At 46.3% G+C, this 65,326-nt stretch overlaps 1 protein-coding gene and 1 long non-coding RNA gene across 2 annotated transcripts; both read left to right on the forward strand.

The window, feature by feature from the left end:
• Positions 1-9,533: 9,533 nt before the first annotated feature.
• On the forward strand, positions 9,534-17,863 carry LOC123283925 (uncharacterized). The gene is made up of 3 exons (XR_011497412.1): positions 9,534-9,664; positions 10,056-10,141; positions 17,730-17,863. It is a non-coding gene; the product is annotated as an uncharacterized lncRNA (long non-coding RNA).
• A 6,892-nt stretch (positions 17,864-24,755) lies between these two features.
• On the forward strand, positions 24,756-60,243 carry LOC123287868 (uncharacterized). The gene is made up of 5 exons (XM_070496086.1): positions 24,756-25,033; positions 25,066-25,180; positions 40,361-40,553; positions 47,292-47,567; positions 58,897-60,243. The coding sequence occupies exons 1-5, from the start codon at positions 24,756-24,758 to the stop codon at positions 58,983-58,985; spliced, it is 951 nt and encodes a 316-aa protein (XP_070352187.1). The 3' UTR covers positions 58,986-60,243.
• Positions 60,244-65,326: the final 5,083 nt, after the last annotated feature.

Consider the following 65,326-nt stretch of genomic DNA (forward strand, 5'->3'; position numbering starts at 1 on the left):
TCTGAGTTCTTCTGATTAGATACTTTCTGTTGATCTATGTTCAGGTTCACAGACCCTTCAATGAACTTTTCATTTTAGACATTATACTTTTCAATTCTAGAATTTCCATGTGGCTTTATTTTTCTTTATAGTTTTTTCTTTCTTTGCTGAGATTCCTTATCAGTTAATTATTACCATATTTTCTTCTAAGTCCTTAAATACATTTATAGTACATTTAAAATCTTTGTCTGTTAATTCCAACATCTGAATCATCTTGGGGTCCATTTTTATTGACTAGTTTTTCTCTTCATTATGGGTTGCAATTTCCTGTTTCTTCACGTGTCTTGATTTTGGATTTCATACTGGACATTGTGGATGTTTCATTGCAGGGCTTTTGGATCATTTCGTCTTCCTTTAAAATAAGGCTGACATTTGTTCTTGCAGTTGAGAGATCTTTGGTCTTGTTGGCCTTGGTATTATTATTTGTTAGGGTGGATGTATTTTACTTTTGAATTTAATCTTAGGGAGTGCCCCCTGAATCTAGGATATGGTTCTGTGTCTCAACTGAATGCCTGAGGTGCTTAGTAAGATCTCTCCTCTGGCTAGACTGGAAGACCAGTGTCTCTAAACATTTCCCAAACTGGTGTCCCCGTTCTGATTTCAGACTTCAACAGGTCATTTTTGCAAGGGCAGAGTCTTGCTCTGTACGTTTTCTGAAGTGAGTAGCTGCTCAGTCTTCTGCCACTCCTCCTTTAAACCCCTTTCCCCAACCCCCCAACACAGCCTCTTTTATCAGGTACTTTGCCTTTCAAATTCCAGCCCCTTTAGAAGTCTCAAATTTCTTTCACTTCCATTTGGAACTGTTGTTCCACTTGGATGCTGCCTGCCTTCTCCCCAGCAGGAAAATGCCCCCAGGAAGAAAGCTGGAGTGTTGCATGGCAATCGTGCATTTCCACTCTCCACTGTCTAGTAAAGCAGTAGAGCAAGTCTGGTACCAGTTGCTTTATCATGGCAAGTGGAGATCCAAGGCTTGTGTTTTTTTAACACTGACATGTTCTCATAAACAATGAAAGGAATAATCACAATAACAATAGTGCTCCATTTTTTTTAAGGTGTTTCTTGGACCTAACGGGGTTAGAACTTCTCTCTGCGTATTGCCTCTGCAGTGAGTGCATTGTTAAAGGAAAATATTTTGAGATGCCAAAATTCACCTAAAGTGAAATTGAAGCATATGTTACTCCCGCCTCCTACAATGAAGAGTGCAATCCAGGCTGCTGTTGATTTTAAACTTCTAGTATGCACAAAAATGCTGTGATAGTCCTGCTAATTTCAGTCTGTCAAACTCTATTGCTGTGATTAGATAGTTGGGTTTAATCATCTTCATAAATTGGTCTTGTAATTCAAATATTCATTAACAAAATAATTGCTGAAGGTGCATTTTTATTCATATTTTGATTATTAGCTTGTAGAATAATTTACTCTATAGTTAATAAATTTCTACTTCTTTAATTCATCAATATCAGAAGTGCTTTTGATACTTTGCATACTAAAGGATGTTATTTAGGAACTATTTCTTAGAAACATTCAGCCCAGGTTTTCTCTGTGTCTCAATATAACTTTGAGTATGTTTGCAGAAAAAGCAAAAATGCGGTAGCGTTTATTTATAATATAAAATATTTAAACTGATTTTCCACCATTTTATAATTTTTCTTTTGCAGTTGTCCTTAATGTCGGGTTTGGCCCTCTCAGGGGAAAATTGGCCTCATTTCTGACCCCAATTGATGGAATCTAGTATAGTCATTTACTTCATTCACAGCTTTGGCTTTGCATGACTTTAGACTAATTTAAAAAAAAATAGAAATGACCTTCAAAGATGAGGATTTTCCAGTGTAGTGATTCCATATTCTCTGAAGGGAATTCCTACAGCAGAGTTTTGAGAGCAGTGATGCTATCATTAGGTTAAACATGTAACTTCCCAAGGCTGTTGCTTTGAAGGAACAACACTCATTAAAATGTTTATGTTCTGGTTTGTTTTTTCCATTCTAATCTTTCCTCATATAGTGGTTATCTGTCCATTTCCTTTAGTATGTTTTCCCCCTACCTACAAGATTTAATTTAAACTATAATAAACTAAAAATGATCACAGTTGATAACTATGATATCACTTGTTGATGAATTCTTTCATTTATTTACCAAATGCTTTTGAGATCCTGTGCTAACATTGGGAATACAGTGATGAGCCCCAAAAAAGCCCCTCACAGAGTTTACAGCCTAAGTAACTTCAGTCTTCCCAATCTGGAGTTTAAGAGAAAATAGCCTGTACCTTTCTTTAGTTCACATTTAGAATTTTTACACGTGTCAGAGTCCTTTGTAATGTCGACGAAAATAATCCATATCCAATCTATAAATGAAAATTTGGGTGAGTTTATTTTGAGCTTAAATCTGAGGATTATAGCCTGGGAGAGTCTTTCCACAAAGGAACAGAGCACTCCAAAGAAGTCGGGGTATAAGGGTGGTTATATACCCTCAAAGAGGATGTTTCACATAGGATTGAAATGTCCCTTTTACAATAGTCGCGAGACTGCTCTGTCTGCACAGCGATTGATGGAAATAGCAGGTAGGTCTGCTGTCTTGGTGAACACAGCAGGTGGCAGTCTGTTGTCTCCAGCTGGGTGGTCACAGGTGAGCTGGGAGGTGAGTGCAGCAATCAGTTCCTAGCCTAAGGAAAAATGCTTATCCCTAAGGAAATGCTAATGTGGGGGAAAGTTGCACCTTTATCTCAAGGGCCTTTGTTCTGGCCATAGGAAATGTCTAAGTAGATATGCAATGCGTGCTCAATAGCCACAGTCAGGCCCTTTTGAAAAAAAAAAGTCAGGCCGAATTAGGTTTATACCAAATGGCTTCCTCATATACTCCAATATATCCTATTGCTTGCCATTTTTATTTGTCAGTAATTACTGGATGTACATGATATACTTTATAAAAGGGGAAAGAGATTCAAAAGATTGAGTTGTTTACAGTCTGATTGAGGCCATGCAGCTTTTTTACATATACAAAAAGAAAAAAGATATAAATTCTTGTGAACACCTGAGATAGAACAGAATACTGAGGAATTATATAAACGACCATTACAAGGGAGTAAAGTCAATACTGGAAGTTCGTTTTGGAGGTGGTTAGTTTTATAGGAAAAGTTTCAGAGCAGAGATGCTTTCCTGTTGGATGGCACGGAAGAATCAGGTAGTGAGATGGGAACAGGCAAATTGTGTTACGGGGAGGAGAGTTGCCAGTTTTCCTGAATCTAAGTAAGGCTATACAAATTGGTTAATATTTTGAATTTCCTTAATTTCTTTGAGTTTTATTTCTTTGTTTATATTTCCTTTATATGTTTGAGTCTGTATTTTTTTGGTTCTCATAAACACTAGCTGCTAAAAAAACACTTAAATTTATCTTTGTCAAAGATGATACGTACTTACATTCAGCAGTGCCTTTTACAATGATAAAATTGTCATTCAGAGCAACAAGGTAAGTCAAAGGTTAGATTTCTCTAATCTTATAAATGGGAAAAATCAAATCAATCTTTGAACAGGTCAGTCATTAAATTGAATTTCTTTTTCCCTACTAGGATCCTCGATTCAATGCAGAAGTGGACCAAATTACAGGCTACAAGACACAAAGTATTCTTTGTATGCCAATAAAGAATCATAGGGAAGAGGTAAGCCAATTTTCCATTTTATAAAAGGTTATTTGGAAACATTTCTCTTTTTGAAAAAAATTTTTTACTTTGCACATTTATGAAATAACCCTATAGTGATTAAGTTAACTATGAAGTGCTTAAATGTTCTGCTCGATATGTTTTATTTGGACCTCAGTTACAGGGTTCAGTCCTGAAGGAGACTTGACTTTGACTCAGGAATAAACTTCAGACATTTTGCTTCCTTCCTGTCCTTCTGCCCCAGGACCTTATTCTCTCCTAAGATGTATAATTGTGGCTGCAGTTGGAATCAGTTTATTTCATGTTATATTTTAAGTGTCTGAATAATGCTCATTTCATAAATGGTTATCTAATTGCAATGGTCATAAGCCGATTCTTTTTGGATCGAAAATGAAGTTTTGAAAAAATGGAAATTGTAGCTAATTCCAAGTAAATTTCATTGTGAAGTTATAACAAGCAAATGAAAATAGGTTGGTTTATATTTCACCTAACTAGAAGGTTTGGAGTCTGTTAGCACTGATTTCCCTCTTCATTTATAATTTTAAAAAAATGGTTAATAAATTACCAATTAAACTGAATTTTTCAATTGAGTGTTCTCAACCCTGGCTGCACATTACAATTGACTGAAGAACTTCTAAAATATTACCAATTAAATCATAATCTCTAAGAGCAACGTCTGGATACTGATATATTTTTAAAGCTCCCCAAGTAAACTGTAGCAAGGGTTGAAAATCACTACTCTAAGTGAAAACAAATAGATTGAAAGAGCCCGTATTGGTGTTTCTTTACCTTGGCTGCACAGTAGAATCACATGGGAAGTAGTCTGAAATATTAATGCCCAGGCTTCACCTTAAATCAGAGTCTCTGGGGTTGGGACCCAGGCATGAGTATTTTAAAGCTCACGGTGATCACAATGCAGCTAAGGTTGAGAACCCCTGCCAAGAAGACTAGAAACACTTTGATGCTTCTACTTGATTTACATTCGGATTCTGACATCTTTCCTTTCTCTCCTCCATCTGGTCTGTTACCAAGTCCCGTTGATTTTTTTTCCATTAGAGTGTTTCTCATTTCAGTTTCTTTCTTTTCATTCCTGCCGCCTGCACCAGAATTCAGATCTTGAAGCAATGCCTGAACTTTTAAAATATTCTTGTAAGGGGTTTCTATACTTGCAGTCAGTTCCCCTTCAGTCCACCCTGCATATGCACTGGGAATTTTCCTAAAGCACAGCTTTCTAAATCAGTGCTCCTAAAATATTAATGTGCATATGAATCACATAGGGATTTTGTTAAAATGCAGATTCTGAATTCAGTAGGTCTAGGTGGGACCTGAGATTCTTTTCTAACAAGCACGAGGTTGATGCTGATACACTGGGTCAATCACAATTTGATTAACAGGATCGAGAATCAGTCACTTCTCAGTATCTAAAATAAGTTCTCAGTGCCTCAGAGTTGCCACAAGGTTTCTTAAGAGGATAGTTACTAAAAATTCCTGCAGCTAAAACACGAATATCAGATTAATTATTAAGTTAATTAAGGCAATGTATGGACTAATGATGATAGTGCTATTAATTGGGTTGCCAGATATAGGAAATAAAAAATACGTCCCATGTAACATTTAGGACCCAGTTATACTAAAAATTATTTGTTGTTCATCTGAAATTAAGTTTGACTAGAGGTCTTCTATTTTATCAGGCAGCCCTAGTTGTAAACCAAGGACTATGATTCTGAGCTCTTAAGAAGACAATGTTCAGCTTTTAGTTAGTATTTATGCTTTAAAATCATGGCCCAAAACACAACTTTGTACTGGCCAAGAGACTCAGTTTGAATCCTACTCTGATTAAAGTCCTTCTAAATAGTGTGAACAGTCTCAACCTGTGTCATTGTGTGTAGCTGGACCCAAGGCCCCTCTGCTGGCTACATGCCTTGTCCCCTCACTAGAGCTGTCATGCAGGGGGGCTGGAAACCTTTCACACAGCTGTAGGGCTGACTGCATATTTTGTGGGGCCCATTGAAAAATGAACATTCAGAACCCCTTATGCAGGAAGCAGGGGGAAATACGCAGTTAAAGGTACCAAAATAGGAAGCATTTTCCTTTAAAATATCTTATTACTTATAAAACATAACAGGACTGAAAAAGACATGAATAACATAAATTTACACATTACAAGGCAATCTTATCAGTCTTACTTTATATAACATATACAGTACATGACACTTTCTCAATATGTTGAAACAGATCATAAGATTTTTCTGTCTCACTTATGCAAATTCGTTTATTATGTCATGAAAATATATAAAGTTAGTAACTTTTATTTTAAATTGATACAGTTGAAAGAGGTATCTGTTATTTTTGGCAGATGCAAGATTGCAGATCACGTTCACTTATGCCGAGGAGAAGAGTCTGTGTTGGGGTAAACACTCGTGGAGCCGTGAAGAGTGTTTTATAGGCTATGACAACATTGGAGAGATTTCTGATAAATTATTTCAAAATACAAATTTTATTACACCTAGAGCTGATGATCCTTGTGGAAAAATTTTTCTAAGAAGATTTAACCCTTCAAACAAATCACTTTCATGCCATCTGAATTTAATTTTAAATGTAAATTTATACTTTGGCATTTCAATGTTTCCTCTGACATTTCCCATAACTTATGGAGGGTGTATAAATAACTGAAAGTGTGCTCTGCATTTGCATATAATTCAAAGTGCCTTTTTATTCATCTACCATTGTGTCTTTGGTTACATGGAATATTAATTTTATACTTGTCTTTCTTATTAACACGTGGTTCTTCTGGAGGTTCATGTGAAAAAAGTGTTTTCTGCTGACTGCAATGATCTTTTCATTTTCTTTACTATTTCTGTTTGTGGATATTTACTTTGCAACATTGCAGCAGTTGTGAAACCAGAGATATTAAATCTTTTGAATAATTCTAACACTCTTCAATTCTCCCCGATATGATTTATTGCAATGCCCAGTATCCACTTTTATTTTGCAGGAATTTCTTGATCGAGTTTGCTGCCTTAGTACCGCAGTTCGTGCCCTTGCATTCGGGCTTGACAATTGTATTTGTGCAGATGCCACGGGGACAGGCTCCTGGGACAGACAGACCAGCCAGCCTGCAACCGCGGGTCCTGGCACACCCCCTGTGCAGTGGCCCTCCTTTCTCCTAAGGCTGAACCTGCCGCTGCCTCTGCTACAACCAGCACTTGGGGCCCTGCTGCCCCTGGAAACATCCCCATCACCAGCCAATCTCCTGAAGGGCAGGGCTCTGGAAACATCCCAGGGGTTTCCGCCAGGGGATGCATTGTCAGGGGCTGCGCCTTTCAGCCAGGAGAAGGAGAGCTGAAGTACAGCGCTCCGGAGTCTGAAAAAAGGTCTGGGGAGCAGATGAGAGCCCCAGGGCACCCCGGCTGGTCTCTGGGGACTGGGGCACTAGCCCCTCCTATGGCATCTCCTTCAGGATCTGTGGGTCCCTGAGTTGTGGAAAGCCGCCCAGCCTTCTGAGCTGGGGGCCCGCAGGGTTAGCTCTGGCTGCTCTGGGCACTTGTGGGAGAGCAGGGTCAGAGCGGAGGGCAGGAGTTGGGGGCTGAATGCTGGTGCCCACCCCTGCACACCCCGCGGTGGGCGAGGCCGCCCCTGCCTCCCTCTCCAAGGAGCCGACCACGAAGTCCGAGAAGCAGAGAGGGGAGATGGGGAGGGAATGGCAGTGGGGCTGCGGGGCACGCTCGGGTCAGCACTAACCGCTGGTGTAAAGGGACGAGTGGCCACTTCTGGCGGAACAACAGGCGGCGGTGGAAGGCAGCGCTCAGGCCGTCAGCGGGCCTGCGGGGGACGCACTCACCAAGGACCAGCAGCACTTTCCGGCTAGGCGCCCGATGCGCACGGCAGAGCTCAGGGTCCGACAGCCCCTCACAGGCCCGCACCCGGGGCTCTGGCCCCGCCCGAGTACACGTGCGCGTCAGGCTCCGCCCCCAGGCGCCCTGGCCCCGCCCCTCGCTCAACCACTGTGCTTCCCGTGGACCCTGATGCTGTGATCTCAGGAGACCCTCAGCTGCTGCGGTTCCTGGTGAGTCCGCGGCGGCAGTGGGTGGCGTTGGGCCCAGGGAAGGGTAGGTGAGCTCCCGGGAGAAAAGCGGGGCCGCGGGGGGGAGGCCGATGCGGGGTCCGGCGCAGGGGCCGAGGATGCGGGCGCCTTCCACGTGGACCCCACTCCCCACCCACTGCGTCCCAACCCAGGTTCCCGCCTCCCCCGAACTTGGTGGAGCCCGCAGGCCATAGACTCTTAGGCAGCGTGGTGTCCCACCCTTAGACTCGCCGTAAGTGGCTTCGGGGTGGGGGCGATGTTGTGCCCAGAGCAGCCTCACGGGCGGGGATGAGGGGCAGTCTGGGGCCAACTCTGTGCAGGTGGTGCCAGGATCCTATGGATGCTGTGCACTCTGAGTTAATCAAGGGGCCTTGAACTTCCCAGAACCAACTAGAACCCCTGGGGCGCCCTAGGATGCCAATGCCACAGGTGGGGGCGGGGGTAAGGCAAGGCCTCAATGGAAGACAGCCCCTCCAGCGCTGCAGTCCCCTTAGTGGGTGGAAGTCTCCATGGCTGGCCTTTGCAAAGCCTCGGGCCCTCAGGGCCTCCAGTCCTCCCACCCACACCAGCCAGAGGAGGGAGCCCCCTGGACCCTGCTTCTCTCTGCACTGTGCCTCCTTAAATTCCCTGGGGAGGAAAAAAAAAGCAGCAAGCAGATTTTCCTTGGAGGAAAAACTGAGTGTTTAGGATTCTTATTGAGAAACTGTTCATCAGCTAGGGTTTGGGCAAGTAGGGTTCTGGGATTCGGGGCAGGGGTGTGGGGACACTCCATCTTTGGTGGAGGCCCCCTCTGCACAGGTTTCTGGCTTCCTGTCTCAGACCAGCAAGGGGGTGGGATGTAGGCCATCTAGCTCAGACCCCCTGGAGGGGAGACAGATTGTGCCTCCCCTGATGCCCTGGACCCCCACCCTATTGCTGGGTCCTCTGAGGCCCGGACACTGACTGCTGGTCTGTGTTGCCCCTGCTCCACCCCAGGCTGAGTGAGGCCAGGCCCTCAGGCTCCAGCATGGCCCTGCAAGACCACTGCTGCCCCCCTGCGGCCGTGCAGAGGATCCTGCCCTGCCCTGGCTGTTGGACTCTGAAGATGGACTTCATCACTGGACTTTCAGTGGGGCTCAAGGTCATTCCCCACGCGCTGGCCTGTGCTGAGGTGACCTGACTCCTGCCCCAGGTGAGATGTCTGCCCCTGCTGCTGGCCACATCCCCGCCCTGACCCCACACTAGGCCTCATCACCTGCCCAGAAGCAGAGTAGAAATGCACAGTATCCCCTCCAGACAGCAAGGCACCCAGGGCTCCAGCCCCATGGGAACCAAGAAGCCTTGGTTTACAGTCTAGAGCATGTGACTGCCTTTGGGGACACGCGCGCCCTTATAACTTCTCTTGTCACACTTGTCACACACAGGTATCAGGGCAGTTCTGGGTTGTGTGATGGGGCCAGCAGGATGACTCACTGTAGCTTTAAGCATTATTTCTCAGACTCGCAGACTCACACAGAAACACGCAGGTCTTTGTGCTCCCACAGGTGGCAACTGTGGCCCCACTTGGGTGCGGGTAGAAAAGAGGTCCCCTCATCACAGCAGGTCACACTCATGGATGATCGAGGGTGAGTGGTTACCCTGCCTGTGTGCGCTGGTGTGCCCAAAGTACACAGTGGACACCGCAGACCCCTGTGCTCAGATGTCTACACCAGGGGCACCATGGGTGTGCCTTGTGCCTCCTGGGTGCTCATCACTCTCTCCCCAACAGTGTGGCTTCTACTCTGCCTTCATGGGTGCTTCATGTAGTTCTTCCTGGTCACCTTCTGGCATGTTACCCTGAGCCCACCTGTGCTGTGCTGCTGGCTTTCCTGTGGGCTGCATGCAGTTAGCCATGGGGTCCCTGCGCTTGGGTAAGACTCTCAGGCCTTCATTCCATGGTGGGGGAGGTGTGGTTCTGCTCTTCCCAGAGTACCGAGGCCCCTGCCTCCTGAGGATGGCCCTGCCCTCAGCATTTCCTTCTTTGCATTCCAAGGGCTATCCCTGTGTGAGTGTAGTAGGGGCAGGGGGACCCTCACCCCTCAGCCCTCCCCTATTCTGCTGAGAGGCCAGGACACTTGGAGAAGCTCCCAGAGCCTCATACCCCAACCTCCCTTTCCTGCTCTCCAACCAGCCCAAACAGGGCGTGTCATTCCAGTCCTCAGCCTCAGTCTCATCCACACTGCCTTTCCCCGCCATGTCCACCCATGTCCTCTGGGACCAGGCAGAGCTCTGACCAACACAGTATTCCCTCTTGGCTGCCAGGGTTCCTGCTGGACTTCGTCTCCTGTGCCATCATTAAAGGTTTCACCTCTGCTGCTACCATCACCGTGGACTTCGGGCAGATCCAGGTAGGCTCACTGTTGGCACTGGGGCACCTGCAGGGTAGCAGGACCAAGGCCAGGTCCTGATATGTGTGGGTCAGTCGACCCCTTGCTTTCCAGAGCTGGAAGCACATGGTACTCGCGTGAGTCTCCATCAGTGAAAATGACCCTCAGGGGGGATGTTGGGTGAGGGTCAGATTGTGCAACAGGTAATCTGGGGGAGCGGTGATGACAACCCTGCTCTTGGTGGAGATTTCCCGCCAGTGCGCTTGGTTCCCGCACAGGGTGGTTTGTTCCGCTGCCTCTACTACCCTCTCAGCCAGCAGCCTGCACAGCTCATGTGCATCCTGCCAAGATTTTGACAAGCGGATTATACCTCCATGCTCATTTAGCTAGATGATTTCATTTTTTTTCCAATTTCTGTCGACTGTCTTTCAAATGGCTTGCTTCTTTATGTTTCTGTTTAAACCTCCATGAGAAGCACTAGATCAGTGACCACTGGTTACCCGAGGCCGTCATTGGTTCTCCTTTCCCTGGGTCTGACGTTCCTGGGGGGCAGGAGCTGTCTTGCTCCCGACCGTGGCCCCCAGTGCTGTGCTTGGTATAAAGCAGGTCAGCGCTCAGGTGGGTGTGCAGAGTGGACCAGAGCTGTCTTGTACAAATGAAGCTGTGGGGCCCCTGGTGGCAGACTCAGGGCCAGGCCTCTTCCTTGTGACCTGGTGTTCTCACCTGGGTCTGGTTCTCCAGGCTGGCCTGTGCAGTCTTCCCTGATGGAGGGCAGTGAGCATATCAAGGCCAGGAGGAGGCGTGTGTGAGAATCCAGCAGCTGACATGTCTTCCCTCTCACTCTGTTCTGGGGCTGGATCCACACTTTCCCTGTGCTTCCTTCTCGCCACACCCCTGGGAGGGAGGTTTATCATCATCTGCATTTAGAGATGAGGAAACCCCTTAGAAAGGTGGGTGAATGCTATTTATGTGTTATGTACACACGTCAGGGGAAGCTTGGCAAATGGTCTGTCCTAGGATAGTCTGTCCTTTATTCTATAAACAATATCTTTCCTTTTTAGTGTGAGTAATGTCCCTTGATGTGATCATAATACAGGTAGAGGGCAGCTTCTTTGTGCATTAATTACCTGGCAACCCTATGCCCACAATGTCATTAAAACCTTGACCACGTCATGACAGCCATCTGAGAGCCCCTAGGGTGGGGTGGGGTTCTCCTGACTGCCCAGGACAGAAGTGGAGGAGGCGGAGGTAGGAGGTATCCCCTGGCTAAGTAGCCCAGACTTCCATGGCACTAGTGCCTCAGTCACCTTGGCCCTGGTGAGTGGTGTCTTCGCCCAGGGGTGCATACTGTGGTCAGTGATAGTCATGTGAACTGAAGGGACACCAAAGGCTGGTATCAGGAACAGGCACACGCCTGGAAAAATCCAGAATGTCTTTGTATTTGTTTTTGTTTAACTGTGAAAGGTGCATTAAAGCCTGATGAATTTTAATAGACACGTGCCCTGAAATATCCCGGCACACAGAGCTGAATTTTCCACAGTTCCTTGTTGCTCTGCCTGCTGGTTGTGCTGCTCTTTGTTCACGTCTCTGATCTTATATAGAGTTTAGGGTCAGACTCAGCTTCGAGAACAGCCTTTTACACACACTGTTGGACTCTTTTCAGTTTGATCCTGAAGGCATCTGTCACTTCTGGAATCCACTACAACGACGAGGAGGAGAGTCACTTCAATGCCTATGAAATGGAACCTTCAGGAGTTTTTAGTTATAAATCTTGGAATCTGGAAGATTCATGATTGCAAAATATTTATTTCCTAATATTTTGTTTTGTCATAAACTGATGCTTTTGAAAGCGATCTCATTAATTGGGCTGTTTGACGTCTCTCTGGGGTGGAGCAGTAATAAACGCGGGTCCACATTCATGTTCGGGGTGCAGATCCACATGATCCGAACTCTTCCACTTCTTTTCCATTTGATGGTTCCCTGTGTTCTCTTCCCCCTGAGCTACGATGATTCTTTTATGACTCTTGTGAATATGTTTTTTTAAACTTTAGGTGTCTTTTTTAAAAAAATTAAAACATAGAAATCCTCATGGATGTTTCAGGATGTCCTAGTACCTAGAACATTCGCTACTGGAATTCCTCTGTGTTTTCATTGCCCTGGTTGGGACCCTTTAAAGTGAGTGAACGAGACTCTGTCCTCCCTTCTGGGGGATGTTTTCTGTGTTGCTGATTCACCGTGCAGTCTTTAGTCATCATTACAGCATCAGTGAGATATAGTTCACATGTAATACGAGTCACACTTTAAGGTGTGTAAATCAGTGTTTTTAATATTCTCACAGAATTGTGCAATGTCACCACAATCGATTTTGGAAGCTTTCCATCACTGCTCCAGAAGAAACACTCTACTCGTTAGGAGACAGTCCCATTTCTGCTAAGCCCTCAGGCCTAGGCAAACAGAAATTCATATTCTGTTTCTGTGGATTGGCCTATTTTGAACATTGCCTATAAATGGAATCATACGATGCGTGGCCTTTTGAGTCTGGCTTCTTTCACTCAGCATGACGGCTTCAGGGTCCACCCATGTTGCCGCATGTGTGAGCTCTCCATTTCTTTTCGATGCTGAATGGCATTCCATCGTGTGGCTGCAGCACAGTCTGTTTATTCCTCAGCTGATGGACATTTGGGTTGTGTCCACTTTTTGGCTATTATGTATTTGTCTGCTATGAGCATTCACGTACAAGGTTTTGTGTGGACATCTGCTTTCGTTTCTTTTGGGTCTGTACCCAGGAGTGGAATTGCTGGGTCACATGGTAACTCTTGGTGTCACTGTTTGAATACCTGCAAGGAATTTTCCCAAAGCAACTGCACCATCGAGTGCAGACCTGCAGGACACTCAGGTGTGTCAGGTCTGTGGCCTGGTTGCAAGGACATGTGGCCAGCAGGGGGCACCGTGGGGCTATCTCAGAGGTGAGTCTGCCTGGTCCTGCCACCTGGGAAAGTCTCGCAGGCCAGAGGGAAGTGAGCAGTGAGTTCACTGAGCTGTGCTGTGATGAGACTGCAGCAGTCAGGACCTCCGGGACCCTGGGCCATGAAGGGCCAGGCTCTCTCACCACCTGGGGCCTGGGAGGGTGCAATTCTCTTCTTCCTCCTCTTCCTCCAGGCAACAGAGACTGTGCCTAGAGCTGAGGGGTGCTACAGGGGGTCAGGGACCCACACATATTTGAATGTAGGAACTCCTCCCCTGTTGGGTCTTTTAGATAATGAAAGAGATATGGGGGACCCAAGTGTCCCTGAAGGGGTCTTGGGAGGGGAGCTCTTGAGCACCTGCATGGTGCATTGGGCCCCTTTCCCCATCTGCCTCCTCACTTTGCACAGGTGCTGGGGGCCTCTCCTGAGTGCAAGACTCTGGGAAGCCTCAGCTCACCTCTGCTTCCCCCTCACTCACTCAGCTCACTGTTCTCCCTGTGTCTCCCGCTATTGGTTCTGGGTCCAGATGGGACTGACTCAGCCACCCTCAGGGACCAAGTCCCTGGGACAGACAGGCACACTCACCTGCATGGTAAACAGCAACAGTGTTGGCCAACAGAGAGCAGCATGGCTGCAGCAGCTCCTGGGCCGTGTCCCCAAACTCCTGATCCACAGAAGTAACAGCTGGCTGTCAGGGGTCTCTGAGAGATTCTCTGGCTCCAGGTCAGACAGTGTGACCTCCTAGATGTCACTGCGATGGCCCAATCCTTCATTCCTGAAAGGTACGGACAATCAGTAGACCTGCCTGAATTGAGTTGTTGTCATTTTCCAATGACATTAATCCCAGGGCATGGCAGTTGTAGGAGACACCCTAAGGGGTCTTCTGTGTTATAGACACCCTCTTCCTTACCTCCACTGTGAAATAATGGTCTAATTTCTCCTTGGTAAGGCAGTCAGGAGAAGTCACCCCATCCAGCACAGTGATTTCCTTCTTATCCTGTTGATTTAGAGGCACGAGGAGCCCACAGTGGCTAGTTGTCAGTCTTAACTTCCAGTTCAATGAGATCATCGTTGTGTCTCCTGGTGGCAGCATATATCCCTTTGGAACTAAGAGCTTTAGGCCAACAGAACATAAGGTCAAGGGAACAGAGGTTAAACACTTGGCTAGTGGGTCACTAGGGGTAATAGTTATGTCATTGCCATTTCCACTCCTTGATTCCTGGAACTCTGAATACCGGATGTGGGAGAGAAAGCATCACATGTCAATTGACAATTCAGTGCATTTAAAGCCTCCTGAAAAGCCATGCCCCAGCCCTACAAGGGATCGTCCCCTCGCAAACACTGTACTGGGAATTCAAAAGGCCACTGCACCATTCTGCCAAGCCAGCTGCTTCAGGACGGACAAGTGAATGGACAAGTGAATAGACAGGTAAAAATGATAAGCCAAGTGAATTCCATGAGCATGGGCCCATTGTCTCACATCATCTGCTATGAACTGAGTTCCTTGATCAGAAGCAAGGCTATGTGGAAACCATAACTGTGGGAAAGAGATTCTGAGCTCACTAACGGTAGTTTTGGCAGAAACATTGTGTTCAGGGAAGGCAAGTCCATATTCACAGTGAGTGTCTGTTCGGGTAGAACAGCACACTGCCTCTTCCATGTTGGATGCAGTCCAGTGTCATCACCCTGACCCCAGGCAGCTGACTGATGGCTGTGGCGATGCTTGCTGTGTGAGTCACTCAGTGTGGGTCTCCGCTGTCAGCAGAGTGGGCGCCCAGCAGTGACCGCAGCCAAATCAGTCTCTGTGAGTGGAAGTCCATGATGCTGAGCCCATGCAAAATGTCCATCCCTGGCACCGCGTTCATCCCTGCCACCACGTCCTTCCCTGCCACCGCGTCCATCCCTGCCACCAGGACCCCGTTGCTCGTAGCTCATTGGGTGATGCCAGGGCTGCTGGGGAAGAGGCTGATTGGTATCCACAAACAGGCCATCCATTTGATTAAAATCCTCCTGTGCCAAGGTCACCCTTTGGGGAGCATTCACATGTGATACAAATCTCTGCGCATTTTTTGCCCATTCAGAGAGACCTGTCTGCATTTTCTTGGTCAGCAGTTTTCCAACGGTATTGCTTCCAGGGACCTGACCATCAGGCCAAGCAGTTGTCCACAGCCCATGTGTCAGTGCGTGATCCCACTCACGGATCACATTTCTTATTCCAAGCAAAGTGAGCAGCCAGGAGTGCTGCTGGAAGTCCTGCTCACTGGAAAGATTTCCCATCATCACTGACCTTCGTGGATGCCCCAGAAAGGGGCACAGGGATGCTGCTGTGCACCTTTGGGTGGGACCTGCGTATCACAGAATGCTCTGGAAATCTGGCCCGAGGCTTCTCCTGCTTCCCAAGCTGATCACAGGGAACTCCTCACGAGGCTGTTTCCACAGGGGTTGGAGAGGCTGCCTCCACCGGCAAAGAAGATTCATCAGAATTTAGAGCTGTTTTTTTAAAGATTGGCGCCTGAGCTAACATCTGTTGCCAATATTGACTTTTTTTTTCTCCTTCTCACCAAAGTGCCCCCAGTCCATAGTTGTACATTCTAGTTGTGAGTGCCTCTGGTTGTGCTACGTAGGATGCTGCCTCAGCATTGCCTGATGAGCGGAGCCATTTACACACCCAGGATCTGAACCCGCAAAACCCTGCGCTGCTGAAGTGGAGGGCACGAACTTAACCACTCGGCTAGGGGCCTGACCCTGGGGGTCTTTGTGTTGAAGGATCCGCAGGCTGGGGGGTTGCTGGGATGCATGAGAGAGGTGCGTGGATGTCTCTAGGATGACTCATGTACACAGCTGGGGATGTGGACGATCGATTAGAGCACAGATAAAAGAGGTCCGGCATAGTGTCTCTATCCATGCTTCACCCTGTGTGGGGGAGGGGAGAGGCATTTTTGTCTTTTTTGTTGATTCATTTACGTTTTCATTCAAAATTACTTTTGGACTGGCTACTACTAAGTCTCAGCACTCTCCCGGGTTTGAGTGCCACAGCAGTGAAACAACACTGTTAAGGCCACGGGCATCCTTTGGCTTTTAGTCTGACTCAGCAGTGGAGAAGTTGAGCAGATGATTTCTGTGACTCAGTCAGTTGGACACAGTCAGTCCTTGCAGGAATAGAGTGTAGAGGACTGAGTCAGGAAGCAAGTGCTTGGCTAGAAATATATGTATGTAATCGACTGAAGTTTATTAAAGCCATTGTAACTACACTTGTGGATCTGGTCACTGGGAGAAATAATTTTGTTAATGTTCATAAAGCATGTAGGGTAATATCTAACACATGGCAGTGCCACAGAAGGATCTGTAGAGTAGGAATAAATGATGCATGGGCTGCAAGTAGAGGATTTAGACAAGAAATCTGGGGACATCTGTGCCACCTTCCTCACCCGTTTGCTTGCAGGTTCAGCCCTTCTGCACTTCCCCGGAGGTCCAGCCCTGTCCTAATGCACAGCCCGCATCGTGTGTGGGAGACCCATTCACCCTGCTGTCCACCCTCAGGGCTGTGGGTTCCTGGCTGCTTCCTGGGGGGACTGATGTCCCTGGTCATCTTCCCCAGGGTGGACGAGCAACAGGAGAAGCAGGTCTCTCTCCTAAATAATAAAGGTTCTTCTGGAAGAATTCCTTGAGTGTAGTTATTAATGGACCCCTGCCCCACTGAGGGTAAAGGTGGGGACAAGTAAAGAAGGTTATGGAGACTGGCCTGCCGTGGCTGGAAGTGACCTGTGATGAGGGAGAGAGGAACTGGTCACCTCAGGCCCCCCACAGAGAGGGTGTGGAGGAGGGTTAATGCCCTCTGCCCTCTGCCCTCTGCTCACTGGCTGCAGGACATGGTCTCTCTGAGGGGTCAGTCACCCATGGCCCCAACACATAATTAACTAACGGTGGAAGGGGCAGAAGGGTGACTTTATACTGAAGAGGCCATATTTTTGAAGTAAGGAAAAGATGCAGTGACACCTGCAGCACAGCAAGGAGCCCCCTGGGGACGAGAAGCCCCGGCCCCTGTGTGAGGATGGGTGGGGTGCGAGGCAGGGCTGAGTCCAGAGTCTCTCTCTCTCCTTGCTCAGCCCTGGGGTATCCATCCCAGTCACAGGTGAATCTGGGCTCTGAGACAGCAGGGGGTGCTGTGGGCCTGTCCGGAGGGTCTGTGGGGTGATCTCAGCTGGGAACCCAGAGCCTGGAGCCCTGCCTTGTGCATCTGCTCTGTGCTCACTGGGGTCCAGCAGCTGGGAGCTCCCAGGGCCCTAGGAGAGGCTCCCCAGCCCCACCCATACTCAGCTTCCACCAAATGTGGGCCCAGGCACTCCAGGGGAAGGGGGTGGTTTGCATGAAGTGGCCCTCTCTGCTCTCCTGAGGGAAGAGATAAGAGGACTCTGCAGTTCCCTCACTCCTGAGGCTCCGAAGCAGAGCCTGGGTGTCTCCACCGTGGCCTGGACCCCTCTCCTCCTCGCCCTCCTCACTCACTGCTCAGGTGACTGGCTTTGGAAAGCAGGAGAAGTGATTATGGGGGACAATTTGGCTGCTCTTTAACCATAATTTTGTGCACATGCTGTGGGCAATAACCCCAGTCTCAACTCTCCGTGTCTCTACCTCCTCTGTTCCAGGGTCCTGGGCGCAGTCTGGGCTGACACAGGAAGCCTCAGTGTCTGGGTCTGTGGGACAGAAAGTCACCCTCTCCTGCGCTGGAAATAGCAACAACGTTGGAATATTTGATGTGGGCTGGTACCAAATTTCTCACGTTGCCCCCAAAACTGTGACGCTCAGAAGTTCTCGTCCCTCAGGGATCCCAGCTCGGTTCTCTGGCTCCAAGTCCGGCAACACAGCCTATCTGACCATCTCTGGGCTCCAGCCTGAGGATGAGGCTGATTATTACTGTTCAGCATGGGACGATAGCATCAGCAATAACACAGTGCTCCGGACCCATGGGGAACCGAGACCAAAACATGCCAACTATTACTGTGATCTGTATGTGGATCGTGGTGTTTCCACAGTGATGTAAACCCATGGGGAAGTGCAACCAAAACCTCCTCCTATGCTCAGAACGGCTCAGCCCTCGGAGGCAGGAGAGCAAGTGAGAAGGTGGAGACGGTAACACCATCATTGGGAGGGAGGCCCATGCCCCCATCCTCCTATCCAGAGGTTCATCTCCATGTGCCCCTTCCAGGCTCTCCCAGGCTGTGTCCATCCCTCTAGGGTGACTCCTCCAAGACTTTCCTTCCTCTCTCCCTTTCTGCCTGTGATGATGGAGGGAGGTTCGGCTCCAAAATACATCAACCGACAGTGAGACTCGGAGACCCAACCATGACTGTGAGACTCTTCTGACTCACAGAGCGTTAACAGGCCTACTCTCATGCATTAGTTTGATGTTAGAGACCAAATTAATGTTCAACATTTCTTCATATACATAAGCTGAATCCACAGCACATTTGCTGTTCTGTTTCACAGGCCAGATGCTCATCATCATTGCACAATGAAGATCATGAAGGCAAAATGCACTTGGGAAAGTTCATTTTTTAATGCTGCCAGAGATAGTTCATGCTCCCTGATATCTATTTCTCAAGCATTTCAGTCCTTGTGATTTTGAGTATCACTTACTTAACCATGAAAAAGTGTTACCTTTTTAATAGTGTAATTTAAAGTCTTCTCTAAACTTCAATATTGACTATGTGGTAGATTTTAAAATCATTTATTGACTTTGGAAGGTGTTTGCTCTCTGATAAATTGGACAATCAGATAATATCCATTACTTCGCTCACAGCAAGCCCCAGGAATGTTTGTGGTGACAGTGACCAGGTTTCAGGCGAGTCTCCCCCAACATCACTTCCGCTGAGAGACTGAAGTTTGACTAGGGAACAGAAGGGGGCACTGTTGATCTCCCCAGGGTCTGCACAGTGGGTGCCCCCTGCTGTGTAATCCCACAAACTCCCCAGGGCTGGGGTGTTGGAGCCTCCTGTGCTGATGGGGACCCTGCAGCTGTGTCCTGTCTGGGCTGGGCAGAGTCTCCTGCTCACAGGGCTGTGTAGGGTTCCAGCAGCTGCTTCCTCCCTGGTCCCTTCCACAGCAAACTCTGGGTCTCACCCTCAGACTCTAGTCTGTCTACAGAGCCCAGCTCAGACTTCAGTTAATGCTCAGGATGGAGCAGATTCTCCAGTAAGGGAAAGTCTATGTGAGCAGCTTCTCATCTTTCAGGCCTCTGGAGAAGATAGAAGAGGTCTGGGCCACCCAGCCCCAGCTTGGCACTCAGGATGGCTGTGTCCCCATGGCCTCGACCTCTCTCCTCCTCTGCTCCTCTCTCACTGCACAAACAGGGACAGACCTCAGCGACCCAGCCAGCTCTGACTAGATGTCAGCCCCTTGGACTCAGAACCCCAGCATCTTCTCCCTGTTCCCTCCCCATCACTGCTGTCTGTCTGTCTCCAGGTCCCATCTCCCCGCCTTTGCTGACTCAGTGTCCTCCCTCTCTGCACCTCTGGGAACATCAGCCAGACTCATCGGCATCCTGAGCAGTGTTCTCAGTGGTGGGGGCTTCTGGATGTGCTCATAGCAGCAGAAGGAGGGAGCCCTCCCCAGTATCTCCTGAGTTTCAAGTCAGACTCAGGTAAGAATCAGGGTTCCAGGCTCCCCAGCCACCTCTCTGGATCCAAAGTTGCCTCCACTGACTCAGATATTTTATTTCTCTGGGCTGCAGCCTGAAGAGGGTGACATTACTGTGACACATGCCTCAGCTACTCCAATACTGACTCAGGTCGCAGCCCCATGGAGAGTGAGACACAAAGCTCCCTCCACCCTCCTGGCCTGGAGCAGCCACCCTGCACTGGCTCCCCCACGTCTAGCTCAGGGGGTGACTGCTGTTGCCACTTCCTCAGCCAGCACCTGACTTCCTCAGATGAGTGGATCCGCTAGTGTCTCACCTGGTTCGTGTTTCACAGGCAGAAAGCCCTTGATCAGAGACACAGTCTCTCAGTGGAGACAGTGGAGGAGAGGAGGGTAGGGCGAATCTGGTCACACCAAGCTCAGCATCTAGGAGACACTCAGAGGTGCTTCTGGTCTGAGTGTTTCAGTCTGGGCTTCTGGAAACAGTACAGCACACAGAATGGAACTGTGTTCTACATACTAGCAATCAGCCACTCAACATTGAAAATAAAAATCAGTACCATTTATGACAGCATAAAAATACATATTAATGAGGGAAAATATGAGAACAAATAGAAAGTGTTGCACACTGGAAACTAGGAAATGTTCCTGCAAGAAATTAAAGAAAACCTAAAGAATTTGCAGCTATATCTCCTTGTGGCAGAGCGTGGGCACAGCAGGCCTGGGGCTGGTGCTTCTGCAGCTGGGCCTGTGCCGACACCTGCAATGTGCACCTGGGCGATTGTTTCTGAGCATCACCTCCCCCAAGTGAAGGACCCTGTGACCTGTATCCCATCATAGGAGAATCAAGGCCCAGAGGGCTCTTTACAGAAGATGACACATGATTTCAGGATCCCTGACTGTGTCTCCAAGGCTCATCACTGGGACCCAAGTTCATAGTTCCAGGGGAAAGAATCCAGAACCTTTCATTAAATCGTAGATCACTCCGCGTCTGTTCTAACTGCCTCAGAAAGTGACAGAGTGGCCCCGCAGCACACGGTGTGCTGGCCTGGCCCTGGGGTGGTGCACCGTGGTGGTCCTACGCTTTGGGGAACCTTGCATCTCTGCCCTGTGCTTCCTTGAGACTCTGAGCTCTCAGGGTCTTTGTGGGGACTCAGGGTTCAGGCTGCATCCTCTTTCAGTGCTCATCTCAGATTGTTCTGTAAACAGAATCCAGGTCTCAGGGCCCAGAACAGGCCGCCCCCGAACACCCCACAAGCATATTCATTCCTTTGAATGAAAGTTACCTGAGAAGCACAAAGGGCATCCTGGCCCTCCTGTTCTGTTTCCCCTGAAACCAGGGCACACATCCCCAGGTAGAGGGTGCGCTCCCCGCGTCCTGAGCTCCAGAGCTGTGGATTCGGGCTGAGAAGCAACATAGACATGCTAATGCCCCCCCAAAGGCTGAACTCTGCTGAAACACCTCACAATTACAGGCCCAAATCTAAGTTTCTTTGTCCTGTCATTCCTCACAAATGTATTGCTTCACTGTATAAAATATATACCTACTGCCTGCTTTGTTCACTCTCTGAGCATCATTTCTCTGTGATCTCCAATATGTACATATTAAACTGGGATTTCTCTTGTTAATCTGGTCTTGTGTCAATTTTACTGTTAGTCCGGCCATAAGAACACAAGAAGGGTAGAAGAGGGATTTCCCCCACCCTGACTCAGGAAAGGCACAGAAAGATCAGAGGATGCAGATGTGGGTGAAGGGCCCCCACCTTTGCTCTGGGGCTAGAGTCCTGTAAGAGATTTGGGGCAGCTGTGACGTCACTTTGGAAACTAAGGAGCCTGTGATGGGATGTCCGCAAACCCTGGCCATGCTGGGGGTGGGGGTTCCAGGTACAGCACTAACCGAGCGCAGCATCAGACGCAGCATCTCACAGTGACTGGTGCCAGGCCCGCAGCCCAGCACTCCACCTGTGCAAGCTCCTCTATGACAGCATCGCTGTGAGGTGGCCACAGCCAGACTCACTGGGAGTGAGAACATGAGGCTCCAAAGGGACAGGGACAGAAATGTCTCAGACCTAGAGCTGTCTGCTGACCCCTGAAGAAGTCCCCTAAATGGCAGCCCATCCACCAAGGAGACAGGCTGATTTCCAGGTAACTACAATCAGGTGAGGTCAGAGAGGAATAAATGTGTACCCTCCAATCCCTTCTCTGGTCCTCCCCTCCTCCGCCCTGTCAGGGCCCAGTCCACACTAGGTCACCTCCTGTGGGGATGACCATGGTGGCAGTGTTGTGAAGCCCTTAGAAAAATGCCTGTTACAGAGTCGGTGCTAATGATTGTTCAATTAATAAATCCAGAAGTAAATTGGAAATTTAACCATGTTTCTTCCAGTGGCAGAAACTGGAAAGCTGTCAGGAAGGAAGGAGGAAACTCAGATTTTAATACACACGCTTTTGTACATTTTGAGTTTTCTATGAGAGCATTATTCTTATTGCTATTACTGTACGAAACAAATCAACAAGGAAAAAATTTTTAAATTTCCCCAAAATATTGGCATAAAAACACCACTTAATTTTGCTCATGGACACAAGATAGGAATTCAGACAAGATGTAGTGGGGACAGCTTCTTTCTATTCTATCATGTTGGGGCCTCAGCAGAGAAGACCCCCTGGCTGGGCCTGACTGGAAAACTAGGGGTTGGAATCCAGGGGAGGTGACTTCACTCCCATGTGTGTAGTTGATGCCGGATTTGGCTAGAGGACCTACGTGAGACCTCCCCAAGTGACCTGGGCTTCCTCACAACAGGGCAGTCCTAGGGCATTCAGATGAGGGTTCCACAGGGGAGTGACCTGAGTGACCAGACAGAGTCTCATGGTCATTTCAAACAAAACTTTAAGCATGACACAATGTCATTTCCAAGCTATTGGGCAGTGACAAAGAGCACTAGAGTCAGCTCTGGGTAGAGGGAGGTACCTAGACCCCAGCTTTCAGTGGGAGGAATGTCAGGTGGTAATGCAGCCCTCTCCCTGTGGCATCAGTAGAGAGCTTGTGGGTGCTGGATTTCCACTCTCCACCCAGCAGTGAAGGGGTGGGTGCTCCTCCACATACCCACAGAGGTAGACACAGAGCAGACCAAGAGCAGAGTGGGGACCTTTATCACTGCCATGTGGTAATGAGCTGCCCTGCCCTCCTGGAGTCAGTGTAGGCATATTTGCATCAATAAGGAGACACTCCTACATCTCCCATCCAGGGAGTATCTGTGGAGGCTTGGTGGGAAGTCTGCACTCCTACCCCCTCCCAGCAGGGAAAAGATCTCCACCTGCAATGGGGAGTCTGAACATTTCCCCACACCTGGAAGGAATGAGGTGTTGCTCACCTCTTCTCCCCTGCTGGAGTGATGTAACAGAAAGCCAGCTAAGACAAAAAGTTTAAGTACTACCCAAAGTCTCATAATACAATACCCAAAATGTTCAGCTTTCAATCGAAAATAATTCTTCACACTAAGAATCAGGAAAACATCACACAGTGAAGAAAGACAAACAATAGATGCCAACACAGACATGACAAAAATGTTAGAATTACCTATCTGACAATGATTAAAAGCAACTATTAGCAAAATAAATTAACACACATATGAATAAACTTGAAATAAATGGAATAATTGAAAGTCTCAGCAAGGAGATGCAAAATATGTGAAGCAAAACTGATATCAGTGAAAAGAGAAGTAGATCCACAAATACACCTTATGACTTCAATAAAGCCTTCTTAACATCTGATAAAAACCTCAACAGAAAGTCAGCAAGAATATAAGAGAACTCAACGTGATGAACTGATAAGATCCAAGCAACATTCATAGACACTAAATCCAACAACATAGAAGACGTATTAATTTAAAATGCACAAAAATATATAGACCAATATCCCTCACAATTATAGACATAAAATTCCTTAATATATTATCAAATTATATTTTGCGGTATATAAAATGAATTATATAGCATGTCCAACTGTGCATTACTGCAGGGATGCAAGCCTAGCTCAATATGAAAAATCAATCAACGTAATTAACCGTATGAAAAGATTAAAGAAGAAAACTCACATGATCATATCAATCAATGTATAAAACAATTTGACAAAATTTAACACATGATTAAAAAAATCTCAGTATGTTAGGCATAAAGAACAGCCTCACCCTGATAAAATTGATCCACAGAAACCTACAGCTATCACTATCCCTAAGGAGGAAATATTTAACACTTTCCTGCTATCACTGAGAACAAGGCAAGGAGGCCCATCCTCACTACTCTTATTTAATATCATACTGGAAGTTCCAGTGAGTGCAATGAGACAAGGAAAGAAAAGACATGCATATAGAAAAAGAAGAAATGCAACCATGCCTTTTTTGCAAAGGACATGACTGCTTCCATAGAAATTTCCATGGAATCTACAAATGAAAATTTCTATAAGTAATAAGTGGCTTCACCAAATTTGGAGGTCACAAAATTAGTATACAAAAATCATTTGGATTTCAGTATACTAGCAATGACAGCATTGGCAGAAATTTAAAGTATATAATCAGTTACTATTCTTCAAAGATGAAAAACTTAAGTGTAATTCTAAGAAATACACAAAAAATTTGTAGAAGTCTTGTACAGATCTTGGATTCTGAGAACTTTCAAATGCAGATGAAATTAATCAAAAAAAGTCAATCTAAATAAATGGAGAGATGCAGTACATTCGTGAGTCGGAAAATTTAGTATTGTAAAGAAGTCAATTTTCTTTTAAATTGATACATGTATTTAATATAATTCCCATCAAAATCTCAACAAGACATTTTGTAGATACAGAAAAAATTATGCGAAAATGTGTATGGAAAAGCTAAGGAGCACGCATAGCTAAAACACTTAAATAAGAGAATAAAGTGGGAGAAATAAGGCCACAAGCTTGTAAAAGTCAAAGTTACAGCGTTTAGAGCTGAATGGTTTTGGTAGAAGGATAGACGCAGATCAAGAGCACACGGTAGGCGTGGTTGGCGGCATTTTGGATGTCCATCACGCAGCCCTGCACAGCCCTCCTGCATTACTCACCGCGACCAGAGAGGGCGCTAAAGGAACTGGCCCTGAGGAGAGAAGCGGATTCCCCCGCCAGCCGGAAGTCCGCGGTGGGCGTGTCAGGGGGCGTGGTCGGCGCTTGGAGGCGGGGCCGCAGCTGCCAGCCCCTCCCCCAGGGCCCTCAGAGCCGGCGGCGGCGGCGGCAGTTGGGCGTCAGCGGACTTGGCAGCGGGGACGTTGGCGGCAGCGGCCCCTCAGAGCCTGGACCCTGGTGAGGGCGCCGACCCCGGTCGTGTGTGGCAGGCGACAGTCGCGGGCGCTGAGCAGGGACCAGACTCCGCTCGCGCTCCTCGTCCTGAACGCGCTGACTGACTGGAAGGTGTCGCCGCCCCGCGTGCCCCCTGAGGAGGATGTGGAGGTTTGTCCTCAGGGACCGAGGGCTCCAGGCCCGGCCGAGGGGGCACAGGGCGGGGCTCAGGGCGTCCGAGTGGCTCCTGAGCCCGGAGTCAGTGGGTTTGGCTCATTTAACTTGAGGCTTTGGGAAGCACGAGGGTAAAATAGGGCGAATTGTGCAGGATTTCAACTCTAAACAGCCTCGTCATTTAGGTCTTTTGGGTAATATTGAAATTTCAAAAACTGCAGAAAGTAGTTTGTCAACGGCTTTATCATCGATTGATGTGATAGTGATCACGGAAAATCACTGTTTTGCAGTTGCATTTCCTGTCGGTGTCATTTGGGGCTGTTTTGAGAGAAAACTACAAACTTTAGATGTGGTGGTTGAGAGGGTGGAACTGAAGGGCCGATGTCACTGACGTGAGAAGCTGGAGCAGGCGGATCAACGGTCAGAGAGCGGACCCGAGGGTCCCAGGGCCTGAGGGGGGTGCTGGGCGTTCATGTTCAATGGGAACAGGGTTTGTATGAGATGGGGAGTGTTCTGGAAAAGGGTAGTGGTCATGGCTGCACAGCATTGCGGATGGACTTAATGCCGCTGCGTGCACACTTAAAGACCGTCCGAACGGTAAATTTGGGGTTATATGTATTTTACCATAATGAAAACAGATGATTAGGAGTGGAGAGCCGTGCTTTTTGTGCCAGCTTGTCCTCAAAATGCTCCTTCCCGCTTTCCTGCGATCATTTGGAGCAGAGAGGATCTCCTTTCTAGATCCATTATGCCTCCCAGGAAGTTTATCGTGGAGATTTAAACAGTGTAATTTCTTTTAAGTCTTAATAAGTTTGCAAAGAAATTGGCTATCTGGGGTGAAAAGCCATAGGGAGTTAGGATTGGGGGAGAAAAGATTCCATCTTTCTTTCTTTCATATGGTAGTTCAAGTATCAGTTTTTGAGGAATCTCCATCCTGTTTTCCAAAGTGGCTACAACAGTTAACATCCCACCAGCAGTATATGAGGTTCTCCTTTCTCCACGTCCTAAAACACACTTGCTATTTCTTGTCTGTTTGAATAGCCATTCTGCTTGGGTGTGAGGGGGTATCTCACTGTAGCTTTGATTTGCATTTCCCTAATCTTTTCAAGTGCCTGTTGTTCATCTGTATATCTTCTTTGGAAAAATGTCTGTTCAGATCCTCTGCCCATTATTTAATTTGGTTTTACTGTTGATGTTGAGTTGTATGAATTCTTTATGTATTTTGGATACTAATCCAAATATTAATGCAAACATCTTCTCCTAACTTAGTTTGTCTTTGCATTTTGTTGATGGTTTCCTTTGCTATGCAGAAGCTTTTTAGTTTGATGTAGTCCCATGTGTTTATTTTTCCTTTTGTTACTCTTGCCTAAGGGTGCATGATATTCAAAAAGATACTAAAGCTGACATTTAAGAGTATATTGCTTGTGTTTTCTTGTAGGACTTTTATGATTTCAGATCTTACATTCAAGTCTTTAATCCATTTTGAGTTAATTTAGGTGTATGGTGTAAGATAATGGTCTACTTTCATTCTTTTCCATGTGACTGTCCAATTTTCACAACACCATTTTTTGAAGACTTTCCTTTCTCTCTTGTACGTTCTTGGTTCCTTTGTCGGAAATTAGCTGCCCATGGATGCGTGGTTTATTTCTGGGCTCTCAATTCTGTTCCATTGATCTGAGTGTGTGTTTTTCTGCCACTACCATGCTGTTTTGATTACTGTAGCTTTGTAGTCTATTTTGAATTCAGGAAGTGTGATACCTCCAGCTTTGTTCTTTTCTCTCAGGATTCCTTTGGCTATTCAGAGTTTTGTGTTGTTCCATATAAATTTTAGGATTCATCATTGTATTTCCATGAAAAATGTTGTTGAGATTCTCATTCACAGTGCATTGATTCTGCAGATTGCTTTATGTAATAAAGACATTTGAACTCTGTTTATTCTTCCAGTCCATGTACGTGGAATAGCTTTCCATTTCTTTATGTCTTCTTCAATTTCTTCCAATAATGTCATATTTTTCAGTGTATGGGTCTTTGACCTCCTTGGTTAAATTTATTCGTAGGTATTTTATTCACTTTTTTGAGACTGTAAATGGATTTTTATTTTTGATTTCTCTCTCTGCTAGTTCCTTGTTAGTGTATAGAAATACAACTGATTTTCATATGTTGATTTTGTACCCTGAAACTTTACTGTATTCATTAATTATTTCTAGTAGTTTTTGGTTAATTCTTTAGGGTTTTCTACATAGAAAATCATGCCATCCAAAACTAGTGACAGTTTAACTTCTTCCTTTCCAATTCAGATCCTTTTTATTTCTTTTTATTGCCTAAATTCTCTGGCTAGGACTTCTAATACTATGTGGAATATAATGGTGAGAGTGTACATCCTTGTCTCGTTCCTGTCTTTAGAGGAATAGCTTTCACTTTTTCACCATTGAGTGTGATATTGGCTGAGGGTTTGTGGTATATGGCCTTTTTTACATTCAGGTACTTTCCTTCTATTCCTACTTTATTGAGAGTCATTATCATAATTGGATATTGGATCTTGACAAGTACTTTCTCTGCATCTATTGAGATGTTCATGAGTTTTTTATTCTTCATTTTGTTAATGTGGTGTCTCACATTGATTGTTTTGTGGATGATGTTGAACCATCCCTGCATCCCTGGAATAAATCCCAATTCATCATGGTGTACGATTCTTTTAATGTATTGTTGTATTTGATTTGCTAATATTTTGTTAGGGATTTTTGCATCTGTGTTCATCAGCAATATCAGTCTGTAACTTTCCTTTTTCGCATTGTCCTTATCTGGCTTTAGTTTTAGGGTAATGTTGGCCTCATAAACTGAGTTAGGGAGTGTCCCATCCTCTTCAACTTTTTGGAAGAATTTCATAAGGATAAATATTAAGTCTTTGAAAGTTTGGTAGAATTCACCAGAGAAGCCATTTGGTCCTGGACTTTTGTTTTCTGGGAGGTGTGTCTTACTGCTTTAGCTTTCTTACTAGTGACTGATCTATTCAGGCTCTTTATTTCTTCTTGATTCAGCTGCAGGAGGTTATATGATTCTAAGAATTTATCTTATTCTTCTGGGTTATTCAATATATTGGCATATGGCTTTTCTTAGTATTTTCAAATAATCTTTTCTATTTCTGTAGTATCTCTTGTAATTTCTCTTCTTTCATTTCTCATTTTATTTGAACATTCTTTTTTTATTTGTGAGTCTTGCTAAGGGTTTGTCAATTTTGTTTTTCTTTTTGAAGAAGCAGCTCTTATTTTCGTGGATCCTTTCTTTTCTTTTTTTAGTCTATATTTCATTTATGTCTGATCTGATTTTTATTATTTCCTTCCTTCTGCTGACTTTGGGCTTATTTGTCTTTTTTCTCCTACTTCTTTAGGTAGAGTTAGATTATTTATTTGAGATTTTTCCTGTTTTTTCTCCATACTGCTTTTACTGCATCCTGTAAGTTTTTGTATGTTGTATTTTCAATTTCATTTGTCTCCAGGTGTTCTTTTGATTTCTCCTTTGATTTCTTCATTGATCCAATAGTTGTTCAGTAGCATGTAGTTTAGTCTCCATGTATTTGTGAGTTTTCTAGTTTTCTTCTCCTAGTTGATTTCTAATTTCACACCACTGTAGTCAGAAAAGATGCTTGATATGATTTCAATCTTCTTAAATTTATTGATGCTTATTTTCTTTTCCAACATATGGTCTATCTTTGAGAATGTTCCATGTGCACTTGAGAAGAATGTTTAGAATATCTATGCTGGTACTTTACAGTAGAATATTATATATATAGAGAGAGAAAGTCCATCTGGTCTAGTGTTTGCTTTAATGTCAATGTTTCCTTGTTGACTTTCTGTCTGGATGATCTACCCATTATTGTAAGTAGGGTGTTAAATTTCCCTACTATTATTCTGTTGCTGTCAATTTCTCTCTTTACTTCTGTTAATAGTTCCTTTATATCGTTTGGTGCTCCTGTGTTTGATGCATACATATGAATATGTCATGTCTTCTGGGTGGAATGTCCCTTTTATCATTATAGAATGCTCACCTTTGTCTCTTGCTATCTTTTTTGGCTTGAAGTCTATTTCATCTAATATAAGTGTGGTGACACCTACTGTCCTTCAGTTACTATTTGCTTGGAGTATTATCTTCCATCCATTCATTCTGAGCCTTTGTGTGTCTTTAGACCTGACTTAGCTCTCTTGGAGGCAGCATATTATTGGGTCTTGTCTTTTAATCTATCCAGCCACTCTGTGTCTTTTGATTGATGAATTCAATCTATTCCCATTTAGAGTGATTATTGATATGCGAGGGTTTAATACTGCTATTTTATCTATTGTTATCTGGTCGTTCTGTGTTTCCTTGTTTCTTTTTCCTTGTAATTCTGTCTGCAGTTTCAGTCAGCTGGGTTTTTGTGATGTTTTTCTCATTTTCCTTTTTATTTATGATTTATGACTCTGCTCTGATTTTCCAGTTTTGTGGTTAACATAAGGTTTGTATAAAAGATCTCCTAGATGAGAGGTCCTTTTCTCCTGATAGCACTTTATCTCCATTAGCCTATGAAGATACTATCCTTTTCTTCATCCTGTTCTATGTTTTTATTGTCACAAATTATCCTTTATGTGTGGTGAGTTTGTTATATTAAAGTGGTTATAGTTATTTTTGTTCTGTTTTTTTCCCATTTAGCCTTTATGGTATAACTGTTTACTTAGTATGATATAGAGTTGCAATTTTCTGATTCTGTCTGTGTCTTTATCACCAAGCTGAAATCTTGTCAACCTTTTCCTTTTAGTTTCAGGTACGATGCTCCTTTGAACTTTTCTTGTAAGGGAGGTCTACTGGTGATAAACTCTCTCAGATTTGTTTGTGAAAGCCTTTGTTTCTCCTTTATATCTGAAGGAGAACTTTGCTGGATAGAGTATTTTTGGCTGATAGTGTTTGTCTTTCAATATTTTGAATATATCGTTCCACTCTCTCCTAGCCTGTAGAGTTTCTGCTGAAGAATTTGTTGATAGCTTCATGGGGGTTCCCTTTGTAAATTATTTTCATCTCTCTGGCCACCCTCAATATTCTTTCTCATCATTGACTTTTGACAGTTTTAATGTTACATGCCTTGGAGAGGTCTTTTTGCATTGAGATACTTAGGAGTTCTATTTCTTTCAAGTACTGGTATATCCAGTTCTTTCCTCAGGGTTGGGAAATTCTCAGCTATTGTTTCTTTGACTAAGCTCTCTGCTCCTTTCTCACTCTCTTCTCCTTCTGGGATACCTGTTATCCTTATGTTGCTTTTCCTAATAGACTCATATATTCCTCATAGAATTTCTTTATTTTTTAAAAATTGTTAGTTCTCTCTCCTCTTCTACCTGAATCATTTCTATGTCTCTATCTTTGAGTTTGCTACTTCTCTCTTTGATATGGGCTGCTGTATTTCCAGTGCTTTCTACTTTATTTTTCATCTCATTTATCGTGTTCTTCTCCTGAATTTCTGTTTGTTTGTTTCTTTAAAGTTTCAGTCTCTTTGATGACGTACTCCTTCTCTTCATTAATTTTATTTCTGAGCTCATTGAATTGTCTGAGTTTTCTTGTAGCTCACTGAGTGTCTTCATGACAGCTATTTGAGTTCCCTGTCAGTCAGATGGCAGTCTTCCATGGCTTCCAGTTTGATTTCTAGAGACTTCTCATTTCCTTTTTATTCTGCCTTGTTACTGTAGTTCTTCATGGTGTTTGATGAGTTGATCCTCTGCCAGTGCATTTGTGGCAGTAAACACCTTTCTTATTTGGGTAAGACTTTGGGTACTTTGATTCTAGGCTGCTTCTGCATGTTTTTGAGAGCCTGCACACTTCACCATCCACTGCCACTGCAGAGGCATTGTCAGTACCGTCCCTGTGCTGCTTGTGATTCCAAGGTTGTTGGTGCCTTGATGTTTATGATGTTCCTGCATTCTCAGGTGTCACCATCAGGGTGACCAGCCTGCAAACACTTCCTCTGCATTTGGAGTCTCCTGAGTGTCATATTTTCCCACTGGCTCTCCATGGGCTTGGGTGAGGCTGCCCTGTGCTTCACTTGTGCTGCTGCTCCCAGGTTTTATGGCAGCATTGCTGCCAGGAGCAGTAGGTTCACAGGTGTCACTGTCACTGCTGGGTGACCAGGGTCTTGTAGACATTCCCTGCTGCTGGTAGAGTGTGTGTCAGGAGTGCCACCACTGGGGGCTGGGTCGTGGGTTCTGCTGTGGCTCCTGAAGCCTCGGGTCTCAGGTGCCATTTTCCACTGCTGGAGAAAGGGCAAGGGCTAAGACATGAGTACCGTTGCTGCTCCTGCAGCATTTGGATGAGTTTGACTATTTTAGAAATCTCGTATAACTGGAACTGTGCCATATTACAGTATTTGTCCTTCTGTGTCTGGCTTATTTCACTTAGCATAATGCCCCTTGAGGTTCATTCATGTTGTAGCATATGGCAGGATTTCCTTTTTGTTTTTTTGGTTCCTCACTGAATTATATTCCATTGCATGTATATGTTAATTTTTCCTTACTGTTTCATTTGTCAGAGGACATTTACGTTGTTTCTACCTCATGAATATTGTGCGTAATGCTGCAATGAACACAGGAGTGAAATTTTCTCTTTATGATCCTGATTTCAATTTTTTAGATAAGTACCCAGAAGTGGGAGAGCGGCATCATATAGTAGTTGTACTTTTGGTTTTTGAGGAAACCCAGTACTATTTTCCACAGTGGCTGCATCACTTTACATCAAACATTTACCCATTTTTCAATCAGGTTATTTGACTTTTTCTGTTATGTCATAGGTGTTCTTTTATGTATTTTTTATAATAACCTCATATCAGATATATAGCTTACAAATATTCTTTTCCCATTCTATAAGTTGTCTTTTCACTTGCTGTTTCCTTTGCTGTGTATATTTTCAGATAATTGTGACCTCCCTTTTCTAATTTTTGTTTTTGTGTCCTGTGATTTGATGTCATGCCCAAGAAATCATTGCCAACACCAATGTCATTATCCTTTTATTCTGTTTTCTTCTAACACTTTTACAGTCTCCACTATTATGTTTAATTCTAATCCACTTGGAAATCATTTCTGTGTATGGTGTTAGATCAGACTCCTCAGTTTTATTCTTTTGAATATGCATATTCAGTTTTCTGCAAACCTTTTTTGGAGAGCTATCGTTTCTCCATTGTGTATTCTTGGCAACCTTGTTGAAGATCAGTTGACCATCTATGCGTGACTTTATTTCTGGGCTCTCTATTCTGTTTCATTTGTATAGATGTCTGTCTTTCTTCCAGTGTAATACTTCATTGACTATTGTAGCTTTGCAATATGTTTTGAAATCAGGAATTATGAGACCTCCAGCTTTGTTCTTTCTCAACATTGTTTTTTTCTGTTTGAGGTATTTCGTGGTTCCATGTAAAGTTTATGGTCAAATATTTTTCTTTCTGTATCAGATAGCATTTGGATTTTGAAAGTAATTGCACTGAGTCTATATAACACCTTAGGTAGTATAGATGTTTTACCAATACTAATTTTTCCAATGGACATTGGATATCTTTCTGTTGATTTGTGTCTTTTTCAATTTATTTCATCAATGTTCTTTAGTTGTCACTGTGCAGATGTTTCAGTTCCTTGGTTAAATTTATTTCTAAGAGTTTTATTCATTTTGATGTCATTGTAAATGGGATTGTTTTCCAAATTTCTTTTGCAGGTAGTGTGTTGTTAGTGTGTGCAAGCACAACTGACTTTTGTATTTTGTTTTTGTATTCTGAAAATGTTCTAAATTTGTTTGTTTATTCTAACAGGTTTTGGTGGAGTCTTTAGAGTTATCTATATATAATATCCTATCATCTGCAGAGACAGTTTTAACTGTTCCTTTCTGATTTGGATGTCTTTTATTTCTTCTTCTTGCCTAATTGCTCTAGCCAGGACTTCCAGTGGTATAGTCAGTAGAAGTGGTGAGAGTGGGCATCCTTGTGTTCTTTCTGATCTTAGAGGAAAAACTTTCAGCTTTTCATCATCTGGTACAATGTTAGCTGTGATTCTGCCATATATGACCTTTATTATCTTGAGGTAGGGCCCTTCTATTTTGAGTTGGTTGAATTTTTTGGTCTTGTTTTTATCATGAAAGAGTGTTGAAACTTGTTGAATGCTTCTTATACATCAATTGAGAGGATCATGTGTTTTTTGTCCTTCATACTGTTAATGTACTATATTACACTGATTGATTTTCATATGTTAAACCATCCTTGCATTCTAGCAAATATCTTACTTGTCCATAATGTATAAATTTTTTAAGGTACAGTTGAATTTGGTTTGCTGGTATGTTTTTTTGGGGGGAGGTTGGACTTTTGTGTAAATATTAGGGATATTTTTGTGTTGTTTTGTTTATTGGTTTGTGTTTTCTTTATCTACATCTTATTTCATTGAAGATGGTATTTAAGGTGCTGGCTTTGGCCATTTTGGTGAGTTACTCGGTTTTCCTGCATTTATTTCATGTGTACATGTTATTGTACTTTGATTTTTCTCCTGTTATCCTGTCTCATGTCAACTTAATTCTTAGACTAACCAGAAGGACATAGAGGGTAGAGGAATTGTCATCCTCCCCTACAGTGGGAACACTGCCTGTCACTCTTCCCCAGGAAATACAGCACCTGATTCTTGGCTCCAGCTCCTCTGTGTGTTGAATTCAGGGATTTTGGGCTGGGTGTGTTCTCACTGTTTATATTCTCTGGAGGAGAGTGTTCAAGATTGGAATTAGGAAAGTGTACATTTTTCTAAATGGATACACAACTTAACACAACCAATTTGAATGAAGTTTCAAAAATATAAACTGAGGAATAAAAGAAAATTATAAGACGCATTTATAACTCTGCATAATGTATTGGAGAAGGGGACATGAAAAGTAGTGTCAAATATTCTGAGAAGAGTTAGACAGCCCATTTGTTGTCACCACATTCACAGAATCCTTGTGAACATACTTCTAGAGCAGCAGTGCTGGTTTCCCATCTTGGAGGACTCTTGGTATAAAGCTAAGAACTGTTCACCTGCCATCAAATCTGACCTCCCCACTGACAGAGTGACAAAATGGAGGACAAGGTGTCCATCAGCACAGAACCACTGAGATGGGTCATCATAGGATTATCAGAGTGAACATATGCCCCACACTGTGGCGCCCACCTGGTGTTCTCTATATAAGTGTGTTTTTATATCTTGTAGTGCATCATTGAAGAGTAAATAGTTTGTTTGAAAAATTGAATAGATTGTCACAATAATTGTTCTCTGTTTCTGGAAACGAGCTATATGTAGGAAAAAGACCTGCACCCCAACTATAGTGGAGAGTGAAAATTGCAGAGTGAGAGGCCTAAAAGCTGACGTGATGGAAATAAATACAGTACATTTTTTTTATTTGAAATACCAACCCACCCATTTCTACCATTTCTGAGATGTCACCTGACATTTCTAGGACAAAGAACATAAAATTTGTTCCTATTTAAATGAAAAGTAGCAAATGGTATACATTTTCAGTATTAATATGAATAATTGCTGGGGCTGGCCCAGTGGCACAGCATTTAAGTTCGTGCACTCCGCTTCAGTGTCCCAGGGTTTGCTGTTTCGGATCCCAGGCACGGACCTATGCATCACTTGTCAAGCCGTGCTATGGCAGGCCTTCTACATATAAAGTAGAGGAAGATGGGCATGGATGTTAGCTCAGGGCCAATCTTCCTCCGCAAAAAGAGGAGGATTGGCAGCAGATGTTAGCTCAGGGATAATCTTCCTCAAAAAAAAAAAAAGATGAATAATTTCTGAGGCTCTAATATATAGCATGGTGACTATAGTTAATAATACATTGTTGAACACTTTAAACTTGTTAAGAGAGTAGATCTTAAGTATTCTCACCAAATACAAAAAGGTGATGGATGTGTTAATTAACTTATTGTGGTAATCATTTGAAAATGTGTGTGTACATATGTATTAAATCACCACATTTCACACCTTAAATATAATACAATATTTACTTGTTAATTATACCTCCACACATTTGGAAATAGAATCATTGGAAATTCCATTTGAAAAGCCATATTTATCTGAGTTATCAAATTATGTAAATTCTTCTCTAGTCATCTCTATATATTACCTACTTTTTCTCTCTATGCAATGGAGACTATGTATTTAGTGGACTTCCTATCTCTATGAATTCACTGAGAAATTTGTGTTCATTGTCACTGTGAAAGGCTAAATTATTCACTGAGAAATTAGTAAAGAAATATCACAATATTTTCACTAGTACAGTTCTGTTAGAGTGAACAGGTTGGGTAAAAAATTACATAATTATTTTGTAAATGGAGTATTTTAGATACAAAAAAGAGTAAGATTAAAGCTGTGTTCTAGTTAATAAATTGATGCTCAATCACACACGTTTATTATTTTTTCACGAAAACTATACATAGGAAGAGAAGTGATGATACACAAAATACACAGAACAGGTAAAAGTTTCAGGACAAAAGTGAGAGAGTAGCCAAGTTTAAAGCAAAGTTGGTCTCTTTCATGGTACGAAATTCTTCAGTACGAATGCCCATCATGGCTGATTCACGACACATTTCTACCTATATTTGTGTGTGTGTGTGGAAGGGAGAGAGAAAGAAATAAAAGGAAAAGAGTAGGCAAAATACACCTTTCTGAATGTTTCCTTAAGAAGGTGCCTGGTGGGGATAAATAGAGGCAGCTGTGCAGGTCCCCGGACCTCTAGCATGACCCCTGCTCAAAGTAGCCCATCACCTCAGCTCCATCCGCTCTACTGTGTGGTCATTGTCATCTTCTGATGTGAGGGTCCCTGTGGGCCAGAGGATGGTGTGAAACCTCCCTTCTCCTGTCACTCAGCCATGGCTCAGTCACTCAAAGTCTGCTTTCCTTGTCTCCTGTGGTCTCAATCCTTAAGCCCCCTTCACTCCTCAGTCTCTCCCTCCTACAAGGGTCTCGGTTTCACCCTGGGGACGCTGCCCTCTTCGTGGAGCCCCATCCCCTTAGGTCCCAGGGCTGCAGCCCCAGTGTCATCCTGGACAGCTGTGCTGAGAGGTGGGTCCCAGAGCAGCCGACCTCTGTCTTTCTGAGGATGAAGAACAGCCTCTTCTCAATACCTCCCTGCCTTGTTCCTGTTGATGGACCCCCATCCCCACCAGGGGTACATGAGAGGCATGAAGGGGGAGGGTCGAGGGGCCTGCACCTGCCTCAGTGGAAAGTGGGGTCAGAGAGAGGGGGAGCACCTCCACCTTCCCAAACAGTGAGACGTGGCTGGTCTCAGGGCCTTTGTCCTTCTGCTGTGAGAAAGCAGCACAAATTGTCCCTCTGGGTCCAGTTCTCAGGGCCCTGCGCTCCACTGTGTAACAACTGAAGGGGCATCAGAGAGCCCACCATGTGAGGAGGCCTCTCTATGACACTGAGGGGTCAGCGTGGGGAGGAGGTTGCAGCCCAGTGAAGGCCTGGGTGAGGGCCCCACCCTTTTATGAGGAGGGGACTGTGGAAAAGGCAATGCTTACGGAGGCCCTGCCCTCCCGCAGGTGGGATGCTGACAGTGTATTCTGACATGGTGCAAAGTGCACCAGGGCCAGCAGGGGGCGCGGTGGGCATGTGTCTGAACCACATGTGATGAGATAGAGCTGTGACCCAAGCACCTGGCTGCTTAGCTGGTGCCCTCTGCTCAGTGACCCCTGGGCCCCAGCAGATCCTTCCTCCCAAGGTCCCAGAAGAGCCCATATCATAAGTTACCAGCTCCATGTCATCCAATGATAAACTCCAAGGCAAAGCGGATTGAATCTTGGTTCACAGACAGGCTGGGAGAGGTGAGGGGAGGAGAAGGGGAAACAATTTGGATGAAGGGCTCTTGCTCCCATCAGAGTGAGGGAAGGGATGAGGGATAGATAATTGGGCAGCCCTGTGTCATCTGGGGGAGGGAGAGAGAGCTCTGGGGTGTCTCCGTCATGGTCCAGACCCCTCTCCTCACCCTCCTCACTCACTCAAAGGTGACTGGACTCTGGGGTCAGGTCGGGTCCCTAGAAGGATACAGGGATGTTTCCTTCCCCTTGGTGTCCAGCCTGGGGTGTGGGAAGGGCCCTGACTCTCCACCTCTGTGACTCTGTGTCCCTCATTTCAGGGTCCTGGGCACGGTCTTTGCTGACCCAGCCATCCTCGGTGTCAGGGACCCTGGACCAGGAGGTCACCATCTCCTGCTCCGGGAACAGCAACATTGGATCCCATAGTGTGTGTTGGTTCCAGCTGTCAGTGGTGCTGCCCCAAAACTCTGACTCTTGGAAGTACCAGGCCCTGAGAGATTCCAGATGATTCTCTGTCTCCAAGTCAGGCAACGTGGTCTCTTTGACCATCTGTGGGCTCCAGCCTGAGGACGAGGTGATTGTTACTGTCACACATATGACAGAGACCTCAGTGTACTCAGTGCTGTGTGCCCACGAGGAAGTGAGACATAAACCACCCCCCTGGGGCCCCTGATCACACCTTCACTCCTCTGTGATTGACGTCACCTCTGTCACCAGCATCTGAGGGTCTGAGCCCCCTACATGGGTCTGTCGATCTGAGCATGTCCGTTCCTCTGATCCCCTGTAGACTGAGCCATTCCCATCGATGCACCCTCTGCCTGCTCATGTCCACACAGGCAGGAGCTCCTTTTCCAGGGCACCCAGTCTCTCCAGAGAGACAGTGATGGGGACAGAGGGAGGCTGACTCCAGTCATGTCAGAAACAAGAAGGACCTAGAGACTGCGCTGGAGCCAACACGGATCTCACACGATCCCAAGCTCCTGGTGACGACAGTGTTAGGAAAATAAGTGTATTAAATTGTTGGGATCTAATTCTCATGAAAAACTGAAAGAAAACATTCTCCATTTTTGGACTTATAATCGATGATCTAATAAAATTCTGTGCATACTCTGCTGATGCAGCTGAAAGGCAAGCTGCTGTGGCCTCTTTGTAGTGACGGGGACATCCCTCAACCTACACCCCTGGTGTCTAGAATCCCAGCTGCCCAGGTCCCTCTCTGACACCAGGAGCAGCTTCATGAAGAGCATTGGGACAACAGTCCTCCTCTAACCGGAGGGCCCAGGTGTGTCAGAGAGGCCGGGTGGGGTGGGGTCTGAGGGCATGTGGGACAGTGTGGGACAATCCTGAGATGGCCCCTCCCAGCTGGGAAGCCACCCAGGGCTCCAGGGGTTCAGCCATCAGTGTGCTCACTGGGCTGTGCTGACCTCCAGGACCCAGGGTCATCAAGAGCCAGGGCCTCCACCCCCTGGGTCAGCTCATCCCTCCTCTACCTCCATCTCCCTGTGAGGACCAGGGCAGGGAGGCCAGAGGCAGACAGAGAGCAAGGGCTGATTTGAGTGTATCCACTCCACCCCCGATGAAAGTTTCAGGAGATCCAGAGAGACTTAGGGCAGCTCCGTCTCCACAGCACAGCTCTAGGGCTCAGAGTCTGGGTCTCTCCCGTGCCCTGGGCTCCTCTCCTCCTCACCTCCTCACTCCCCACACAGGTGAGAGTGACTTACCCTCGGGATGGAGATCCACCCCAAGCTCTGCCCCACGCCCCCACCCTCCTTCACAGTGAGCTGGGATCCTGCCCTCACACTCCTCTCTGTGCCCTACAGTGTCTGTGGCCCAGGCAGGGCTGACTCAGCCGCCCTCAGTGACCAAGTCCCCAGGACAGACGGCCACACTCACCTGCACTGGAAAGAGCAAAAATGTCGGCCATGAGGGGGCAGCGTGGCTGCAGCAGCAACCCCAAGGCCGTGTCCCCACACTCCTGACCAGCAGGAATAACATCTGGGCCTCTGGGGTCTCCGAGAGATTCTCTGGCTCCAGGTGAGGCAGTGTGGCACCCTGAGCATCTCTGGGCTCCAGCCTGGAACGAGGCTGATTATTACTGCTCCGTGTGGGACAGCAGCCTCAGTGCGCACATGGGGCCCCAGGCCAGTGGGGAAGGAGACACAAACCCTGAGCTCCCCAGGCTCACCCAGCGCATGGGGACCTCCCAGAGCAGCATTCACTGCCAAGGAAAGGACAGGGACTGGGTTCCAGCTGACAATTGTGTGGCCTATTCAGGAGTATTAAAAATAATACAATAAGTGAAAATTTCTTCATCTGCATGATTAACAAATATATAGGCAACATCATTGTGAATGCATTTGTGGCTATATGAAGATGCACATTCATACACCTTAAAAATGTGTAATAAAGGATTTCAAGGTTTAAGTAAGAGAATATTAATTTTTCGAGATTTTTCTTTTCTATTCCATTTGGAGGTGCTGGGTTCCCCTGCTTAGAGGGTCCATCTCTCCAACCTCAAGTGGCCATCTACCAGCGTCACCAGCAACCAGCCTCCCCTCTTTTCCTGACCTCGGTACATGACCTGACCTCTGATTTGAAGGCTCTTCCAGTCTTTCCCAGGGTGATCACTTGACTCATCCCACAGATCCCAGCTTACATATCACAGCTTCGTCCAGGCTCCTTTGTCCCAATATCCCAGGGCACACCCCACATGCACAATGTGCCATCTGCACACCCCACATGCACACAGAGCCATGTGCACAACCCACAAGAAAACACAGAGCCATGTGTACAACCCACATGCACACAGGGCCGTGTCAGCATAGGTGTGTTCCTGTTGCGCCCTTTCACTGTCCTCTCACACACCGAGGTCAGTGTCTGCCACAGCAGGCAAGGTTGGAGCTCTAGGGTGGAATGGACAGAGACTGACAGTTTGAAAATAATTATAGTTTTTCATGAAAATAGAAGTGCAGGTGTGAGAGCATCACTGTCCCCATGTAATCCTAGAAGGCCTTTCTCATTCCACTCTCTTGGGAGTAACGTTGGGGAAGACTGCTGTAAAATCGAACACTCTGCGTGGTGTGCTTAGGGATGTCACAGCGGCTGCGGGATGGGCAGTCACCAGCAGGGGCAGCAATGGAGTGTCCTCAGACTTAGGAGAGGCAGGTGTTGGGTCAGACAGATGTTCAACCACTCAGTGGGCTCCAGGGCAGTTGGGCAACCTGTGTCCTCACTGATGTGGGACTTGCCTTCACCCATGAGGCTTCCTGTGACCCTGTGAGCTCCTGGTTTTGGCTTCCTAACTGATGGTTTCCAATGTAGGTGATTGCCTCCTTTTTCCTCAGGGAGTCTTGAACAAGGTGGGGCTGACAGACCATTACGAGCCCCAATGCACTTCCAAGGAGGAAGTGGGCTCCTGGGAAGACTGTGCAGAAGACAAGACACAGCTTGTGGGCGGAGTCCGCACAGTGGACCCTCAGGAGACAGAGCTCAGTGGCGCCTCAACCAAACCCGGAAGTCTTGTTCTTCCAGCTTCTGGTAGGGGACCTTTACAAGATTTTACGCACAGGACCTGCCTTCTCCTTGGTTCCACATGGAGCAGGTGCTGTGACACCAGACTCACAACGCCTGTCTCAGTGTGTTGGTCACTTGGGCAGAAAGTCCACACTTTCTGCCCTGGAAGTCTGCATGTGGCTTATTCTGGCTCTGAGACAGAAGCCCCATAAGTGTGATGACTGATGTTACTTGGGATGCAGTGTGAGTGGGATGCAGATGATTACCCCAAACCTCAGGTGACTGCCTAATATCTTATAAGATGCTCTTCACTGCTGGGCAGGTGGACCAAGACCTCCCCTTTGCTCCCCCTGTTCCACTCACATGCCTCTGTCACTACCTGTTACCAGTACTAGTGAGTGTTAGTGACTAGTCACTCACTGGGGTGATCTCTGCTGTCACTTCTGCACCGGGACCAGAGTATCTAAGGCCACAACGTTCATTTGGATCATTAAGAATGTCTACTTCTTTGTTCCCATGAATTCTATGTCCAAACCATTGATATCATTACTTTAATTGGATTTTCTCATGCTTGCAGAATACTGTGGAATATTAATGGAGGTACATGGGCAAAGGGAATCACCTTTGCCTATTGCTGATCTTTTTGGAAATGCTGCCCTTTACCACTCCATTGACTAAGATGCTGCCACTAGGATTTCATTATACGTGTGTGAGAGAGTGTGTCTGGCCGTATTATAAATGTTTCTGTTTGTGGCTTTTAGTTTTATGTGGCTTTTATTAGGAATTGATGCTAAATTTGGTCAAAATCCCTTCCAGTATCATTTGAGACCGTATGATCATATCTATCTATCTATATTGTGTGTTATATTAAAATATTTCTTACTATTGCATACAACTTGCATCATTGGAATCAATGACACTTGGTAATAATTCATCAATTCATTAATCTAGTATTGAGATCTCTTCATTAATATTCTATTTAGAACATTTGCGTAATATCTAATGTTGTTCATCTGCCATTTTTATTTTTCTGTAATTTAACTGTAACATGCATTATAAATGATATAACTGATCTCTAAAAGAACTGGTAAGTTTTCCATCCTTTTAAGTGTTATTTAAAAATAGAGCAAGTAGATTGGAACCCTCTGGTCTCTGATGTTTTTAGAGCTTCCATGTGAGAATATCTGTCTGTTCAGTCATTCTGTGGAGTGGATCCATAACATTTTGTATTTCTGTATTAAAATAGGTGAGCTTACTTGCTATATTTCCAGTAGAGCCAATTTTGATCCTTCCTAGAAAAGCACGTATTTTACCTATTTTTCACAGACATTATCTCTTGCATTTTCGGCATTTTTCATTTTTCCACATATGACCAGCAGGGGGTGATGTGGGACTGGCCTGTGGTCCCTACAGAGCGGCTCAGGGAGGATTTTTACTCAAAGCAGCGTGGGTACCAGCACAATGCACGGTCCCCTTCCCAGCATCTCCTCTACTACCACACGGATTCAGAGAAGCACCAGGCTCCAGGTCCCCAGCTGCTTCTCTGGATCCAAAGATGCCTCGGCCAACGCAAGGATTCTGCTCATCTCTGGGCAGCAGCCAGAGGATGAGGCTGATTATTACTGTGTGATTGTGCACAATAGGGCTTCTCACAGTGACACAGGCAGATGGGAAATTGGGACAAATACCTCAGCCCACTCAGGCACTTGGAATAGACGCTTCTGCAATTCTACGGTAACTTGTAGACGCAGTAGCTGTGCCTGGAAGTAGTTTCTGGTTCACATCGGCTGTCTTCCCAATTTTCCAGTCAATATACCTGCAATCTCAGGTAAACAAACACCAAAATGAAAACCAAACCAAACAAAATACAAATCTCATGATGACACTGAATCTTTGCCTGGTGACCCATGTGTGATAAAATGAGAGCCTTTGTAGCTGGGCTGTTTGTCTTGAAAGATGGGAAATTAGCCTTTGCTAGATTTCTTCTTGGTGGGAACCCAGGGTCCATCCAGCAGATACACAGTCCTCCACAGCAGGGACTCTGCTCTGTGAGGGGTCAGAGCGGAGACCTTCCCTCCCTCCCAGGCTCTTGTGCTCAGATCTGGCTGAGGCTCACTGTGTTCAAGCACAAAAGATTAAGATGTAAGATGTTGTGAGAAACATCCCAGGAGGAATTCCAGGCACAGAGCTGGCCTGACACACTTGCTCGGTGCCTGGACCTACGGTTGTGATGTCAGCAAGAAGGGGAGACTAAAATGGTGAGCCTGCAGCATGGAAGCTGGGTGAAGTATGTCCCGCAGTTGTGACTTTCCTACCACCGATCCCCCTCAGGGCACATGGGACTCCCTCCGGTGTGTGATCTGGAGCCTACAGGTACACACTTGAGTTCTTCTCTCCTCTTGTATCTCAGTGGACCTTTCCAATTAGACAAAGTGTAAGAGAATGACAGTGGAATATGAGCGAGCAGAAACTCCCTGATATGTGCATGAAGTCAATCCAACCCAGGAAGCTCTTTAGAAGGTCCCAGTCTCCTTTAAGGGAATCAACAGAAACATAGGTTACAATGGAAATCAGCATCAAGGATTCCCAGAAAGAGCCCCTAAGTGTGTGTCCTAGGACAGCAGGGGTTCCAGACCAATCTCCAGATCCAGGTCTGTAAAGATAACCTCCTTGACTACTGCAGGCTCCAGCCAGAGGATGAGGCTGATTGTCACTGTCAAACAGCTGCATGCAACCTCGATGCCAATCCTAGTCCGTGGGGAGTGAGATCCACTCCCCGGTCTGACCTAACTCTCCTCTGTCCCTGCCTGGAGGCAACACCAGCCCAGGTTTTGGCTTCTGCTGTCACTTGTGCTACTAAAACCAGAGGGACTGATGTTTTCTAGTCAGTCCACCTGTATGGATGCAAAAAAAAAAAAAACCCATTTTATTACTGGTTTTCCAATGCAAGCAAATCATTTTGTCACCAGAACCTATACAAGCACCTCCCTGCCTCATGCATGCATGGAGAAGAGAAGTCAGCCAGCGAGAGCCAGGAGACCCAGGTCCCCCTCTGCTCAGTCCCCTACATGTCCCATGAGCCTGGCCCAGGCTTTGCTGATCATGCCCTGAGTTCTCACACCCATCACCTCCTCACTTTCCCCAGTTTAATCCCACAAATCTTACCGGTTTTACAGCTACAGATTTTTTGTGTGTTTATTTTATTTTGGAGGGGGAGATGTTTGAAAGCATCTCAGGTCATTGGGATCTAGAGCCTATGACCCAACCCTCCTTATCACAGAGAGCCCTGAGATTACAAAACAATTCACAGACAGCCCTGTTCATTAATCACATCAGCATATGGAGCAGCTACCAAGTAAACCTGGTCAGGGCCCAGTGTGAGTTGTGTAACAGATCTTGGATGCCACTAAGTCAAGGAGGGAGGGCGGACCTCAAAAAAGAGAGATGCACATAGTAATGGTTTACTTATCAATCTTCAGACTAATAACATTGACAAAACTTGACTAAAATAGGGAAAACTACCAGAAATCTATCACAGATTCAAAAGAAGAAAGAATAAATCTCCAGAACAGCCATTAAGGGCAAATGAGCCCAGAGTGATCAGCAGGAGGGAGGGCGCCTTTCTCCAACAGCGCCGTGTTCCAGTGGCCACTGGAGAAGGCATGACCAGCACTTGTGCAGTGGGGTTGGGGGGGTCTAACAGGAGTCCCCCACAACAACAACAGCAACAATAATGGTGACAACAACAACATAAATCAGCCTGTCAGGGTATCCCAGACAGATTTCTCACCAGTATGAACCAACAGAGTACACTGTAGAGTCTTAGGCCTTGAACTTGGTTTAAGATGCTCCAGACATATGGCAGAAACAAAGTAAAATGTTGGGTAAACCTGAAATATCTGGCGCCGTGAGGACTGTGCGATGCATCCTGTATTTATCCATCCGGAGGTCATTGGTTATCTACAGGCAATTAATGTCTCAGACTCAAATCCCATGAAACGGCCTACTTGTTTTGCTATTCTGGGTAGTGACATCACAATGATCTGTGAGCAAAATCAGGACATCCTCCAGGAGAGTTGAGTGGAGTCAGAGGCACTGGCCCCTGGATCTGAGACCAGCAGAAGTGCTATTGGACAGGTCCTGAGAGGGCAGTGTTCTGGGCAAAGCAGGCACAGAGAATGCTCTACTGGCTCTTGCAGACTTTGGCATTGAGTTTTCTCATTGAAGTGAGGCTTTTTGATACCTTAGTTTGTTTGTTTGGCCTAAAACTAGGTTCTCATACCCAGTCTAGGGAACATGGTGTACAGCTTGTAGCCCCATCTTCTCAGTTTATGCTCCCAAAGCCCATCCTTGGCAGCAACAAATTATCTGATCATCTCACATTCATCAGATATTCCTCAATGTCAAGGTCAGGCTGCCATGAGGCCAGAGTCCACGATGGGTCAGGGAAAAACCAGAGACACATAGTCTAGCTGTGTTTGATGCAGGGTAGCCGAATTTTCATGGGTACATCCATCCACGCCATTTAGGAAGCACCAACAATTGGCTGGGCTAGATGGGGAATAGGAAGCATTAGAGGATTTGACATGGAATATATGAAATCTGATTAAGTTTATGAAGTCCTGATGCTGCAAAGAAGATGAGTGGGTAGGTGGTGAGAGTGAAGGCAGAGACCTTTCTGGGGTTGTGGATTTGCTACAAATATTAGACTGGCGTCCTGGATGCCGTGTTCAGTGGTGACACAGGAAAGTTTTCTCTTTAGTTGTCAAGTGTGGAATCTCAATAAGCTTCACTCCTTCTTCTCTGAGATTCACTTGAGATGTTCTCTCTCCATTATCTCTTGTGTCCACAGGCTGATTTATCACATGGATCAAAAATGTCCCTGCAGTCCTAGGTATCGCATCCACACAACAAATCCTCTTGAATGAGAGAGACTTCCCTCCCTGATCCATTGAACAGGAATCCTGGTTGTCATGAGGTCCAGACCAGAGCACTTAGACCATTTCCCCTGATTCCGTCATGGCATCCAAGGAGGGGATTTTCTGATCGGTTTGGGAAATTAAAGGCCTATTTCTGGAGCTGCAGTGGGGTTTTTCACATGCTCACCACATGGTTAGGAAATTAGGGGTCTAGAGAGGACAAGAAAAGGCAAAATGTTTGCCTAAGTGGTCCCCACCCAGCACATCACTCTGTCCTCCATCGCCATCATTAGTTCATGTTGATCCTAGCACTGTGGACACTGGGAGCTGAACCGGGGACACAGGCCACAGGTTCCTGTCTCACAGAACTCTGCTTCTGGCTCCCAGACCTTTCTAATGGTCTGCAAAGGATCGATCTCAGTTGAAATCACACCCACTTCCATCAGTGAGGCATCAATCTGAAATTCAATATTCTCAGGAAAAGTAGAAAGAAGCAAAAATCCCTCATGAGGACATCCTCTCTCTAGAGGGAGTGAGAGGATGATTAAGGTTCAAGAAACCACAGTAGTGGCTGGTGCCAATCATCACATGCGCTCCTCTCCACCATCGACCCTGTCCCTCAAGTGAGGACCAGTCCCAGAGGGTCAGCTCATGAATCTCTGGATGCATGCTCCATTCCGGGCCCCTTCTACCCCCATCCCCAAGCACATGCTCCACGAGGTCAGTGAGGGGTCATTGCTGAGATTCTCCACCTCATGGGGTCCAGGTCACAGGTGCTCTATCGAAGTCACCTACCACTTCTATGTTCGGGCATTGGGATCAGAGTGACCCTGAATCAAAAAGGTAAACACCTGACTCTCATACAAGTATAGAATGAACCAGTGTAAAATATTTTATTCAACTCATACATTAGTGAGGAGACCAGTAAATGGTAAGGATTGGTCACAGAGCATAGCAAAAATCAAAGTCCTTATATTTCGGCAGGAATAGAAGCTTTGGAGCAAAGTTTTTGAGTGTTGGAGATGCACTGCTTAACCTCTAACAAGAGAGGGATCACATACGAGGAAAGAATCTGGGTCCTGCACAGAAGGGGACCTGCCTCCATGGGGCCGGTCACTGCTCTGTTCTTGATCCTGATCTAAGAGGAGTTTGATAAGAGACACCCCCTCAGTCCTGACCGCTGAACAGCCAATGGCCACACGAACATGCTCACCCCTGAGGAGGCTGAGCGGAGCATAAAGACTGCCTTTGGGTGGTGGGGAGGCAACATGAGGGGCCACCTGGCCTGACCCTAAGGCAAGGGGAGAGTGGACAGAGCAGTGGGGACTAGAGCTGTTTCTAATTGGCTTTAGTCACTGTGTCACACCTGATGAATCATGGCCTGGACACCGGGGGGTGCTCAGTGCTCGTTCCTGAGGTTTTTGTGGCTCATCACAGCTGGGACCAGCCCCCTGGCACTGCCTGGTGCCCTCTGTTCAGGGATCACAGCTGTGAACTCCCCACTCCCTGGCCATCGTTAGGCAGTGAGACCTGAACCAAGGCCCAGTGAGAGATCAGAAAGCTGGGAGGGTCTGATGTGCATGTGTGGGCCCTCCCTCTGTTAGAGTATGAAGAGGGGAAGGGAGAGATCTGGGAGAAGCTCTGCTTCAGTTGTGGGGCCACAGACGGTGGGAATCGGTGATGACCTCCACCATGGCCTGGACCCCTCTCCTCACCCTCATTGTTCTCTGCACAGGTGACTAGTAATGGGGACAAGGGGCCCTGGGAAGATACATGTCACCCTGCTTTCTCATCTTGTTTCTAGACCCCAGCATCACCATCTCTGTGTCTTTCCCTCTTCTAGGATCCTGGGCCCAGTCTGTGCTGACTCAGCAGGCCTCAGTGTCTGGGAATCTGGGCCAGAGGGTCACCATCTCCTGCACTGGAAGCAGCTCCGACATCAGTGATTATGATGTGCACTGGTACCAACAGCTCCTGGGAATGGCCCCCAAACTCATCATCTATGATAACAGCAAACAGCCATCTGGGGTCCCAGAAGGATTCTCTGGCTCCAAGTCTGGCAACTCGGCCACCCTGACCATCACTGGGCTCAAGTCTGAGGACAACGCTGATTATTACTGTGAGTGCTATGATGACAGCCTGAGTGCTCACACAGTGCTCCAGGCCTGTGGGGAAGTGAGACAGAAACCTGCTTCCCCCCCAGCCATGGGGCTTCCCTGTGCAGCCCCCACTCCTTGGCCATGTCAGCTGCTTCCTTGGTTTCTTTGGCCCCAAACTTTCTATGACTCAATCCAGGGTGCTTTGTTTAGAGACTGTGTCCTCGTCCTCTCCCATTCTTCCCCCACTGCCTGTGTCTGGTTTGAACACATTATTGATTTTCTCAAATCGAGCAGACATTCCTGGATGTGGAGGCAGGCGGCGCTGGCCACAGCATCCATGCAGTGTGTTAGTCCGGCAGGGCTGCCACAGCGAAAAAACACAGATGAGTTGGCTTAACCCAAAGAAAGGTATTTTCTCACAGTTCTATGGGCTGGAAGTCCAAGATCAAGGTGCTGGCAGGTTTGTTTTTTCCTGAGGCCACCCTCCTTGGCCCACAGATGTGTACATTCTTACTGTCTCCTCACATGGCTTTTTCTCTGTGTACTTACCCCTGGTTTCTCTTCCTCTTTTTAGAAAGACACCAGCCCTACTTGCTTAGGAGAACCCCCCATGAACTCTTTTACCTTAATTACCTCCTTTAATGCCTTATATCCAAAGACAGTCACACTGGGGGTTAGAGTCTCAACATAGGATTTTGAAGGACAGAGTTCAGTCCATATCAAGGGGTCAGAAAAGAACCAAGGACACAGAGTCCAGCTATGTTTGACTCAGGATAACTGTCCAGATGATGTGCATCCACACAATTTATTGAACACCTATTATGTGTCAGACTTTGGTTAGGAGCTTAGGATAGTAGGTGGAAAATATGGGAAAGTCCCCATGCTCAGGAAGCTGACACTCTCAGGGGAAGAGAGAGAACAAACAAACAAAACATGCTTTGAAAGAAAGATGTCCTGGGAGAGTGGGGAGAGGCATGGCGGTTGGTGGAGATGGGAGAATTAGGGGGGGTGAACAAGGAAACAGCAGAATGTGATTTAAGTGTATTTAATCCAGGTGCTGCATGGAAGGTGAACTAGGAGGAGGGGAGAGTGAAGGCAGGGACCAGGTGGGGGTGTGGATGATACGATGTCAGACTAGGAGCCCTGGAGGAGGGGAGGAGCAGGTGGGATGGAGAAGAAAGGTCAGGGTCCCCATGTCTTGAAGGTAGGAGGGACTGAAGAATGAAAATGGGAAAGAGAGGAACCGAGGCTGGGCTCTTGGGAACAGTGTGGGACGTAAGTGAGTCGATTACTTGAGACAACATGATGACCCCATATATTTATGACAGGATTATTTAAACCTTATATTTTCAGGAGACATGATCAGCTCCTGACAAATGGGACTGTTCACAAGAAGTCCTAGGAATGCACGTCTCGGTTTACTTTCATCTCACATTTGATGTAAACTACACCTGTGCCTGTTAAACTTTATCATGTTGTTGGAGGAATAGAATGTGAAGGATGAACTCAGTCCCCTCCTTCGCAATGCTGCCCCCATATTAGAAATCTTCCACTTTGGAAAAGATGAAAACCACAATTTCCACCAGATTACTTAATTTTAAACTCAATAAGTGGGATTCTGTAATAGGTTTGTGTTTACATGCTTCCAGAAAGTTCTTTTATGTATCATGAATAGATAACCCCTAATTGGCTACATCTGTCATTCTGTTGATGAGAAAAATGAGCCAAGAGGAATGGACAGGCTGATGACCCTGAGACGACTCATTTGCAGATGCAACCCCAGGCCTCAGAGCAGGGGGTCTGCTCTCCCACTGGGCAGGGTCAAGGCAGACATGTCCACACATCCTGATCCCAGTCATCCACTGGGGGACGGGGAAGGATGTGCTGGGAAGCAGGTGTTAGGATGGGCTCATTAGGTCACAGGATGAACACAGTCTAGTAGGAGAAATATAGAAAACTCTATTAGAAATCAAAATGTGATGGATGCACCTAGAGAAAGACAGCCCTTCACTGCAGGGATGAGGAGGGAGGAAGGACTTAGGCAATGCTTTACATTAGAACCAAATGAAAATGGTGAGAGGATTTTTCTAAGATATGTATGTCATGCTATCACTAGGTTAATACCTTCATTCAGAAGATATGATTTTCCAGAAGTTCAATCAGTCCCTTCAATTGTTAAACACATATGAGCTAAAGTGAGTTTAAAGTGGCCCTGAGCCAGGCACAGAGACCCCCGTCACGTAGGAGAGAACCTCATCTTGCAGGGGCTTTCAACCTGGCTGCTTAACATTCTTTGGTCTGGAGAATTCTCTCCGAGGAAGGAGGGACAGAGGGATACTTCAGTCTGTTTAGAACCAGAAATTCAGGGTGGGCTACAAAGTTTGGATTGTGGTATCAGGAAGACAAATGGCAAAATTTCACAAGGACCAACTGTAAGCAGGGCTGATGAACGCTGCTGGATTCTCTGTGATTGTCTCTACGTCCTCCATGAGTATATAGTCTCCAGGCTGTTTTCCCACATGGACCAAACTTGCCTCTGCAGTCCCAGGCATCATATCCACACAACAATCAGTCCATAAGGAGAGAGACTTGCCCTCCCTGTTCCACTGATCAGGAAATCAGCTTTCAGGAGGGCTGGACGAGCTCACTTACACCATCACCCAGCTCCACCATGGTGAGCAGGGAGGGGATTGTCTGACTGGTTTAGGTAACACAAGGGCTATCCAGGAGCACGTGTGGTCAATCCTAGGCCAACTGCATGTCTGGGAGACTTGGAGTCCAAATAGGAGAAGAAAATGATAGAAGTTTTACCAAATAGGTCTCTAACATTTCCTCACTCTTCCCTGCACCCTCATCGTCAGTTCAGGTTGGGGCATGTACTGTGGACACTCGGATCTTGGAAGGGGACACAGGCCAGACTGTTCCCGTATCATAAAGCCACAGCTTGGCTCCCTGGCCTTTCCGATATTCCTACAAGAGATCAATTCCGGGACAAGACAGATTCATTCCCATCCACAACGTATTGATCTGAAATTTAGGTAGTCTCATGAGAGGAAGAAAGAAGAAAAAAAAAAGCTTTCTCTTGATGACCTCTTCTTCCCAGGTTTAGTAAGAAGGTAAAGAAGGCTCAAGAAACCTCCATGGTGGCATCTTCCAAAGCTCACCGGACACCTCTCCCTGCCTTCACTCTCTCCAATGTGGACCAGACTCAGGGACCATCACATGAACCAATACCTCTGTCCACATGCTCCACATGGAAGTTCCTTTTGCTCTCAAACCACAGCAACTGCTCCCTTGGCCACCACTGTGTCATTTCTGGGAGTGTCCACATCACAGAGTAAAGTTCCAAGGGAATGAGAGCACTCAGCCTGACGCTACCTCTGCTGTGACTCTGCCCATCGAGGACATAGAGAAAACTATTAAGAGCTGCAGTTGAACTGTCCTGGTTTTTCCTCCACCTGGACTCTACATGTCAAGGTCCTTCTGGAATGTCCTTTGTCTACCCAATCATATCATGTAATGTCCTCAGACCTAGAATCATTGATTTTTCCCAAATTCTACCATCTCTCTTATGTTCTCATTTCCTTTCCACCAGTCAGCTAATGACCACAACCAAGCATCTTCAGCCCATTGTCACAAACATGTGTGTCGGGGGTGGAGTTTTAGAAAAATATAGCATCAGAAAATCAAAGTTTTAGTTGTTCCTGGGAATCACTTCAGGACTCGAGAGAAGCGATTCCTGACCTTAAAGATCCCAGTCCTCAGTCACCACAGTGTCAATAGATTAGATAGAAGGATCCTCTCAGAGATCTCAGTAAGTAACCTAAATTGTCAGGGAAAATTTTCCAAAAGTTAAGCATATGGAGTAAGAACATGTGTCAAAAATTTATTCAACTTATATTTCATTGAGGAGACTAGTGAGACAGTAATAGATTTTAAAGAGTATTTTCTAAATACAGTACATTTATTCTACCAAGACTGGGCCAAGGAAGCCAGTTTTCTACGTTGGAAATAAACTGGTTAATGTCTTCAAGGGTAATAAATCTATGAGCTTTGGATTTCTCTTCTGTGTAAAAGTCTACAAATTAACGTGATTCCATTTACAAGAAAAATATGGAGAAGGGCAGCTAGACTTTAGATTCCTCCATCTTACACTTCCCGTCCGATCTTTCCTAAAGGGGAATCTGTCCTCTCTCTGTTGACTCTCTCACCCACTCTTCACTTCTCACCTTCCTGACATATGGCCTCTCCCTGTCTTCCTTTCCAGCACTCCCAGTAGGTCACGCTCAACTAGTGAGCAAGACCCTTCACCTGATAAACCAAACCACATCTGGGATTCCTAAGGCACTTGCCCTGCTAACTAATCCGATTTTTCCTAGTAGGCCATATCTCCGGGGTCATGTTATTTATCTCTGTCTTCCTCTGTTGGTGTCCACTTTTTGGACTGCTCTACATCTTCACCTAAACCCAGGGAATCTTCAAGTCCTGCCCATGTCCTCTCAGCTCTCGTGTTGTCTCTGACTCCCTGCTCCCCTGTGATCCCACAAACCTTCAATCCCCCACAGACCCATGAGTGCAGCAGTGTCTGCTCTGGTCTCCTGCCTCCAGTGGTGAAAGTGAGGAAGGGAGACCCCCTGTATGCCTCCCACCGTCGTGTCTCTTCTTCAGGTTCAGCTCTATGAGCAGGGATGAGGCTGTCTAGCACAGCCTAGAATTCCACTGCCAACCCCCAGACTCAACACCAGACCGGTGTTCAGTAAACATTTGCTATTGAAGACATGCTCCTCACTACACAGGCCGAGTAGTACTGGATCAGGATGGGGCCTGAACTGGGAGAGAGTCAGCTGTGCCCGTGCTCCTCTCTCTGCCCTGAGCCTGAGAGCTGAGGGGGCCCCACCAGGGAGAGAGCATCCAAGGGGAGAAGGGACACAGGCAGCCTCATCCTGTGTGTGAGAGACTAGGCAGACCTGCAAATCCTTGTTTATTGAAGTGGAAGGAAAAGCAAAATAAAATTCACAATGAACATTTCTGCATCATCAGAAAGGAAGCAGTGCCAAAAAAACTCAAGGTGCAAATATTTTGTAAAAATTAATTTCTGTTCAATAATGAAGAAAATTTAATAAAGTCCCTGTTGTGTGATTTAATCAAAATTGTTTAAAAATAACAAAACTTACAGAGAAAATAATATTTCAAGAGGTGGTATCATTGTAAATGCAAAATTAAAATAGAGCTTTTTTCCCCCAGGAAAATTCATTGACTACTCTTGATTAAATAATGACTTTAGATTTTCACTAATCCATTTAAACATTTTGGTGTATTAATATCTCAAGATAATGCAACCCCACTGTAACACACAGAGAGCGCACCAAACTGACGGCCAGGATGTGCTCTCTGCCCCTAACAACTCCCCAGACTCAAGTGAGCTAAGAGTCTGGTGCATAGAATTCTCAAAGTTTTCTGGCTATAGAAATCTTATTATTTGATCTTATTATCTGCTTATTTTGTTTTATTTTATTTTGGTAAAAGTTTTTGTTTTTTTTGTTTTATTTTTGGCTGGAGGTGATCTTTCTGGCAAAATCATGTAGAGTGGACATTTTGCCAGATAAAAGCATATAAATCGTTCTCGTTTTTAACCTCCCCACCCCTGCCCAGAGCATTGGTTCTTGAGTATGAACCACATTCTTTTCAAAACTCTCTAATAGGAAAGATTGATCCTAATAGCTACACATGTCACATTCCCCTGGGCCCAGGCTCTGTTCACAATGATTCAGAGGTTTGAGGAAAATGCTTCAAAGAATGTCATTTGTGATGACTTCCTGAAGAAAAGACATGGACTTTTTCCCAGATCTTTCCTCAGGAGTGCTCCTCACATCCCTTCTCCTTTCCCGACCTCTCTGGTCCCTTAGTTCCTAAGGACCCTCGAGTTTCCTGACTCTTCCAGCCACAGGAGTCCCTTCCCCTTCTCCTCCCTGGGCTTCTCCTCATTCCCCAGGGAGCTACCCAGTGTGCACCTTCATCCTCAAAACTCTCACCCCCGTGTGTCCTCTGTGCACATCTAGTGAGGGGTCAGGCAGGAGGAAAGGGACCTGGATTCCTGAGCAGCCTGGGAAGTGACTTCATGGCTGACCTGTCCCTGTTCTCAGCTAATGAATGTTTTCCTTCATGTAGGGTTTGCATATGAGGCCCCTTCCCCTGAGGACTCCTTGCAAAGTGGGTGAATTCTGTCTCTGATTCCTGCTGAGGAGGCCCAAGCAGACAACGACAGACTGAAATGAGGTGGGAGGCTGCCCCTGAGGAGGGCCTCGCTCTGCCCTCAGGGAATGGCAGTGATCAAAGCAGTGGGGGAGGCAGGAGCCTCTGGCAGGGTCACCTGTCCTCTGGTCACAGATATGATGGACCTGGGCCTGGGGCAGCAGGGGTGCTGTAGGCTTGCTGCCAAGGGATCTTTGAGAGCTGCGAAACCAGACACCTGTACCCTGGTCTCTGCTCACTGCCCCCTGGGCCCAGGAGCTGGATTTCTCGGGGTTCCTGGTGATTCTCAGCCCAGTCTCAGCCCAGGTCTATCCCTCCCAGAAATAATGATCTCAGGACATTGTGTGTGTGGTGGGAGAGGCAAACATGAACCGAGGAGGTGTTTGGTTGGCCAGGAGAAGAGGAACAAATTTGTATGAAGGGCTCTATTCTCTGGGGATTGAGGAGGATGAGAGAGACCTGCAGCATTTCCATCTCAGCAGAGCTCCGGGGCGTCTGCACTACGGCCTGGATTCCACTCTCCTCCCCTTCCTCCTGCACTGCTCAGGTCAGGACGGTCCTGATTCCCCAGCCCACTAAACTACCTCCCAACCACATGGAGGAAATGTCCCTCTCTCTTTCACTCCCTCCACCATAATGGCTGTTTGTGTTTCCAGACTCAGTCAGCCTGTGTGACTCAGTTACTCTCTGCGTCTGCCTCCCTGGGAGCTTTGGCCATGCTCAGCTGCACCCTGAGCAGTGAGCAGAGCACCTTCTACATGGGATGGAATCAACAGCACCCTAGGAAGACCCCTCAGGATGTGACGTGCCTGAAGAGTGAAGGAAGCCACAGCAAGGGGGATGGAATTCCTGATCATTTCTGGGGCTCCAGCTCTGGGGCTGACCGCTACTCAACCATCCCCACCAGCCATTCTGTGGAGCATCTCACAGCATTGCTGTGTCATTTGTTGAAGCAACAGTGATCCAGATGAATGGAGAAGTGGGATGATCCTGTTTCTTCTGACCTGCTACCGACACTGTCACATGGCTCCCAGAAAGAGTGTCTGGTGTCCTGACTATCAAAAGTGTTGGATTTTTTCTTCTTGTTTCTCCAGGGAAGAGCAAGGCATATAGCTTCCTACCATGAGCTCCCCAGGCAGCAGGCAGCTGGAAAGCTGCTACAGAGTGACCTGGTCCTGCAGTAATGGTGCAAATGTAGAAAGCAAACCTGGTGCACCCTGCTGTCTCGTGCGGTGTCATTCCCTAGGGGAACAGGAATACTCTCCTCTCCAGGCGGAAACCCCAGGATGACGCCCCTCACTCCTGCCTCACTGGAGTTCATTGGAGTGACCACCTTAGAGGTATCTCACTGATCTTCTGGACCAAGGATTTTAGAACTCTTGCAATAAACTCGAAAGCACATGCTAATTTAAGGAGGAGAGAAAGAGACAGAGGCAGAGAGACATAGGAACAGTAAGAATGGTGGGAGTAAACGCACTTGACTCTTTCTTATATCTTGAGACATTTTATCTCAGGTGTCCAGGACGTGGGTTTGGTGAGTGAGAGAGAAGGAGGAGGGACTGACCCCATCACAGTGAAGAAAAGAGGTGCTAATCCAGAAAAATGAGGGAGAAATGAGAAAGATGCATTAAGGCCACCTTGACACCCCTGAGACTGAAAGGCAGGACTCTGTGACCTGGTGAAAAGCACGCACTCCAGCCTCAGAGGCGGCCGGTGCAGCCGGAATCCTGCCTGCCCTTTCCTCCCCTCGCTCATCCACGGCCCGGCTCAGTGCTCACTGGGACCCACAGGGGGTGACTTCCTACCGCCCCTGGGGCCTGGGGACAGATGGTGCCCAAGGGACTGAGAGAGCCCTAGTTCCCTTGGAGCTTGGGTGACAAAAGACACACAGACTTGGGACAGCTCTGTCTGCACTGTGAGTCCTCAACAGGCCTGGGTGTGTCCACCATGGCCTGGTCACTTCTCCTCACCTTCCACACTAACTGCCCAGATGTCATATGACACATGTGTGACCAAAATGGCTACATCAAAAGTACATTAATAATCGCTATTTTCACATAAAAAGAGAAACAATCCATTAAAATGGGCAAAAGATCTGAACAAACAATTCACAAAGGAAAATAATAAAAAATTTTAAAAAGTGCTTGGCCTTATAAGTCATCAGCAAAAGGGAAATTCCAACTATAATGAGACCTGGACCAAAAGGTGGCCCATAGTGAGCCAATTAGCACAATCAGAGCTGCCTCGGCTTAATGGAGAGGAAGGAATATGCACCTACAGAAATTATGCACCTACTTGGGGCCGGCCTGGTGGTGGCAGTGGTTGAATTTGCACCTTCCAATTTGACGTCCCTGGGTTCGCTGATTTGGATCCTGGGTGTGGACATGGCACCTCTCAGCAAGCCATGCTGTGGCAGGGGTCCCACATATAAAGTAGCAGAAGATGGGCATGGGTCTTAGCTCAGGGCCAGTCTTCCTCAGCAACAAGAGGAGGATTGGCAGCAGATGTTAGCTCAGGGTCAATATTCCTCAAAAAAAAAAAAAACGAAAAAGAAACTATGCACCTACAGAAACTGATGGAATGAGAAAGTCTAACAAACCAAATGTTGACAGGGATGTGGGTCCAGAGGAACTCACCTATATTACTCATTTGGAATGTGAGATGCTTTGAAAACTTTTGCCAATTTCTGATAAATTGAAATCTAAACATTTAGTTTGACTCAGCTTTTCCAGTTTTATATATTTAAGCAAAACAAAAAAGAAAGAAAGAAAACAATGTCATAAAGGGAAATATGTAAGAATGCTCACGCTGGAAAAGACCTTTTAGTTGCAACACCAAAAGCTCCAACCAAAAAAAGAAAAACCAAAAAAACAAATTGATAATTTGGAATTCATCAAAAATGAAATACCCTGCACTTTGAAAGTCACTGCTAATAGAAGGACAAGACAGTCATCGACTGGGAGAATATGCATGCAAATCACTTACCTAATAAAGGACTTGTGTGGATAATATGTTGCAGAGTTCTTTCCATTCAATAATTACAGGAGAGTTCAATTTAAAATTAGGAAAGATATTTCAACAGACACTGCACCAAAGATGATACATGATAGCAAATAAGCTCATGAAAAATTTTTCAACATCATTATATATTATGGAAATGCAAATTAAAATGAAAATTATATGCCACTAAACCTACATGAGAAGGGACAAAAGTACAATACTGAGAGGAGGTGGCAAAGCTACTCTCACACGGCTGGTGGGAGCACGGAATCGACAAACTAGTTAGGAAAACAGTTGAGCAGTTTCTAAAAGGGTTAAATATATAGCTTCTTAAGACCCAACTGCTCTGTTTACCCAAGAAAAAATAAAGTGCATACTCATTCAAAGACTTGTACACAAATACTCAGCAGGTTTATTCATTTATAACATAAAGTTACATATTAAATTTTATTTTAACTACTTAATATATGAAATTCACATATTAAATAAATGCAAACAAATAAATTTACTTCTAACATAAATAACGGCTTTATGTATAAATAGCCCAAAGTGTAAAAGACCCAAATGCTCATGAACAGGCGGATGGAGAAGCAGACTGCGGCCCGTCCATACTGTGCACCCAGGAATGGCCTGTGGATAACTGTGAAAACAGGGATGGGTGTCAAAATACATATGCTCAATGAAGGAAGCCAGACAAGTAAAGCTGGGAAACCAGAACAAAGATTTGAATTATATAAAATTCTACACAATGGACATTAATTTATAAAGACAAAAGCAGATCAGCAATCACCTAGGGATTGGGGAGGGGATGGCGGGATGGAGTGGTTTCAAACTGGTGATGTCAAATAATGACAGATACAGTCATTGCCTTGACGGTGGTGATGGATTCACCAGTGTGTTCATATATTCATGAGAGCTTGCCAAATTACGCACTTTAAAATGGCAGTTGATTATTTGAAAATTAAACCTCACTAAAGCTGTCATAAATACATCTCAATCCCTTCTTGGTGAAAGAAAAAGTTCTTTTGAATCGGGCTCCAGCTCTCCTCAGAGCCACAGCTTCAGTGTCGTAGACCACTGCAAAGGTCCCCTGTATGGTTTGCCACCCAACCACCAACCTAGTCTCCTTAATGTCTCTGAGTATTTGCAAACACTGCCGATCTTCCAAGAATCAAGCACATTTCCTAGGAACAGTTATTGCTTTGTCCACCAGCAGAACCCCGGTCTCCATTCAGACCCAGGGCTCCAGTGGCTCCTTCATGTGGCCCCTGTGGAAGGAGCTGCTCGGGTCTTTGCTCCCAGAGCCCTCTGCTTCCTCGCTCACTGCAGACTCAGTCTCATTGTCCTGTGGTCAGATTTCCACATCTCTTCCTCCTAGTAGTCCAGGAAGCCCACAGTTAGGTTGTTTATCAATATCACTTACGTGGGGGCAGAGCACGGGGTGTGGCGCATGGATGTTTGTGGACCCACAGTGACCAGGCTGTCAAGCCAGTGTCCCTGACATTATTTCCAACCTGAGACTGAAGTTAGAACAGCGAGCAGCAGGGGGCTCTGTGGGTCTTCCCCAAGGTTGCACCTTGGGTGCCCCCTGCTGTGTAATCCCTCAAATCCTCCAGGGCTGGGACATTGGTGCTTGTGTTTGCTGAGGGGTCTCAGTAGCTGTGTCCTCTCTGCTCACAGGTCTGAGTAAGGTCCCTCAGCTGCTTCCTCCCTGGTCCCTCTGATGGGGCAAACTCTGAACTCACCCATCAGCTCCTCCATCTAAGGAATCAAGCTCAGACTCAGCTGGTTCTCAGGATAAAAGTGGGATCATCATTAGGGGGAACAAATTTGTGTGAGCAGCCCCTTCTCTTTCAGGTCAATGGAGAAAATCAAAGATTTGGGGGCCACCCAGCCCTGATCTGGGGCCCCAGCAGGCTGTGTGCACCACGGCCGGGACTCCTCTCCTCCTCATGCCTCTCTCTCCCTGCACAGGTAGGGACAGTCTGCAGTGTCCAGAGTCAGCTCCTGAGCCTGTGTCAGCCCCCTGTGGCTGAGACCCTCTAGCTGCTTAACCTTAGTCTCTGCCTCATCATCCACGGGTGTCTGTGTCTGCAGGTTCCCTCTCCCGGCCAGTGCTGACTCAGCCACCTTGCCTCTGCATCACCTGGAGCATATGCCAGACTCACCTGCACTGCCAGCAGTGACATCAGTGTTGGTGGATACAGGATATTCTGGACCAGCCAAAGCCAGGGAGCCCCCAGGTATCTCTTGCTCTGCCACACAGACTCAAATGAGCATCAGGGCCCAGGATCCCCAGCCACTTCTCTGGATCCAAAGATGACACAACTAACTCTGGTGTTCTGCTCGTCCCCGGGCTGCGACCTGAGGACGAGGCTCACTATTACTGTAACACATGGCCTGGCGTCACTAATGCTCACATGTGCTCCAGACCCCCGAGGACGTGAGACACAAACCCCCCCCCCACTCTCCTGGTCTGGTGCACTCGCCTCTCTGGTGGCTCAGGAGATGGCTTCTGCTGTCACATCTTAGACAAGACCTGATTTTCCTAGAACCAGAACAGTTGACAAAGTCATACCCTTTTCTTCATATCATGAAGAATATCATTGCTAATATATTCTTATCCAACTCATGTTTGCATAGACAAAAATTGCTTGTTGAGAGAGAAGATTCTCTCAGTGGAGACATTTGAGGAGGCCAAAAGAGATCGAGTCTGCCCATGCCCAGCACAGGGTCGAGTGACTGCGATATGCTTCCGGTCTGACTGTTTCAGTTTGGATTTTGTGATAAAATGCCAAGATGCAGAATTTAATTGTATTCTATATAGCAGTAATGAACCTTCAATTTTTAAAAGAAAAACAATAACATACAACATTACTAATATTCAATGAAACGTGGATATATCTGAGAAAAATTGCAAATCTTGTATACTGAAAATTACAAAACCTTTCAAGAGAAATTTAAAAAATAAATGAATGAATAGATATTCCTAGTTTCTGGGTCAAAAAACTGACTGTCACTAAGATAACAGTTCTTCCCGAAATGATCCAAAGACTCACTGCAAGGTCTTCAGGTAAAATGTAATCACGATGAACCATGAGGGAGAAGATCTCAGCAAAGAAAGAAAATGCTAAGAGCAGACATAAATGCTCACAGCCCTGGGATGCTCCTTCTTTCCCTCCCGGGGAGCTGATCCATCTGGGAAGGGAGGGGTGGAGCATCGTCTTTGAACTCCAGAAACAGAGAGGTTGTTTTCGATGATCAAGGTGAGGCAAGGAGAGCAGCGTTAGTCCCAGAAGAGTCAGAGGCCAGGTGGGGAACCTGCTCTGAGGGCTGACGGGCAGAGGGTGGGTGCAGCAGGCCAGGGCTGGATGCCACTGGGCCCTGAGCCCGTGCTGGCACCCACCATGTGCACCGGGGGTGATGGGTTTCTTGTTGTCTCCTCACCACAAGGAGCACCTTCTGATCTGTCACCTGTGCATGAGGATTGTGACCCAGCGGCTCTCAGGAAGAAGGTGCTCCCAGGGTCCCTGACATCATTTCCAAGGCTCAGAAGTGGAACCTGCATCCATGAATCCTGGACAGGAAACCCAAAGGCCCTTCTCACAAAATCATGTATTACTGGCGATAGCTGCCAGGCCTGTCGCAGAAAGAGTGTGAATCCGTCCTTCAACAAATGGGGCGCCGACAGCCTGGTCTCGTGGGGTTGTGTACAGTGCACAACCATCCAGGAATATTCCTGGACCTCTGCTTCCCTGTGACCACGACCTCCTGAGGTCTGTGTAGGGCCCAGAGCACAGGCTGCCCTTGTGCCACCGCGTATCACAGATTGTTCCACAGGACAGGACCCTGCAAAGGGCCAGAACGAGCGAAGAGCAGGCAGAGATTTGGATGAAGGGCTGTGTACGACTTATGGTTCTCCTGAGCACAGAATCAGTAGGATGTGTCTCTCTCTCTCTTTATCCATGTATCTATGTATGTATCTGACTATCGTCTATCCATCTACCTATGTGTGTATGTATGTGTGTATCTATCTATGGAAATTTATTTTAAGAAATTGTTTCGCATGATAATAGAGACTGGCAAGTCCAAAATGTGCAGAAGGCTGGCAGGCTAGAGACCCAGGGAAGGAAGAGTAGAAGTTACAGTTGGGTTCTGAAGGCAGTCAGCTGGCAGAATTCCCTCTTCCTAGGGGAGGTCAGTCTTCTCTCTGTCAAGTCTTTCAACTGATTGGATGAGGCCCACCCACATTATGGATAGTAATCAATTTCAATCAATGTTTACTGATTTAATTATTAATCTCTTTGAAAACATGCATTCACAGAAACTCTTAGAGTAATGTACGACCAAATATCTGGGTCCTGACGGAATATCATGGCATACGTAAGCTGACATGTAACATGAACCTCCACAGGCCCCTCCCTTCCCTCTGGGTGTGGAGGAGGATGAGAGATGTGAGGTAGCTGTGCCTTAGCTTTGGGGCCTTAAGGGGCAGGGTTCAGGTTGTCCTCACCATGCCTTGGGTCCCCCTGTTCCTCACTGACCTTGAACACCACACCTTTAATGGCTCCCTGACACACGTGTAGGCACACTGCCCAGGGCTGCCCTGCTCCCTGCAGCGTGGACGTGTCCTGTGCGCACAGGACTCTGCTTCTCTCCCTGCTGAGCCGGCCTCCTGCGGGGACTGGGATTCCCGGATAGAAAGCCAAGATCTGCTGCCCCGGAAAAAAGCGCTGGATAGAATGGAGTGATTTTGACACATCAGCCCCTGGGATATCCAGTTAAAGCTCCAGACCCATCGGAACAGCCACACTCTCACAACCTCAGTTCTCTTCTCGGTCTCCACATGGCCCTCGGCCAACAGCTCTGGTTTCCAAGTCGAGGGTGAAGCTTAGCATCACTAACCAGCACAACCCAGATGCCACAGTGCTCTTCCAGTGTGGGAGGGCTGGGGACCGAGAGTCACACTCCTTGGGCAGCAAGAGTCCACACCCCTTCAGTGCTAACGAGGGGCTGACTTTGTAGCATTATTATTAAATTTGCAGTGTCTCCTCACCTGATCAGTGAAGACATGAAACACGAGTTGGGAGCTCCTCCCCTCACAGTCTCCACAGCCAGAGCTTTCTTCTCAGTCAACGCTCAGGTTTTGTGGCTCCCATACTGGGTGACTCCGTTATCTTTGCAATTTCCCCCTCACTTATCATCCTCTCTGGCAATCCCAAACGTCTGCTGTGAATCCTCAAGTGAGTCAGGCTGTGGACAACATGAGCAGGGACCCCAAACCTCCCCTTCTCCATCTTTTATGTGTTTCAGGCTCCTGCTTCCAAGCTGTGCTCACACATCCATCTGTGGTGTCGGGTCAGGTCTCAGGAACAGGATCATCCACAGCAGAGAAAGCAGCACCTTGAGATGATCAGTGTGGCCTGGCGACAACAGCATCCAGGCAGAAGCCCTAGAAACGTGGACCCAGGTGTTCTTTTCTCACAGCATCTGAGACAGACCCTCTGGCTTCAGGTCTGGCAGGAAAGCTTCCTGAGGGTCTCTTAGATCCTGTCCTAGGACGGGGTTGGCCACTGGGACCAGACATGAGATGATCTTGACACAGTGTCCAGATCTGTGAGGAATCACGATGCAGCCCCTCCCCCTCCCCCTGTGAGCCCGTCACTCTCTGGTCACTTCCTCATCTGACTCTACATCCGGGTGACTCTGCCGTTCATCTGCTGCCATCCCTGAATGTCTGGAGACTTTGTGGGAGCTGCGGCTCTGAGGATGGCTGCGCCATTCCTGACAGCCTGTTCTCACCCTCATCACTGCTGCACAGACAGAAGCTTTATTTTCAGGGCACAAATTCTCTCTAGATAATTGATGGAAGAGTCAACAGAAGGGTGATGCTAATGTGTCCAGCCGAGTTAAGAACCTGCCAGTATCTGACCACAAGGAACCCATGTAATCCAATCCCAGATCTTTGTCAGAAACCCAAAATATGTCTCTATTTTCCTGTTTTACCCAATCCCAGGATGGTGGCCCTCTTCCTGTCCTCTTGAGGCCAGGAGCAGTAACTTCCATCCTGATCCCCTGGGCCTGACCCTCAGCTCTGTGCATCTTGCTCCCTGGGGGCTCCCTGCCCTCAGACCCCAGGCTCCCTTGTGAGGACTGACCTTCCTGCATGAACAGGAACCCAGGGGCAAGGCTGCTCCGAGAGTCACAGGACCCACTTGGGCGGAGGGGAAGAGGGTACCTTGACACCTGTGTGTCCACATCCTCGGGACAGTTTGTGTCCCTGACCTCAGGACTGTGTCAAGACTGCAAACATGTGTTTCTCTAGCCAGATCAGGAGAAATTGGTGAGAGTTTATCAAGGCAAAGAAGAGACCACTGTTCATCATTTATCACTCAATGAAGGCACAGGCCTTAGGTCTGTCAGCTCTCTGGAAGATTCTGGAAATGGAAAAGAAGACTCCACAGCTGGTGTTGGAAATCAAACACAGAATTAGTGGATGTAAAGGTTTACCATAAGCCAAGAGAGACAGAAGTGGGACTCAATCGTGAGAGTGAAATGAGTGGATTTGTTTCAAAACCATCCTTTTTTGGCTCCTTTCTCATTGCAAAGGTTTAAGTAGAAAAACACAGATGACGTTTTCAATAAACGCTTAAGAAGATGACAATTAAATTCATCTCCATGCCTGCCTTTGTAAAAATAAATATAGAAATAAAGCAATAAGGACTACTTCCTCAATGGCTTAAGGATGGTGTATCTTTAAACCAGAGAAAAGCATTATCCCAGAACAGAGAAGACTAGAATTGTTCCATTTCGGTCTTGGACCATACGTGATGACTACCGACACAGCTCTTCTGAAAGGTTTACCCTGAGATTTGTGTCAAGTCAAGAATAGAAAAAAAGAGAAAACATTTAAATATGAAGAGTTAGATTTTAATTATGAAAGCTATAAGTATGTACCTAGAAGTCTAGAGATTGTACTGAAAATTAATTAGGATGAATGAAAAAATTATCTGAGTCACAATGAATAAACATAGTATCTCATGTTAAAAGTATGTAATCTAAAATGTAGTTCAAAATGTATATGATTCTGTTTCCAGTATAAAAAATTAAAAATTTGACCATATCTGTAGAAAAACAATTACAAATTTCAGCACGTAATAAAATAAAAAATTGAACAAATGGTGGAATGTTTCCTTACATGAAAACAGAGTAAAAATGTCAGCAGTGAGTAGACAGGTTATATGGGCACCTTTATTATTTATGTTGTGACTTATTCATACGTGTTTCCCCTTGAGAAAGTGTGGGTTAGCGTAAGCAGAGGTCACGGTGCACGTGACATGCCACCACTGCAGAGCCTGACATGGACCAGGCACAGTGACCCCGTGTGCTGCCCACTAACTGGCATTTGCTGCTAACCCATCCCTCCCTCTGATATCTGAGGGGCCGCACTGGAGCAGCACCCACTGTGGGGACAATGACGTCCTCCCTTCAGCACTTCCTTGCTTATGTCGTTCTGGAGCCTCTGCACATAGGGAGCGAGGACTGAGACTCAGCTTGACAGGAAGGAGAGGCTGGAGAGAAAACAGAGTGAAAGAGAGACAGAGACCAAATTTCTTGGGTCCCAAACTGTGAGTGCACAGGGTCAGATCTGTGGTGCCTTTGTGTTTTTATTCCCTGCACTGGGGATGGGTTATGACACCCCACCTCAGCCCAGCAGTGGAATCAGTATGGGGACAGTGGAGACAGTTGTGGATGGTCCTCAGCGAGAAGGCCACAGCAGTGAATTCTGAGCTGAATGTGACCAAGAGGCTGCAGCCTGAGCAAGGCCTGGGTGTGGCCCCTTCCTGTGGGGAGTGAGAGGCAGAAGCTGAGCCAGGGGTGGAGGCAGGGGATCTCTGTCTGAGGGGCTCCTAACCCCTCATGTCAGGCCGAGAGGAATAAGGGCTGGGGCAGCAGGAGGTGCTGTGGGCCAGTCGCTGGAGGTTCCATGGGGTGATGGCAGCTAGGAAAACAGCCACACCTGAGTCTGTGACCCATGTCCAGTGACCTCCATGCCAGGGTCCCAGAGCCTCAGGGCCTCCACCCAGCCCACTTCTCCCTCGGTCAGACACCGCATGTTTTTTGGAGGGAAGGAAGGGGATTTAGGGAAGAGGTTTGGAGGCTGGTCCTCGGGGACTGGGTGAGATGTGAGTGAGCTGTACCTCCTGAATGATGGTCTATGGACACACGTGGGGGGGTTGAAGTCCTGAGCTCATCCTTGTGATGGAAATATAGACAACAGCCTTCTTGCCTTGTTCAGTGGTGACAGGAAGGTTGTAGTTGTCAAGTGTGTCATCTCAATGGACTTCCCTCCTTCTCTGAGATTTATCTGAGTTGTCCAATGTCCATGATCTCACATGTCCCTAGGCTGATATCCCACATGGGTCAAAAATGTCCCTGCAGTCCCAGGCATCACACCCACACAATAAACTCTCCTGAATGAGAGAGATTGCCCTCCCTGATCCATGGAACAGGAATCTCAGACTTC

The sequence above is a fragment of the Equus asinus genome, chromosome 23 (genome assembly GCF_041296235.1).
Source record: "Equus asinus isolate D_3611 breed Donkey chromosome 23, EquAss-T2T_v2, whole genome shotgun sequence".
Classification (NCBI taxonomy): domain Eukaryota; kingdom Metazoa; phylum Chordata; class Mammalia; order Perissodactyla; family Equidae; genus Equus; species Equus asinus.

Bases quoted from the DNA above. Each gene is read 5' to 3' on its own strand.
- LOC123287868 (XM_070496086.1), top strand. From the start codon at position 24,756: ATGTCCATCACGCAGCCCTGCACAGCCCTCCTGCATTACTCACCGCGA. The intron at 25,034-25,065 runs GTGAGGGCGCCG...CGTGTGTGGCAG, and splicing joins CCCTCAGAGCCTGGACCCTG to GCGACAGTCGCGGGCGCTGA. The intron at 47,568-58,896 runs GTGAGTGCTATG...CTGTGTCTGCAG, and splicing joins GGACAACGCTGATTATTACT to GTTCCCTCTCCCGGCCAGTG.